General features: G+C 38.5%; 2 protein-coding genes and 1 pseudogene across 4 annotated transcripts; 1 reads left to right on the top strand and 2 right to left on the bottom strand.

The window, feature by feature from the left end:
* Positions 1-18147: 18147 nt before the first annotated feature.
* LOC121972480 (zinc finger protein 36-like) lies at positions 18148-18978 on the bottom strand. The gene has a single exon (XM_042524144.1). It carries the CDS (start codon positions 18976-18978, stop codon positions 18148-18150), a length of 831 nt encoding a protein of 276 aa, XP_042380078.1.
* A 501-nt stretch (positions 18979-19479) lies between these two features.
* LOC121970094 lies at positions 19480-28255 on the bottom strand (annotated as a pseudogene).
* A 15302-nt stretch (positions 28256-43557) lies between these two features.
* Positions 43558-50097, top strand: LOC121970093 (transcription factor NIGT1-like). Of its 3 annotated transcripts, none has more exons than XM_042520533.1 (9): positions 43558-43818; positions 43923-44143; positions 44235-44532; positions 44619-44695; positions 46534-46808; positions 46905-47050; positions 47131-47212; positions 48978-49097; positions 49839-50097. In XM_042520533.1, the coding sequence occupies exons 1-6, from the start codon at positions 43695-43697 to the stop codon at positions 46921-46923; spliced, it is 1014 nt and encodes a 337-aa protein (XP_042376467.1). In that variant the 5' UTR covers positions 43558-43694; the 3' UTR covers positions 46924-47050; positions 47131-47212; positions 48978-49097; positions 49839-50097. The 3 variants fall into 3 exon arrangements, with proteins under 3 accessions (XP_042376467.1, XP_042376465.1, XP_042376468.1); XM_042520531.1 differs by lacking the exon at positions 49839-50097 and adding an exon at positions 49395-49609; XM_042520534.1 differs by lacking the exons at positions 48978-49097; positions 49839-50097 and adding an exon at positions 49395-49609.
* Positions 50098-72089: the final 21992 nt, after the last annotated feature.

Here is a 72089-nt window from a genome sequence, read left to right as displayed (position 1 = left end):
ACATTAGTATATATAAGAAATGCTTTGATTATCTCTCAAGGAATCTGATGATGAATGCTAATCTCTAGATGATGTTTTCATAGGGGTTTGGTTTTGAACTTAACATTAAGATTGAATCACGCAAAATGAATGCAATTAATGAAAGCATGAGCACCTAACTACGACGATAACAAGGAAAATGAAGCTAACCTACAATCGCAACTAAATCAACAGAAATTTTCATCACAATTAACTAACAAGTACAATTAACATGAAACACATAAGGAAAACATTGCAGTAATTAAAGAAGATATAATTGCATGAACTAAAGTAGCATCAATCTAATTAGAGGCATTTCAACAAACACATTGTAAGCAAGAATTCAACGGAGCTAAGTACCAAAACTTGAATGTAAACAAATTTACTGTAGAGAAATATAATAGTAAACTCCAACAATTGACAAGAACAACTGCGAGGTCAAAGTTGAATGATGGGTCGGATCGTGGCTTGCAGAAGAAGCTAAGGTGTAGTATTTTTGAGAGCATGAAACAGAAACAAATCAAAGCGGTAACCACTCACAGTGACCTCTCAAAGAAATCATCGAAGAACCGTCGGAGACGTCGTTACTGCTGTCGCCGAGAAGATCACCACTGGAAACCTCCTCGAACTTTTTCACGAACCAAATCCCAACCTCTGGATGTTCTCTAACGCTCGCTGATCACCTCACAACTTCACCGCGCTCTCTGATCACCTCCGCTTCATCTGTTACTTCCTTTCTCATTGATTGGACGCTACTTTTATAGGAAGATTGAGGAAGACGAAGGGGAAAGAACGCCCCTTCGTCTCCTTAGCGTTTGCAGCAAGGAGACATTTGCAGCAACGAGAGAGACGACCCCCTTCGTCTCCTATAACGTCCAACATCTCCCACTCGTCCAAGTCAATCCATAAGGTTATATGGTCACATAGACCATGTCAGTCACATAGCACTACAAAAAAATTGGGATTCTACAACACTTAAACAACAACGCTTTTTATAAAAAGTGTTGTCTATTTTTTTTAACAACGCTTTTAGTGAAAAGTGTTGTCTATTTCATTATTTTCTTATTAATAGATAACACTTTTCTAAAAATCATTGTCTATTAGTGATTTTTACGGGTCAAAGACAACGTTTCGTAAAAAGCGTTGTCTATTAGACTTTTTTTTAGTGTCTACGATAACGTTTTTTAAAAAGTGTTGTCTATTGTTAAGTTCTCATCTAAATCTTGATTAATACAAACCGTTGGATCTTGGATCTAAGGTAGAAAACCCAAACTCTTCTCCCAACTCCTCATCTCACGCGGCCTTCTCCATCCAACTCCTCTCCGGCCTTCTCCATCCAACCCCTTCTCCATCCCGAACCACTCCTCCGAACTCCTCTTCGTCAAGACCACACGTTCGTCAAGCGGCAGATCTCAGTGCTGAGGCGATCGACCACAACAGATCGACCCATCTCTTCGCCTCCTTCGCCCTGACGTTGAGGCAGTGTAACCACAGTAGATCCCGTTGTCTTCTGGTATGCTACTGTAACCCTAATGATTCCTTGTCCTAGTACCTTTTAAGTTGTTCCTCCAAGCCTTGAAACTCCTTGTGAGAGTGATTTCATCTAGTATGCTACTGTAACCCCAATAACGCTGAGGTAGTAATTTCATCTAGTACCTTTTAAGTTGCCAATGGGGCACTTCTTATCCTTTACAACTCTAACAATCCCCAAATGAAACGGCGATGTCGACCTCGCTCAAGTCCGCGACTCTTTATAGACTACAAGGTGATCATGTCACGAAGACCAGAGCGAAATTAGTTACAAAGACCAAATAAGTCACATAGACTTTATGAGGATCAAGTCACGAAAACTAGAGAAAAATTAATTAGTCACAAAGACCAAATAAGAACATCCATTACATACATTAGGAAAAATGCTTCATGCAACAGCAAACACATTGAGCATTCAACTGCTAAGAAGATTGTCACACCTTACTTAGCTGCTCCATAGAAAAAACAGAGACATAAATGTCCATAGAACGAATCAGAGTCATAAATGACTTGTCTTTACCCCAGATTAAGTTATTTACATCATTATGAACATCTCTAATCCCTCGTATTGACTATATGTCAAGAGCATGTTCAACATCTCTAATCAAACAAATTATTCACAATTACATTTTATGTACTAAACTAAAAATGTAACTGGTACCAGTGAATAAATGTCATAGATGTAAATCAATCTTAATCTTCCTTTTAAGCTAGAATCTATTCATTCTAATCAGTCGCTTTCCTAGTTATGATCCATAGACCGAATCATCCATAGCCAATAAGAAACATGCTAAAGTAGCAGACACTAATCAAAACTTCAAGTAGACAGCTAAATAGTCACTTAGGGTAAGATTGAGATTAACTTATAATCTCAAGGGTATCACATAGTAGAGAAGCAGAGATCCATTCTCCTACTACCCTTCTTGTCGCCATAGCACATGTGGTATGAATCACATGCTACGATATTATTCTCTTTACTAAAAAGAGCGCATATTTTTTCCAAAATTTAACATCGTACAAATTTCGATCTAGACATTCCTAATGTCTAATCCTGAATTCAACATATGAATTCTAATCTGGCCTTTAAGCAGATTCAGTAAATGGTGGGTGCATTTACTCCAATAATTACACAAATGATCTCATCTTGACACAAATATCAAGACGACCTTAACTTATGGGTATGTCTCTATTCACAACTACATAAGTTGTCCCATAAGCAATAGTCTTACCTCTATTTGTACTTAACAAATAGAGATGATTGTCCATGTGAGTGGACCAATCTCAATCTGCCAACATATTTATCGAGACTTTTATTTAAATGTAACAAAGACATATACACTGAATAGATCATGACATTTTTCATTTATCAAAATGTCTTTACAATTAGTTACATTCTTCGAAGTCCCAAAGACTTCACATATCCATGAAATGACTCTTTAGTCAATGTCTTAGTAAAAGGATCAATAAGCATATTTCGTATAGGGATGCACTCAAGAATCACCTTTTCCTTATCAACAATATCCCTTACAAAATTATACTTAATTTCTATATGCTTGTCTTTGCTGTGATATTTGGGATCCTTGGAAAAAGCTATTGCAGCTTGACTGTCACAGTACACTGTAACAGGACTCCCGCTGTCCTCAACAATCTTCAGATGATTCAGGAACCATCTTAGCCAGACAACCTCTTGTACAGCCGCTGCACAAGCCACATACTCAGCTTCCATTGTCGACAAGGCTACATAAGTCTTCTTCTTGCTGTTCCATGAGATGGTGCCACCATTCAGCAAGAAGACATAGCCAGATGTGGATTTTCTATCATCAAGATCCTCTGCCCAATCTGCATCTAAGTAGCCACTTAGGCTCATATTTGATCCTTAGAAACAGAGACAATAATCAGTTGTTCCTTTGAGATATCTGAATATCCTCTTCACTGCTTTCTAGTGTCTTGATCCTGGGTTTGACTGGAAATGACTAACTAAGCCAACAGCATAGCTTCTATCAGGACGAGTACACAACATAGTATACATCAAACTACCAATAGCACTAGCATATGGTTTTTCTTCATTTCGGCTATTTCCTCAGGAGTCTTGGGATACATACTTTTGCTCAAGACAGTACCTTTTGTTACAGGCGTCTGTTCAATGTTGCAATCTGACATATTGAAATGTTGTAGTATCTTAGTGATATAAGCTTTTTGAGACAAACCCAAGAGCCTTTTTGATCAGTCTCTAACGATCTTCACTCCTAAATTGTACTCTGCTTCTCCCATATCTATTATGTTAAATTGTGATGAAAGCCAGGATTTGACTTCTATCACACACTTTATGTCACTTTCAGCTATTAGCATATCATCAACATATAGTGACAAACTTTCCTTTTTCCTTTCTTAGGTAAACATAATGATCCTCATTGACCATTTTAAAACCATAAGACAATATTATTTCATTAAATCTTATGTTTCATTGTCTTGACACTTGCTTTAGCCCATATATAGACTTCCTAAGTCTACATACTCTTTTCTCTGGCCTTCAGCAACATAATCTTCTGGTTGTACCATATAGATTTCTTCGTCAAGAATACCATTAAGGAAAGCTATTTTTACATCCATCTGATGTAGTTCCATGTCATATTGTGCCACTATAGTTAGGATGACACGTATTGGCACAAACTTCACAACTGGGGAGAATGCCTCTTCAAAGTCAATACCCTCCATTTGGGTATATCCTTTTGCAACTAATTGAGCTTTGTATCGATAAATCGATCCATCTGCTTTCCTCTTTACTTTGAGAATCCACTTATTCCCAATAGCCCATTGGCCTGGAGGAAGATCCACTAAATCCCAAACTTGATTCTTTCTCATTGACTCCATTTCTTCATCCATTGCAACTTTCCCTTCTTTTTTAACTGAGCTTCTCAAAGCTTTCTCAACTGTTCGTAGTTCCTCATCATCAACTGGGAGAACCATCAATGCCTCATTCTCAATATCAAACCTTCTCCGAGGAATAATCTGATGACTACTTCTTCGAAGGTTAAACTGTTGAGAAACTGACTCATTCAGTAGTAAATTACTCCCACTCGGTTGACTAGATTCAGGCATCTCCTGATTTGTTGATAAAGGAACATTATTCTCCTCCTCTATCTCATATAGAGGAATCGTCTTATCAACTTCACCTCGTGTTGAGAACTCAGTTTCAAGAAAAGTAGCATCTCTTGACTCTATTTCAGAGATGCTTACATCTTGTCGCTCACCAATTAAAGCATAACCCTTAGAAGTCTCATAATACCTTATAAAGATACACTTCTTACCTCTATGTCCCAATTTTCTATGTTCGTGAATCTTATCATGAACGTAGGCAGCTGACCCCCAAAGACTCAGATTACTCAAATCCGGCTTCTGCCTGTCCAACGTTCATGTGAGGTAGATGGAACTGACTTTAAAGGTACTCTGTTAAGTATATAGGCCGCAACTAATAATGCATCTCCCCAATAGGAAATTGCCAAATTAGCATGCGCCATCATTGACCTAACCATTTCAAGAAGAGTTCTATTTCTTCTTTCAGCAACCCCATTTTGATATGGAGTTCCAGGGATAGTTAGCTGTCTAATAATCCCTTTCTCATTACACATTGTCTTGAACTGATCAGACAAATATTTACCTCCACGGTCAGTGCGCAAGGTTTTAACCTTACTTTTCAATTGATTCTCAACTTCGTTCAAGTAACGAGTAAAGCAATCCAATGCTTCAGATTTGTGAGAAATCAAATACACATGACCAAAGCGTGTGAAGTCATCGATAAATGTAATGAAATAAGAACTCTCATTTCTAGCCTTCATATTCATTGGACCACAAATATCCGAATGAATTAATTACAATGGTGATTAAGCCCTAATAGCCTTACCAAATGGTTTTCTAGTCGTCTTTCGAGCAAGACAATGCTCACATATAGACAAGTTAATCTTAGCATGAGTGCCTAAAAGGCCCTCTTTAGCTAATCTATTCATTCATTCTTGTACTATATGTCCTAGCCTAGCATGCCAAATTTTATCATTAACATCAGCATTACTAGTAAGAGCAATGTTTGAAAAACAACCATCATTATTATTTGGTTCTACATCAAGAACCATAAAACCATTTGTTACAAAACCATACCTAATTAACAAGAGTTAATTCGAAGTTCCACACAACGGCTATAAAAATTTACATTGTAACCTAAATCAAAAAGACAAATGACGGAAACCAGATTCCATCGAATCTCAGAAGCATACAGAACATCATGTAGAAACAAGGTGCCTCCACCATGTAGGTTTAGCTTGCAAGTGTCAATTCCTTTGACTTCAATTCTTGCATTATTTCCTACATATATCCATTTGTTGTCAGCTGGTACCCGACGATACTCCACATATGTAGCTCGATCATGAGCTACGTGGTACGTTGCTCCTGAATCTACAAGAGGTGAACCGAGTTAGGTGATGGGTAGACCGAACAAGAGGAGTCAAGCGAGTCGAGTCCCTAGTGTTGGTGCAACCTTAGGTCAAGGTTGACCTAGTTGACCAAACTCGAGTTGACTTGACTCGAGTTGTGTTTTGATGTTTGACGAGTTATGTTTGACAATGTTTGACGTGAACAAAAAAGTTGTATCTTGATGTTTTACAAGGATACAAGCTTGGGAGATTGTGGGTGCAACCCGTGGTCAAGGTTGAACTGGTTGACCCGAGGTGAGTTGACCTGACTCGGAAAAGTCCAAGCAGGGAGCTTGGCATGGGAAAAGTCCAAGCAGGGAGTTTGGCATGGTGAAAAGTCCAAGCAGGGAGTTTGGCATGGTGAAAAGTCCAAGCAAGGAGCTTGGCACGGGAAAAGTCCAAGTATGGAGACTTGGCACGGAGAAGTCCAAGTATGGAAGCTTGGCACATGGGAAGTCGGAGAGAGCTCGATAGCTCGTTCTCCGGACTGTGATCAGAGAGGGCTCGGTAGCTCGTTCTCTGGATCGGATAGAGTCAGAGAGGGCTCGGTAGCTCGTTCTCTGGACCGGACGAAGTCGGAGAGGGCTCGGTAGCTCGTTCTCCGGACTAGGTCAGAGAGGGCTCGGTAGCTCGTTCTCTGGACCAGACGTGGAAGTCGGAGAGGGCTCGGTAGCTCGTTCTCCGGACTAGGTCAGAGAGGGCTCGGTAGCTCATTCTCTAGACCAGGCGTTAGGGTTTAGAGCTGGGAAGCTCTAACTTAGCCATTGGATCGGTCGGCAGACCGATCCAGGAACAGGCTCTGGTCCTGGATCGGTGTCGTCCGGTGGAGCAATGCCTGGCGCTCTTCGCTGACCGATCGGTGCGCGGGGTCGCCGGGTTCGACGACGGTCAGGGGGACTCGATCGAGAATGCATGCAGAGTTGGGCAACTCTCGTAAGCATTCGATCGGTCTAGGGACCGATCAGCATAGAGCCTGATCGGTCCCCATGACCGATCAACAGCACCCGATCGGGTGGAGCCTGATCGGTCGAGCTCTAGCCGTGACTCAACGGCCAGGCTATTTCGGCTTCGTATTCGGCCTTTTGCCTTGCGGTTCGCAGGTTGGCTCAGGATATCGAGGTTATAAAAGGATCGAGAGGCACTGAGAACGGTACTTCTTCCTTCTTCTTCCTCCTCGAGCCGAACCGCTCTTCTCCTCTGCTCTTGAGCTTTGCTGAGCTCCGAAGCTTCGTGTGAGCTTCTTCGACTGAGTTGCTTGTTGGCATTCGTCCGTGATGCTGGTGCTTCATCCGGGACTTCAGTCGACGAGAAGGCAAGCGAGTATTTGTACATTCATTGTGTATTTTGTTCTTGCTCTTCTTTGTATTTCCATATTGCTGTTGCAAGCTATTGTGGCAAGGTTTCTCCACCCACAAGGAGTATTTATTAGCCGGTTCTCCGGGGACTCATCCACCGACAGATTGATAGGGCTCGTCCACCTTACGAACACACCGAGGAGTAGGAGTATCACCTCCGAACCTCGTTACATCCATCGAGTTTGAGAATTTGGGGCGGCTATTCACACCCCCCCTCTCTAGCCGCGACCGTCGATCCTAACAAGTGGTATCAGAGCGAGGTTGCTCTTCGACGGATTAACACCCAGGGGAGCACAAGCTAGAGAATGGATGGACTTCGAGAAGACATCACGATTCCACCCTTCTACGATCGCGACGACTTCGCCTTTTGGAAGGTAAGGATGAAGTACTTTCTTATGACTAACCTAGTTCATTGGAGTTGTGTGCAAGTAGGGTTTACCCATCCGATGGATAAAGACGGAAAAACCCTAGAGAAGAAAAAGTGGACGAAGGAGCAAATCCACCAATCCACAATCAACGATGAGGTAACGAAAATTCTTGAATTTTCATTACCTAATGACATTTTGTGTAAGGTAGGTGGATATAACAATGCCAAGGAGTTGTGGAACAACTTGGCCAAGCTCCATGAGGGAAGCTCCATTTCAAGTCATGAAGAGGAGTCAAGTGAGCCAAGTAGCTCACATCATGGAGGAGAGGAATTAGAAGTTGAGGGCTACTCAACATCTAAGGAAGAAGAGGAGGAGAGTTCTTCTTCAAGAATGGAGCAAGAGGAAGAAGCTTCTACCTCCGGAAGGGATGAAGAAGAAAGTCTTCATCCATCCTCAACCCTAGGTAACTCAAGCATTTCAATTTCAAATAAATTACACATAATGCATGTGCTTTGAGTGTAGGGAGTATGGACATTACAAGAGTAAGTGTCCAAGGAGGTTTAGGAAGACTCCACCGGCGCCAAAGGTCAAGAAAGCCGGAGTCCTGATACGCAAGGGTAAGGAGCACGTGGTGTGCTTCCAATGCAAGCAAAGGGGACATTATAGGAGCCAATGTCCGAGGGGGAGGCAACCTCACAAGGACAAGAGACCGAGCATGTCTATAGGGGGAGCTAAGGCAAACCCTAAGGTAATCTCTAAGGCACATTCTTGCAATTCTAGTAGGATGCATGCTAGTAGCCTTATTGCTATTGTCAATAATAATAAGCATGATAACTATAGTAACCGATACACGTGCTTAGGTGCCAAACATGTTAGCCTAGATAAGGACAATACTAGAAAAACCAACCCTAGAATTAACTCATCTAAGGTTAAGGAAAACCTAGGTAGAAACCCCAAAACAACTAGACACATGCCTAGGAATACCTCAAAGAAAAATGAAAAATTAAAAATTGAGTATTAGAGAAGGAGAATCAAGTCTTGAGGTCAAGACTTGATACTTTGGAAAAGGCTCTTAAGAACTTGGAGAAGTCATCTCTAGGGTTTAAGGGTCAAAAACCAATGTCCAAGGACAAGAAAGGTTTGGGTCACAAACCTAAGTCCCAAGTGGTCAAGCCCACTTACCATGACGTTCCATTCGATTATGGAACAAAACCTAGGACTAGGAAGACCATCACCAAGGTCACAAGGGGAGTCACCCCTAGAGTTGATCTTGATGAGTCCCAAATGACCAAGGCTTTAAAGCCTAGGAGGGTCATTAGGAGGGTTGCTAGGGAAGACATCCCTAGTGAATATTTAGTGAACCCAATGAGCTCCAATAGGTATTGGGTTCCTAGGAGCGTGATTTCATCACGCTAGATGAGTTAGGGTGTGCCAACCTTACTTGAATAGGTAGTTAACCTAATCATGGCAAAAGGTGGCACTTTAGGAATTTTCAAGGTGTAATCAAGCCTTGGAAATGAAATGGAAAATTATTCCTAAGGTGTTTAGGATGTGCCAATCACAATTGAAGAGTTTTTTAGGGTCAATCTAATTGGCACATAGTGATCTAAAAATCCTTAGTATATGATTTTAGGTTTAATACACTTAGGAATATGGATTTTATGGCAAAATGATCAAAATTATCAAAAATGGCAACTAAAGCTAGAGTTAGGTATTTTCTATACCTTTACATGTTATTTGCCATATATTGTTTGCCATATGTCATGTCATGACATCATACTTAATTTATCATCATTTGAAATGTCATGATAATGCTTAAGTTATTTATATGTCATGCTCTAGTTAAGTTTCACACTTTATGCCATGACATCATGACATTGGCACATGTTTTCATTTATGATACTATTTTATGTCATGTCATCATCTCTTGCATGTATAATCAATTAAATTAATTTAAGGACAAAAACACAACTTGATATTGAGATCAAATTGTAGTTTAGAAAACGCATGAGAATCTAGTTTAAGATAACCTAGACCCATATCTCACATCAAAATTGACTTGAATGTGTTTGATACACCTTAGATGTGTGTGAGATATTAGGATGATGAGTTAGGATCAAGGTGCATAGTTCTTGTACCTAGATGAGCCTAATTCTAAATTGGGGATCATAGGGAAAACTTGTGTACAAGTCATGTACATATAGTCCTGAGATTATGGTCCTAAATTAAAGGGTTTAAAATCATTTTAAAATTGATTTGAAAAACCTTGATGAAGCTTTTCTAGTGATAGCATTCATCATTGAACAAGTGATACAAAGAGTGATTAACTTTGAGTTATTTCAAGATCTTTTGAACTTTGTATCAAGTTTTGAAAATGGAAGTTATTTTCATAGAAAACTATTTTTTTCTTAATAGTATATGTTATGAGGAATGTATCCTCAAAGTTTTACAATTTTTGGAATTTTCTGGAATTTTCTAGGAGTTTCTGAATTTCGGGAGGAAAATCAGAAATTCTGATATCAGTCTTATGGACCGATCAGAGAGGATTCTGATCGGTCCAGGATAGTGTGGATCGGTCACTAGGACCGATCCAGGAGAGTGTGGATCGGTCTGGTGACCGATCCAGTGAAGGCTGATCGGTCTGGTGACCGATCAGGGCGTGCCAGGTTGCTGAAATTCGACTGGTTGTCTGAAATTTCAGCTCGGGAATTGGTGTTTTAAGGTTCTAAAGGTTTGAAACTCTCCAAGACATTGTTGATGCAATGGTCAAGGGGGAGTTGACTTTTAGGGGGAGTTTTACCTATTGGTCAAGGGGAGTTGACCTTTAGGGGGAGTTGTCATGAGTGATATGGGATTATCACTAAATTGACTATTGACATTAGTATCAAGGGAGAAATTAAGGGTTTCAATGAAAGGTATGGGACTTTCATTAGAAAAAAACTCTTGACCTTGATTCACTCTTTTTGATGTGTGTCAAAAAGGGGGAGAGTGTAGGTTTGGGGAGAATGTTCAAGGAAGAACATTAGAAAACCTAAGTTTGATTATGAGTTTTGTCAAACATCAAAAAGGGGGAGATTGTTGGTGCAACCTTAGGTCAAGGTTGACCTGGTTGACCAGACTCGAGTTGACTTGACTCGAGTTGTGTTTTGATGTTTGACGAGTTATGTTTGACAATGTTTGACGTGAACAGAAAAGTTGTATCTTGATGTTTTACAAGGATACAAGCTTGGGAGATTGTGGGTGCAACCCGTGGTCAAGGTTGACCTGGTTGACCCGAGGTGAGTTGACCTGACTCGGAAAAGTCCAAGCAGGGAGCTTGGCATGGGAAAAGTCCAAGTAGGGAGTTTGGCATGGTGAAAAGTCCAAGCAGGGAGTTTGGCATGGTGAAAAGTCCAAGCAGGGAGTTTGGCATGGTGAAAAGTCCAAGCAGGGAGTTTGGCATGGTGAAAAGTCCAAGCAAGGAGCTTGGCACGGGAAAAGTCCAAGTATGGAGACTTGGCACGGAGAAGTCCAAGTATGGAAGCTTGGCACATGGGAAGTCGGAGAGAGCTCGATAGCTCGTTCTCCGGACTGTGATCAGAGAGGGCTCGGTAGCTCGTTCTCTGGATCAGATGGAGTCGGAGAGGGCTCGGTAGCTCGTTCTCTGGACCGGACGAAGTTGGAGAGGGCTCGGTAGCTCGTTCTCCGGACTAGGTCAGAGAGGGCTCGGTAGCTCGTTCTCTGGACCGGACGTGGAAGTCGGAGAGGGCTCGGTAGCTCGTTCTCCGGACTAGGTCAGAGAGGGCTCGGTAGCTCGTTCTCTAGACCAGGCGTTAGGGTTTAGAGCTGGGAAGCTCTAACCTAGCCATTGGATCGGTCGGCAGACCGATCCAGTGATACTGTGGTTTCCTGATCGGTCTGGAGACCGATCAGAAAGTGATCAGTGTGCCTCTGTGAGCTTACTGATCGGTCTGGGGACCGCTCTGTGAGCTTACTGATCGGTCTGGGGACCGATCAGCATGAAGCCTGATCGGTCGCCGGGACCGATCAGGGTACGCACAGAGAGTTGGGCAACTCTCTGTAAAGCATTCTGATCGGTCTAGGGACCGATCAGCATAGAGTCTGATCGGTCCCCATGACCGATCAGCAGCACCCTGGACCGATCAGGGTGGAGCCTGATCGGTCCAGGCCTAGCCGTTGTGACTCAACGGCTTGGCTATTTCGGGCTTCTGTGTTCTGGCCTTTTTGCCTTGCAGGTTCGCAGGTTGGCTCAGGATATCAGAGGTTATAAAAGGATCGAGAGGCACTACAGAACGGTACTTCTTCCTTCTTCTTCCTCCTCTGAACTGAGCTGCTGTTCTTCTGAAAGCTGTGCTCTTGAGCTTTGCTGAGCTCCGAATCTTCGTGTGAGCTTCTTCGACTGAGTTGCTTGTTGGCATTCGTCCGTGAAGCTGGTGCTTCATCCGGGACTTCAGTCGACGAGAAGGCAAGCGAGTATTTGTACATTCATTGTGTATTTTGTTCTTGCTCTTCTTTGTATTTTCATATTGCTGTTGCAAGATATTGTGGCGAGGTTTCTCCACCCACAAGGAGTATTTATTAGCCGGTTCTCCGGGGACTCATCTACCGACGGATTGATAGGGCTCGTCCACCTTACGGACACGCCGAGGAGTAGGAGTATCACCTCCGAACCTCGTTACATCCATCGAGTTTGAGAATTTGGGGCGGCTATTCACACCCCCCCTCTCTAGCCGCGACCGTCGATCCTAACACCTAGTGTCATGGTAGACTAAGCCGGAAGAGTTGGGTGAGCCGAGTCCTTGGTGTCATGGTAGACCAAGTTAGAAGAGTCTCCCTGGTGTAGGGGTAGATTGAGTCGGAGGCATCTGGAGAGCCAAATCCATGGTGTCAAGATAGACCAAACTGGAAGAGTCGAGTGCTCGGGGTTCACTTGGACTTCCACCTCTATTTGATCTTTGACCATGCAATGAGGTCAAACCTCACCCCATGTAGACTTCTGTTATCCCCACATCAGTCATCGTGTTCCATTGAAATTAAAGTATATAATATTTTATTTATTAGGTGGAAAGAAATTAAGAATTAGAAATAATTAACATAAATAAAAGTTAAAATATTTCAAATAATGTTTTATCACTTTTTGAGTAGAGCCTATTCCACTCAATTTTCCTAAAAAAAAATTAATTGTTTATAATATATTTTTACTAAATTATAAAAACAAATGAATAATATCTATGCAACTAAAAACAGGTTAATCATCATAAACAATGAGTATTTATTTATTTTTATTAATAAGTACCAAATTTGACATACGAATGTTTTATTTAGAAGAAAGAAAAAAAAAACAAGAGATTATACCTTATAAATCATCTCCTATTATAAGAAATCAAAACCACATGAAGTCAGTCCAAAAATTCAATCATCTTCTTCTCTATCCCTATTTGGTTTGACAGCCCACTCTGCTCTACTAATTGGGGATGCTCCCAATAAAAAGGTTTCTCAACCTTTGCTTATTTGATAGTCCTTATTTTTTTTTAATCAAACTTTATTTGACTTTAAAGTCTGATTTGGAGAAGAAACATGTTGTATCCTAGGAAATTCGTCCAGATAAAACATCTCCTATACAACTATGTACGGATAGGACATAATCGGAATTCAAAACTATTTGAATTGGTCATAGTATTACTAATATAATAAATTAATTAATTTAAAAATATAAATAAAATAAAAGAACAATCATTTTATTTAAATAGTAAAAATACTCTTTTTTATTTATTATTAAAATAACATTCTATCTTACTTAATAATAACATTCTATATTACTTAATGCATCTTTTATTTTAAGATACTCTTAATACTTTAAGTTAAATCAACACAATTACTATTATATTGTTGCATCTATCATTCTTAGTTAAAATGATTTTATAGAAATTAATTCAGGGTTTGATGAATATTTTTTAACACTTTCATTGCTATAAGCTTCTGTTAGATTAATAGCATCATAAAAATTCTCAAATCAAACTCGATGATACGGTGATAAAGAGGGCTCACCAAGTGTAGGTCAAACGATGAAGGTAACAGCTAACATGGAGGTCAAAGTCAAGGAAGTCAACAGCAAAGGGTCGGATGCTGAGGGGCTAAGCGGATCTCTTCAACAGTGGTCGATCGAGCATGTATTGCCTGATTGGTAGAGGGTCGGTCCATGAGAAGAGCCCGTTCAGCCAAGATCATCAGACGGTCGTCACAAAGCAGATGAGCATGCGTATGAACGGAGTGTTAGTCTGGTCAGGTGGAAACAAACTATCAGACATGTCGCCACGCGGAAGAGCAGTCGAGTCCGGCCGAACAAAGAAGTACTCAGTCAAGCGGTCGAGCGGCTATCCCGCTCAGCCGAGCAGATGGATCACTGACGTATCTTTCGAGGAGATAGCGCCGCTGACACAAGACATGGTCAATGCGCAGATCGTACGATGGAAGCTTCTACTGTCTTGTCAAGGATATACATGCCCTGTTAAGATATGATGTAAGAGGCACTTTCTTGACATGCCCTTTCATAGGACAAATTAGATAACATACACATGATCAATTGGAGAACGTGCCCACGTCTCGAGAGAAGTGTGTACATCACACACCAGGGCACTACATAAACACATCAGCTAGAAATCCTCTCGAATAGGATTAATCCTTGCAACTTATGAATTCAAACATCAAATGCAGCTAAATCTTGAATTCTATTTTTTTATTTAACTTCAGTTTCAGAATCTAGATTCAAGGGAATTTCAGGGTTTGTCAATGAAGAATTTAGCTCAGACAAAGGTCTCATATAGCACTAAAATGATAGGAGATCAAATTCAAACTGTTGGTGGCCAGAAAATGCAATAGAAATTGGCACACTGCAATTTAAATCTAATTCACAATTCAACTTCTCACCAAATTCAGTTATCATCATGAAATCTCATATTCAAGATAATTTTCAGCTTTTCTTTGTTGCAGTTGGCACTTGTTATCTGAACATCTTATTTCCTACGTAAAGAACCAAAACAAAGTTCAATAACTCCAACAGCAGCCCCTTGCATTCCTTTTCAAAATCCTGAATTTCAGCACTTAAGTTTCAAATTCTAGATTTCCTAAAGTTTCAGAATTCTGATCACTAAAAATTGAGAAGAACATAACGCCAAATGACAATTAGAGATCTTAGGCTCAACTTGAAATTTCCAATGATCAGAGCTTGTAAAGAAAAGTTGGCACACAACATATCGAAACTGATATACTAATTGCAAAAATCTTCCTTGCTGGTTTCCTTTCTTTCTTTTTACAGCCTTTACCTAGTTACAACACTCCAGGAGCTACAGGTTTTAAGTTTCCTGAATTCAGTTTTAGAAATAAGCTTTTTGAATGTGAGTTTTAGAATTCTGATTCCGGAACCCGTGGAAGGAAGAGGGAACCAACTAAGCATTGGATTGGTAAGAGTTTCAATTGAAGTTATTTCTAATTATGAAGCCTATATGGTATGATGGCTAGCACATGTGCAAATGAGGCTATAATGCAGTTTCAAAGTACTTGTAGACGACACTTATCTTCTGCATTTCTTGATGCTGCATTCATACTACATCAACAAGAGCCAAAACAAGGCTTAAACAATACCAATCAGCAACCCTTGAATTACAACCTGCTGTGGGCAATTATTTCGAGCACATCTGAAATCAGCAACTTTGATAAATTCCTACACAACAACTAAAATTCTCTTTCAGGTTCATGGCTACTCCACACCAGTTGAGAATGATGTGGCTCCCAACAAATGCAAAATTACAGCAGCAAATTTTAGTTTCTGGACTGAGATTCAAAAACCACTTCTGGAAATACAGCAATAACATCAATTTAGAAAGTTAAGGATTTGAATTTAGCAACTTCTTCAGCTTTCAACAATCCCTGAAACTTTCCTGTTTCTTGGAAACCTTTTCCAGCAACAAGATCTTGCATCATTCCATCAGCTTTTGACAGACTTTCCAACTCTTGTACAGATTTTTTTTTTTTTTTTGTTTTTGAGATAAGAATGGCTGTGGACATTTTTCAGCAGCATCATCCAAGGCTAACAGCCACACCAGGACTTGAAAATGCTCTTAAATTGTCCTACTAAACTAATGTGGCATTCAGTTAACTAACTAGCTGGATTCCACAAACTTAGTACAAATCCAAAATAAGAAATCTCAATGAGAATTCTGCCTTAAAAACCCTCCAACAAACTGACTCTTGAATTGATCTCCCATTTCAAAATTTCCAATCAATTTGCAGTGTGGAACCTCCATGAACTCAAACATATGCCTCTCTTTCTCCCACTCTTAAAATTTTAACATTCTAACTCATAAGGACATCAACCAAAACTCTCAATGAAAGAATAGCAAAACAAAGGTAGAAGATAAAATTTGTTGAGTGAGTTATTCAATTAAAATGTAAAAGGAAAAGAAATCAAAGAATAAGCAAAGAGATATCCTTCATCATATTCGTGCACATATATGATATTATAATTTTGAAAAGATTAGGAATGTAGTAGTCCTCTCTAGGTAATTTGACAATCAAACTCAATTAATCCAAATATAATTTATCATAACATTAACCAATAGTATGCAAGTAGAGCATTCAATCATGTCCAATGACCTAAAACTTTGGTCAAACTTAAAAATCTTTTCCCATTCTCAAAATATTACTAGAAAACACACAAGGAGATATTTATTCAAAATCAAATGGAATATAGACCTAACAAGACACAAAGTATGAAACAAAAATATAAAAGCAAAGTGTGAAAGTAAAGAAAAGTAGGCAGTAAAAAAGAAGAAAAAAAACTCCCTTTTATTCCTAGCGGTTGCAAACAATTCAAAAGTAAGATTCACGCCGATAGTACAGTGGTTTGAGTGGATGAGAGAGTTATCCTTGTGTGATCAGTATCATGATGCACTACTCCCTCTTTCATTGTCTCCGCATTGGTTCCTCTAGATGGTTGGAGACGGTTAAGGTGCAGAATCCAAGATAGAGGTGGAATACTAAGAATTGGCGCAACAATCTCTCCTTCCACCATTTACTTCTTAAAAGTTCAACTTAGAGGTTGAAGGCAGTTCAATTATAAGAAATCAAGAACAACATGAAGTAGTCGAAGAAACCCGATCACCCTCTTCTCCATCCCTACGTGGTTTGACGTACGCCCTACTTGCTCATCTAATTAGGGACACTCCTAGTAAGGAGGTTTCTCAACCTTCGCATGTTTGGAAATCATTCATTTTAAAAAAAAAAATAGACTCTATTCAATTTTGATGTCTGAATTAGAGGGGAGACATGTAATGTATCCTAGGAAACTCGTTCGGATAAAACATCTCCTATGCAACTTCGTACAAATTGGGACATAATCAGGATTCATAACTATTTAGGTTAACAGTGGATTATAACTAATACAATAAATTAATTAATTTAAAAATATAAATAAAATAAAAGATTCATCTTTTTTTTATTCAAATTGCACTCCTTTTTTATTTGTTATTAAAATAACATTCTAGCTCACTTAATACATTTTTATTTTCAAGATACTCTTATTTTATAAGTTATTTACACATAATATAAATACTTGAATTATAATCCACACTGGTAATAGTATATTGTAGCAGCCGACATTCTTAGTAAAAATAATTTTATAAAAATTAATTCAAATTTTGATGAATATTTATGTAACACTTTCACTGTTTTAAACTTCTATTGTATTAATTAATAACGTCATAAAAAAAATCTCAAATAAAGTGATGTTCAAAATTGATATATTTAATTTTTGCATGACATAAATGTTTATTTGTAAGTTTGATTATTTTTTATTTTTATCTTTTGAAAAAAAAAAGAGAAATATTATTTGGTTGATAATTTTCATATTTATTTTTTAAAAAAAGAAAATATCATTTTATGGTAAAATAGAAAATATTTAAAAGTTATTTTATAAGAAAAAAATAAGTATTTTTTAGAAAATAAAAATAAAACCAAATGCACTGTTATATTTTTTATTTTTTTAGAAAATAAAAATAAAACCAAATGTTTTTCCCCTCAAAATTATATAAGTGACATCGTCAAAAATAAATAAATAAATAAATGAATGAGTAAATAAGTTGAGTAATGCACAAAAGCTAAGCTAAGCTAAGCTAAGTAGAAGTTTAATCACTTTCATAACATTTCAAATGAATTATGTACAACAAGAGATTAATTAACAAGAAATTTCATTGTCCTAAAATGAAATTAAAACAGAGCAGAGGAGAGGAGAAATTGATCGGCAGCCAACTCCCACCACCGCCTCCTCCTCCTCCGTGACCTAATTAATCCTTTTCTATCGTCGGCTGGTTGAGGTCGATGCCTAGTCCCCAATTCATCGGCGAGCACTCCGATCCGTCAGTGAAATCGATGGCATAGCATTGCTCTTCTCGCCTTGACGCGTCTCTGCTTTTCTGTCTGGGAGGCGCTGGGCGACCGCCGCTTCCGGTGGATGCTTTTGTGACCGCCGAGTGCCTGGTACGAAGAGAATGCTTTTCCGCATTCTGGGCACTCGTAGCGGCGCAGATCGGCCGTTGAAGGCGTCGCAGGAGAAAGCGTCTCGTTCTGCCGCTGCTGTTCTTGTTTCAGCGCCGGGGACGAAAGCGAAGACTGCTTTTCCTCCGGCGGAGGCAGAAGCGGCGGCATTAGCCCAGGGAATGAGATCAGATACGGCGATTCTTGCTCCTGCGCCCAGCGGCGCTTCCGGTGGCTGCTTTTGTGGCCGGCGAGGGCCTGGTACGAAAAGAATGCCTTTCCACATTCTGGGCACTCGTAACGGCGCAGATCGGCCGTTGAAGGCGTCGCAGGGGAAAGCGTCTCGTTCTGCCGTTGCTGCTGTTGTTGTTGTTTCAGAGCCGGAGACTGCTTTTCCTTCGGCGGAGGCAGGAGCGGCATTAGCCCAGGGAATGAGATCAGATAAGGCGATTCTTGCTCCCGCGTCTCCGCCGGTGGAGGCAACGATCGGGAAGGAAGCATCAGCAGCTGCTTTGGTGCTTGCGGCGGCGGCGGAACCCCGCGGCGAAGGTCGAGCAGGGCACCCGACAGCATGAGGAGACCGAGGATGCAGTCCTCCTCATCTCGACTGACGAAAACCGAGGGCGGATGCGAAGGGCGACGGCCCTCCGTTCTCTGGCGCTTTATCCCCCACGAGGCAGCTGGCAGTGTGCATCGGAGGAGTCTGCCGGCCATGCTCCAATGTCGCTCTTCTTGAACCCTAGAGCGAGAGATCGGAGACAGAAGACGACGCAGGATTTCAAATGAAGAGACAGTGAGTAGCGGCTCTATTTATAGACGGACGGAATTTAGAGAAGCGAGAAACGGAATTTAGCGAAGCAAGTGATTTTTTTTTCTAAATAAAAAAAAATAAAATATAGATATAAAAAAACAAAAATTATTATTATAATAATAATAAATATAGATATTTCTTACCAATGTTATATTATAATAATTATATCATAACTGTTATAACGGTCTAAATCCCATTGTCAAAAATAAAAAAATAAAAAAAATAAATTAGGATACAATAAAATATTATTTAAATAATAAATAAAAAATTACTTTGGACAATTCTGATAAAAAAGAAAACCCTTTTAACTTTCGATTTCTATTATTTTTTCTGTCTTTCCTCCCAAGTTCTAAGCATGGAAAGGATCATTGTTTTAAGAAGCATAAACTTCAATGCGGTGCCTGTTTAAAAAGTATAAATAATAAAGGATCATAATTAATCGCCACTTTGCTAGGCAAAATGATGTAATTTCCAGATGAACACAACTCGCATAGATCCTGATCATATTAGCCGATGCAGTCGTGATCAGGATCGTAGGAATCAAAGATTCTAGTTGCAGTCGTGATCGTAGGAATCAAAGATTCTAGTTGTACAACATGGACTCAACTACTTTTCGACAACTATTTTGTTTCGAGCTGTGTTGCCACTTCTGAATGCTGTTGGGGGCGGGTAGGAACGACGCCAGACTCTTCCAAAAGCTCTGCTGTGCTAGTCGAAGGTTTGGCACCCATGGACATCAAGTTTTTAAACCATGCGCCTTGAAATTTAGGGATGCCTCTGTTATAATTGCTTGGGATTCTGGTGTGCCTTCTGAATTTGGATTTGAAGCTAGGCCAGACATAAATCTGTATGCAACTTTGCTTGCAGTTACGATTTCTTGTTTGGCTTGCCGCAGCTGCAAAAGTGGATATATTGGAAAACAGAAAAACCATTAGGTGAAACTAACTCATCTTGAAATAAAATGAAACGGATGTAGTTTCAGAAGCCAGGAACCAATAAGCTCAGTGACAGTGACTCACATATACTACTGAGAAACATGTGATTTCATGCGAGGCAGAATGAGAAATATAAATAAATAAATAGCAAATGGTTTAGTACCAGGAATGCTGCATTTCCTGCAACTACTTAACAGCAGTATCACCAGCATTGGCAAAGCGATTAACCCAGCCTGTGATACACAATTAGGAGAAATACTCAATAGATAAACTTCAATGCGGACAAAATAGGATCAGTATATGTTAATCCAACCCATCCTAGCAACAAGAACAACCATGATAGCATTGCCATTGATAACTATCCCAATTTACAAGAGAAACAGAACTAGAAATGTCATACTCCCCGTACCAAAAGGCCATAGAGAAGAATTTTCTTTTAGATATTTAGACACATGGCACATGCCGGAGAACATATGTTTATATTGATATGTTTATTTGAAAACTAAGAATTAAATGCTTATTAGAGTGAGTTCTTTTTTCTTTTAATGCTCTGGCTTGTTCAAATAATGGATGGAGCAGATGTAGTTTACTGAACTGGTGATGATTGGAGTCTAAAAATAGTGGCCACTTAACATAATTAAGCAAGCAATTTCTTCTTTAATTTAATGTTCTCAACTCTTTGCTTATATTCCTCTTTCCATGTTTTCAGTCTTCCCTCTTCTCTACTAGTTCTATATCAACATGTATTCTCCAATTCAAAAACTTAATTGGAGCATAAATTCAGTTTTGGCTAAAAACATTTCTTTACCATCTCAAGATTGTTGTCTATACATTGATTCAATAAATAGAGAACAAGAGTTTTGAATGGACTCCTTTACATCTCAAACACAAATAAGTTTAATCAATTTCTCGTATATATAGGGCGTATATTTTTAACTTATTTTCTCATTTTTCCCATCAACTAGAGCTATACCTAGCCATGATTTATATTTTCATGCTATTTAGGTCAGCCAGCAGAACAAAACCAAACGAAACTTTTAATTCCTCAGGCCAATCCAAACAGTTAAGACCAGGACAGGCTTTCTTAAATTTAATATCAGCATTTTAATTCTTTATAAGTTATCATTGGCTTAAGTTAATTATGGTTGAATTTAAATTAACTAGAATTATATACGATATACTTTTTTAATCTATGGTTAAATAATATTAGTTAATTTGTTAAGCCATATATTATGTGGTGTGTAGATAATGAAAAAGCTATTAGAGTTAAATTTAAGTATATATTAAGTAACTTCTGAATTAATATTAAATATTTAAAACAATTAAACATACAAATTTCAATTCATTTATCAAATTATTAGATTAGTTTTTAAAGCAAACAAGCCAGGTGAAAGCAAATTAGAGGATGGAACCTAGTCCTACATAACCAACTTAGCACACTCTTGAGCATGCCAAAGCATGCGAGTGTTGGCATCCTATAATACCAACACCATACTGATCCAAACAAGTAAGAAATTTTGACACAGATAAATGCTTTAAACCTTGTACCTACCTTCTTATTGATAGCAGCATTTATTGTTTTATCTAGTAATCCCATGTAACCATCTCAAACATCTCACCTGTAAACTCTATAGTTTCTTAATTTTGTGGATTACAGTAGCACAATCTTATAAAGTTGCTCCTTTGTCCTATGAAGAAACAACCAATATATAACATATCCAGAATACCAAAACATTTGACTTAAATATGCTTGCCAGAGTTCTCAATCTTTCCAACTTTATTTTCTAATGCTCAAATTTGAAATCACATTTCCAGTATTCAATCATAGTTTTGTTCAGCTTAAAGCTTTGATTCCTACACTTATCTCTACAATTCAAATTATGCTTTTCTGAAGCTATTCTTGAAGAAACTCTCATCAATCAGCATAAAAGAATAACAATTCCAAAAATTAAAAATTTTGCTGTCACCAAAAGGATAATCATATTACCAGGAAGCTTTGGGACACTTAGCCTTTCACAAAATGTGTCACAGAAGTGATTACAATTCTTTGCTAAAAGGTCATATGACTGCCCAGGCCATGCTTGACTAAGCTCTCTCAGCATCATATTTACATCGAAAATGGAGCAATCTGTTTCCCCCAGAACAATTCTCTCACGGTAGGTATACATAGGATTTCTAGATGGTGGACAACTGAAAACTCCAGAGCCTTGTTCACAAAATCCAAATGGCCATTCCTCATCTCCATAAACCTGTCAGAATAACAACAACATGATTAACTAAGCAAGATTGATATTGAAGTTTCTCCTGAGTTAAGATACAATGATGAGTTTACTGATAGGGGTAACAATAAAATTAATACAATATAAAATAGAGATAGAGAAGTTTCAATTCCTGATTAAGCATTCTTCCAACTGTAAAAAAAAGGTCTAGGAACAAGCAATATTTGAAGTAGACTAAATTACTAAATTAGGATCAAATGACAGCAATAATTATATTCTTGTTGCTTCAAGAAAAAAATCACTCATATTCCAACATCATGCTTGCATAGCATGGTTATCAGAATCAGATGCTCAAAAAAAAACTACAGTATGATTGTATATTTGTATCGGATCAGCAAAACAGGTGAAATCGGACTAGTCGAGGAAAAAAAATGAAAATTGTATAATTTGATAACACAGATGACAAATGGTGTGTGTCATGAAATAGCATGGTAACCCAATATAAATTATTTAAATTAGTAAGGGTTTGATTTGATATAATATTATAAAATATTATTCTAGAAATATCATATAATCCTATAGTAATATATCATATTTATTAAAATCAATAATCCAAAATAGATTAACAAATACTATTGCATTTATTATTAAAGAAGTTACTAAATAAGAATTTAGTTTGACAAAACTCTAACAGCTTCCATCGTTTCCTTCATTTTAAATTTATTTTTTAGTTGGCACCAGGTGTCCAGCCTACGCCAACCAATCCTAAGGTGACCGGTCTGACTCCATGAAAATTTACCATTGACCACCCGGGTAAAATCGGGAAGTGCTCGTAGAGGGCGGCTCATCAGTCTAGTGTTCTTAGGTCAATCGCTCATTAAGATAAATTCATCTGTTAATTCGTCAAAGGTTGGGACTCAATCCTTAGGTACCAAGGAAAAAGGCATCCTGCCATTGCACCATTGCCCTAGGGGCAAATGATTCCATCGTCTACTTCATGATTTGATGAGCAATCAATCAAGTTCAGCTATTTTCTAATAAAATTAATTCATTTTTAGGAAACTTCTTTGAATTTCTATGTTCCTTAAACTTCTTCATCAATCTACAAAAGATGATCAATTTTTTAGGAAGCATTGCATCGGCCTTAGCTGATACCTATCCAACTTAGGTGATCGGCAGCAGTATCAGCCACTTTTAAAAATCATGATCCATGGTATGGTTCAGAAATTTAGTATTTATCTCAGGAATGGCAAGTCTCTAGCTCAGTATCAGCAACCAGTTAGCCTGGATATGCAGGGTCGAAAGCAAGTGGAAGGGAAATTCAAGAAAGAGACATGCACTAAATCTCAGAAAAAGTGGTATCCCCTGAGGGATACCATTGCTACTCCCTGCAATGCAGTACAAGGCTTGCCTCATTAGCCTTATCCAGTCCCTATGTCTTATTGGACCAAACCAGTCATTTGACAAATACTGCAGCAGGCATTAATGTCAAACCAGAATGACAACTAGAAGTCAAATGAGGAGGTAAGTGTACATCCTTGAGCAAGGAGCTAATCCCTCCATTCTAGTTGGCATCTCACTGTAGTCCATACCTGATGTAATTGATAAATATGTGTTCCAGTCCAGGAACACAAAGATTGGATACAGATGGTGAACAACCTGGTTAAGCACACAAATTAGATCCAGTATTTAGTGATTAAGATACAGTCATACAATAAAATGTAAGGTCACTTGTTTCCAAATATAATAATGAGAGACCAAAAGTAAATCACAGAACAGGGCTTTATGGGCTGTCCTGCTAATAGGAATAATATTTTTCAAAATTAAAATACAAAATCAAGCAAATACTCTTAATAAAGAAAGGAATTAGAACAGCCATACACTTTTAAATCAAAGATACAACAGTTAAAAAATGAAGCAATCCACAAGAGTATTAGCATAAAGCAGTTGTATTGCTAGATACTATATTATTTTTTTTTGCACGCTACATTAACATTTACACTACTAAATGTCTAAATCTAATAATATATGATTCATGATCTATACTTAGCTAAACATTCTTAGTAAGTATATATGTTTATTATAATATCTTTCATATACATATATTGCAAAATTCCAAATATAAAGTATATTTCTTGAATTCACTTGTATGCTTGTGTTCAATTTCTTTATTTGTAAAAAATCTCAACATTTATATTCGTCATCTAGGTTTATTTAATGAAAATATTATGTATGCTCAGAGTTTTAACAAAAATTATCCTTATTCTCTTTTTTTTCACACATATATCTTTATTTAACTTTTCCATCCAACTGTTAATGGATCCCAAACACAAATCCATGTTATGTATCATGCCAAAAAACAAAATAACAACAAAGATTTAAAAATAAAACAAAAACATAAATGAGAATTTAGGAGTTTTAGCTCGAGTTGTGATTTTGGATTCAGGCCATCCATTTCACAACAATTGGATGGCAACAAAATTGATGTTATAAAATCAAATAGGATATGATATATATCTAAAATGAAAGGTTATGATAATTTGTTAATACTGAAATTTTTTATAGTAATTAAGCCTAATGTTATATGAAGTTAAACTATTATAACCTATTCATAGTAAATTGATGTTCGATATTGAATTCTTTACTATCTTTTGTTCTCAATTTCTTGTGCAATCTCTCTTAAGTACATTAATATTTTTTTATAACTAAGCAGTATTAACTTAAATCAAGGTTAAATGTCTTACTAAAAATTGTTGTTAAGCAACCCACAAAAAAGGTCTAATCATGTGTTTGTTCCCAAGTAGTTAAATTAGTATAAAATTTTCATTATGTGCCACATTTTTGTCCATAAAATAACAGCACAATATGATATATTATTTCATAAGAAGCCATATGAAAGTAGTATTTAACAATTATCTATATTTTATAGTACTTTAATAATAGCCTTTTGGAATGCATAGTTTATACATATGGGTTTGGATGTTCTTATTTGGATTTTGGACATCTGGTCCTTTGGACTACTGGATTTATGTTCATAATTTCTTGGCATGAATATTGATGGGAACTGATTAGAACTTTGGCAAGGGTCATGAATGCACGCCTTTGGCTAATTTGATAGACGGATAGAGAAGCCTTTGGCTGGTGACTCTTTCCATTGTGTAAGTAAGATTGGTTGGATTTGCCCATTTTTCTGTAGATGACTAAGAATGAGGTACCTTGCATTCTTAGCAATTATTTCATACATCTTATTATTTATTTGGATTACCTATTATTGCTATCCCTAACCTCATGACAATCTGTTATTCTAGACTATCTTGCTGATGCTCTGATATGAATTTTTACCTATTGAATACAAATATCAACATCAGAGAACTTAATGCTTCAGAGAGTCTTCTTACTCAAATCCTAAGAAGATCATGCAAGAATTTGATAGCATTAAACAAAGAGACAATGGTGACAGTGAGACACTAACAATGTCAAGGGTAGTCATGGACAATTGTCTCAGTGCTATACATCTATTCTCTCACTTACCTTCCACTCTTCTTCCTATTTTTTCATTCTCCACTTTTCTGCTTTCCACTATTCTACCTATTTCACCGTCTTTGCATCTCTTTTTGTTTAGTTTGAAAACATCAAACTATAATTCACTAGAAAATTACTAGAGCAACTAAAATTTCAGAAAAGCAGCCAATAAGATAAACTGTCAGTTTTAACTGCCTATGATTGACATAGCATGTTGATTCAAACAGACCTGTGCTGGTTCTACACACTTTAGTCTCTCAAGTGAATGCTATCATAGGATGTCCAATTTCTCCGACAGAATCAGAAAGGCATTGCTGGCCAGGGAAGAGCATAAGTAGCTTTCTTTTTCCAGTTCACATATTTGTATGTAGCAGATGAGAAGAAACAATAGTTTTTCACTTATTTGGTTAAGAGTAGAAAGGAAAGGAAAAACATTGTTCTGGCATTTAATGCCATTAGACTTCCAGCTCAACTTATTTAAGAATTTACCTTGGTCACGTTAAATATATTGAGCTGAACAACCAATGCAACATGAGGTGAATTTAAAATTATCATCCTAACCGCTAGAAGATCACCCAGCCACCAGTTGAATGTGGAGGTAGGATCATATTGGAATAGTAATTTGTTATCACTTATCATCTCTATTTAGTCTTTTGTCCCCCCTTCCATCTAATTTTCAGAAGAAAAACTTCTGAATATGGAGGCAAGTGAATTATCTCCTCCTCCGGCCCCCATGTTATTTACCCAAACAAGAAAACTTTGCAAACCTTTTTCATATTTTCTGACAAAAAGCAAACAAGGAAAGGATTGTATTCTTCTCTTTTCCTGTCTCTAATTTTTTCCTATCCAAAGTATGCATGACATGAATTTGCATTTTAAGAAACATTGATCAGTTAAAAAGACAAAAGTGACGATAAATGAGCATTTACTGAACGCAGATATAAGAGCATCTATTTGGTTGACTGTGAAATAGCAAGATTCCAAGAGTAACTCTGATTTTTCAATAAACTTTCACATCAGTAACAAGAAGAAATACTGTCAGTGAATAACCCAAACATCTAGATTACATTAAGTTGACACACTAAATAAAGATTAGCAAGCTTCATGATAAATGAGAGGAGTTCATAATTTTTTTTACTTGTGTTTAAAATAAGAAATGCTAATTTCAGCATTTATACTGAGAAAATGAACCCCGAAGAGCATCAAGTTTCTTCCCCATATAAAAGTTGGGTAAATTTGCTAAGTCCATAATGATTAGGTATATTACATACTTTTAAATGAAGAAATCTGATCGCTCAAACACCAGAGACGATTCAATGAACCATCAATAGTAGCGTTACTTTTTCATCAACAGCCGTACTATAGATTAAAAGTCCAATCAGTTGAGAAAACCAATTAGTTTATGTGACTTAGAACATGACATAGATCTCTAGCAATTTAGCTGTCATTTTCTTATGACCCATTAAATATTTAAATTCCTGCTGATCGATGGCATATGTGATAGAGATCTCTTGCAATCGTACCCATGATTTGCACTAAGCTTCCAAGTTTCTTGTGAATAGTCATCATTTTAGGAGTTCTATTTTAATTTTTGGAGGCAGAACTTCAACCAACACAAAGATGTATGATACTTAACCTGGATTGAACACTATCAATTTGTGCTGAAACTCCTAACTTGACAAATAAAAATTCTGCTAAATCACATTCTAAACATCACCAAAAATATCACAGGAATAGTCTTTGAACCGAGCAATCAGTTTCATTCTCGTATGATTCGACTTCAAACACATAGAAAGAAGCTAAAGTTAGTCACTTTCACATCTCAAGTTGTCGATCAAATTTGCACGCATTTTTTAGGGTTCCTCCGAAGCGGCCAGGAAATAGAAATTCAGTTCAAAAAAAATAATACCCAATAACTTAGAATCAATCAAAATACTGAAGGACCTAAGAAGCTAAAACCCTTCCAGATCTTGAGAGTTCGAATCCAGAAAACACAACTTTCTTGGTTTTCCCAACCAAAGGTGCCAGAAGGTAAAGAAGAGCGAGAACAACAAACGAGGGGGAAAAGAAGAAAGGGACCTGAATGGCGCTGTGGAAGATGCCTCCCAGTCCGATACGATCCTTAAAGATGCGGTTGATCTGGGGGATGGTGTTGTTCGTCTTCTCCGATCCGCTGTTGGTCACGTCGTAAACGTGCAGCACTACCTCCTTCATCCTACAAAATCCACACTTTTCTTCCCTCTTTGTTGTCCTTTTTCCGCAAGCTCCGATCCCTTTCCTTTCTCTTTTGCTCTCTCCTTTCTCTACCAAGACACATAAGTCGACCATCCCTTACCCCTCCCCCTCCCTTCCCTTCCCTTCCGAGAAGCTACAAGGGGAGAAGGAGGAAGAGATCGAAGCGCGACGAGAAGAAGAAGTATTGAAGCAATCCTTAGCAGCGACAACAGCGATCGGGTGAGAAGTTGTTCCGATTTCTCACTCCCTGCCTGCCAGGCGGGGACGCCTTTCCTTTTAATTTTATTATTTTATTATATTTTAAAAATTAAATATAAGCTGCAAATGATTCGTTCATTAACACTTTTGAAAAGAAAAAATAAAATAAAATAAACAGTTTGTTACCCGTGCCCACGTTCTTTATTTCTCAAAAAAACATCCTAATTGTAAAATTATCGAAAAAAACGTAATTCCCTCTCTTTCCATTTTTCATACATCCCCTCTCTCTAAATTAAAAGGATATGATATACTTCCATATCAAGTTCATCATTTGGCATGTTATAAACTCATATTAGACTCACAATAAGATTGATGTTTTTTCATATCAAATCTGTTCTGGACTGATATGGTCCAATATCAAGTTTACTCTCGATTGATATGAAATTTTTCATATCAGACATAGCTTAGGTTTGATATTTTTCATATCAGATCTAGTTTGGACTTGATATTTTTCCATAAAAATACATGTTGGATCTAATATGAAAAATATCAAATCTATATTGGTCTGATATTGAACCATATCAAGTCCAGGAAAAGCATAAGTATGATATTTTTCTATATCAGGCTCATGTATTAAAAAATAACATGGGATTTAGAATATTAGTAGAAGGGGTGGAAATAGAATAATATTATTTTTCGTATTCTTTTTTATAATTTTAAAATTAGGATTTTTTTTATAAGTAAGGAAATGCCTCTCCTTCTAGTAAAAAACCTTAAAATAAAGGATGAATTTTTTTAAAAAAAAAATCATACTATTTTTATTTATCACTTCGGGTTTGATTCTGTGCCCTCAAAAAAATCACATTTCCAGTATTCAATCATAGTTTTGTTCAGCTTAAAGCTTTGATTCCTACACTTATCTCTACAATTCAAATTATGTTTTCTAAAGCTATTCTTGAAGAAACTCTCATCAATCAGCATAAAAGAATAACAATTCCAAAAATTAAAAATTTTGCTGTCACCAAAAGGATAATCATATTACCTGGAAGCTTTGGGACACCTAGCCTTTCACAAAATGTGTCACAAAAGTGACTACAAAATTTGCACAACAGAGGAGGGAAGAACATAGGTGAAGAGCCTATGCTGTTTTTCTATGTGCGTAACATTTTGCCTATGCTTACACTCTCCTCAAATTTTACCCCGACCGGTCCGACATTCAGCGACGCAGGTCATGTCCGCACACGAGTCAACATGGTTCAGTGCAATCCGGACCCTGGATTTGCACCCCCCCTGCGCACCCACGCATGAGAGAGACCTCTCCCCACACATTTTTTCACATCCTCAATGTTAGGATCGATTTGTAGATAGAGGGGGGAGGGGGTGAATAGCTCGTCGCGCTCGTCGTTGCTTGCTTCTTGGTGATGATATGCAGTGGAATGTACAAGAAACACAAATACAATGCTAACACAAGGATTTACTTGGTATCGACCTCAAGAAGAGGTGACTAGTCCAAAGATCCACACACGACACGCTCTCCACTTATGAAAACACTCCTTCTCGATCGCAGCCGGAGGTGGAGAAACCTCGTGCAAACTCACACAACAACAAGAAGAAAAAGAAGAAGCAAAATACAAGTAAATCTTACAAGATTTTACACTATGAACCCTAGCTAGCTTCTCCTTCTTGTTTGGAACGCCTCTTGACCTTGGAAGTGCAAAAACACTTTGCTCCAAGAAGCTTCAAGAACTGGCGGTGAGAGTGAAGAAATCGCTGGAGAGATAGTTGTGATCGTGCGGAGAAGAAAACCGAAGCCGTGTAGAGAAAATCACTCGCCAACGGTTATAACCTGCGCAACGATCGGATCTCAATCGATTGAATTGCTCTCAATCGATTTGGGAGGCTTTGGATTGATCGGTTGATCGATCCAGAGCACCTTGTGCTCTCTGGAAATTACCTGAATCTATTGCCCAATCGATTCAACACGTCTCGCGCGATTTCCAGGGCTATCGCGTGATTTTCCAACCTCCCAATAGATTGCCCGATCGATTGGAGGTTTCAATTGATCAACTGATCAATTCAGAAGCTCACTGTTCGCTCAAAAACTCTCCCAATTGATTGACCAATCGATTGGGGAAGTTTTGATCGATTACCCAATCGATCCAGACTATTTCTGCACAAAATCGCATCAACCAATCGATTGGTTGATCGATTGAACCCCCCAATCGATTGGCCAATCAATGAAAAGTAGAAAATTATGTAGAGCTTGAAATGAGCTTCGTTTCGCATTCGAGATCATCTCATTCCAATATCCAAGTCAAAAGTTATGGCCTTCGGAAGTTTACTACGCCCGAACTTCCTAGTTCCATGCCAACTCCCTATTGGACTTACGACCACTAAGTGTTCGGTCAACTTTTGACCCATCTGGACTTTCTCTTTGTGCCAAGTATCCGGTTAATCCTTCAACATACTTGGACTTCTCAATACCAGGTGTCCGGTCAACCATGACCCACCTGGATTTCCGCGTGCCTGACTTCACTCACCAGGTCTTTCCATCTGCCTAGCTTTTTCATCTGCCTAGCTTCACTCACTAGGACTTCCCATCTGCCACTCACCGGGACTTTCATCTGTCTGGCTTCACTTACCAGGACTTTCCAACTGGACTTCTCATCTGCTACTCACTGGGACCTGCCTGGCTTCACTCACCAGGACTTTCCAACTGGACTTCCCATCTGCCACTCACCGGGACTTTCTAACTGCCTAGATTCACTCACTATGTCTTTCACCTGGCTTCACTCACCAAGATTTCCCAACAGCCTGGCTTCACTCACCCAGACTTTCAATTGTCTAACCTCCAGTTAGAACTTTCCCAGTCAAATATCTGGTCAACCCTTTGACCTACTTGACTCTTCTTCAAGTCTAACTGGTCAACCTTGACCAGAGAGGAATTGTATCAATAATTTTCCCAAACGGACGATTGCATCTACAATCTCCATGTATTATCAAACATCGAAACCTAAACATCAAGACTCAAGTTTGAACCAACTCAAGCTTAGTCAACCTAGTCAACCTGACCTAGGGGATATTGCACCAACATTCAATACATGTGAATCAATATAATCCAACCTATTTGTCTTGAAACTCCTAATGTGGGACTAAAGTCTCATTCACAATAGAGCTTCTTTCCTCTTCCACCTCTTCTTCATTCACATCTCTTATATCCAACGGGGCTTCCCCCCTCTCTCACCGGCAGTGGGATAGCATCCCGCCGGCATCGATGGGTGGCTAAGGAGTGATCTCAGGCAACACAAGATGGAGAGAGTATGGGGAGCTCGGAGGCATCACCAATTCACTTCACCGATGGCACAAGGAAGAGGAATTTTTGGTGGTTGGGTTTCTACGGTCGTGCAAGGCCACTGCCACCCCGCTTCACCACCAACTGGGTAATCGCCATCAACCAAGATCGGTGGTTGTAGGAAGAGAATGTTGAAGGGGTTCGATTACAACATCTCGGCAGTTTCAAGCTACGATAGGCAAGTCCAACGAGGTTCACAACGCCTCTGTTCATTTTTCATCTTCTCCGGCAGCACACAACTTCTGTGCCGAAACCAGCAAACGCAAGTTACGGCCATAGACCAACTGCAACTGCTCTATGGTCACCGTCATTGGTTGTCCTGTTAGGTGAAGGGTGGAACAGGAGGATAAAGGCCACAGTTAGTACTGCTGTGACTGGTGGTCGGGAGTGTGCAAGCAATCACTACAGAATGGAGGAGTTTGGTTTTTTTTTCCGGTGACCAACAAGTTGCTAAGTGCTTTCCGGTGACTTTGGAAGGAAGGAGGCATTATGGTTCACAAGGAGGTCTCAGGTTCAGCTCATCTTCAATGGCAGCTCACAGTTTCTGTGTCAACATCCGTCACTACCGGCCAAAGAAGAGCAATAGGGGCGTCAACCACACGGTGATTGATTCTGTGATCGATTCAACGTAGGTGACACTATGCGTGTCACTGCGCATCCCTGAAAGCGATTCGGAGATCGATCAAAGCACGCAGACACTGTGCGCGTCAAATGCACTGTCCACGTCACTGGAATCGCTTACCGTGAGTGTTGATCGATTATGTTCCAAGTTTCAACGGAAGCTCCAGTCACCACGGCGGATATCCCATCCTAGAAGTCTTCGGACTCCATCTTCCTCTAGCACTTTGCTCCCTCGACGATTAGTCCGTTGAAGAGCCACCTGCTATTATATCAATTGTTGGGACCTCTTTGAGAGCTAGAGGGGAGGGGGTGAATAGCTTGTTGTGCTTCGATAATGTTGGTTTTGCAGCGGATTAAACTCGAAGCACACTCACAATGCTAACACTATGAATTTACTTGATATCCACCTCAAGAAGAAGTGACTAATATAATGATCCGACCCTCACTCACTCATCCACTTCAAATACCTCCTTCTCGGAAACACTCTGAAGGCGAAGAAGTCTCGTACAAGCTCACACACAAGAATATACAATAAGAAAGAAATACGAGCTAATACAATGTCAACTCTTACAAGATTTACAATGAAGAAACCCTAGCTTGTTCTTCTTCTTGCCTTGGAAGTGCAACAACATTTGTCTCCAAGAAGCTTCAAGAACTGATGGAAGGTTGTGAGCTCGGTGGGAGAGAAAAAGTCGAGAGTGATACCTGAAATAGTGTGCCAAAAACCCTTTTATCGGACGCACAACGGCTAGATTTTCAAGCTTAATCGACTAGCCTAGTCAATTAAGACATGCTGAATCGATTAGCTAGATCGATTCAGCAACTTTCTGTTCGATCGCGAGAAATGGTTTAAGCGATCAATCTAATCGCTTACGATGTCTAATCGATTATACTAATCGATTAGGAAATCTTCCTCGCGATTTTAAGCTTAAGCGACTGATCTAATCGCTTAAGCTATGGTAATCGATTACCCCACCCTAACTTCTAAAACCTAAGTCTAAGGTTTCTTAGTCAGCATCCGGTCAACCATGACCTGTTGGAACTTCACATTGCCTAGCATCTGGTCAAGATTGACCTGTTGGAACTTCTTCACCAAGTTTTCAGTCAATCCTTTGACTCATTTGGATTTTTTTCTTATCGGGTCAATCCTTTGACCTTCTTGGACTTTCAAACACCAGATGTCCGGTCAACCTTGATTCACCTGAATTTCTACATGCATGGCTTCACTCACCAGGACTTCCTCACTGCCTAGCTTCACTCACTAGGATTTTCACCTGGTTTTACTCACCAGGATTTTCTCACCTGTCTGCCTTCACTCACCAGAACTTTCACCTGACTTCACTCACCATGATTTTTCAACTGCCTAGCTTCACTCACTAAGACTTCCAACTGTCTGTCTTTACTTACCAGGACTTTCCAACACCAAGTGTCCGGTCAACACTGACTCACTTGGATTTTCATCATCTGCCAACATCTCCATTGGACTTGCCCTTGCTTAACCTCTAGTTAGGACTTCCCAGTCAGGTATCCGGTTAACCTTGACCTACTTGACTCTTCTTTACATAAAACTGGTCAAATATTGACTAGAGGAAAATTATTCTAACAATCTCCCCAAACGGACAATTGCACCTACAATCTCCATACATTGTCAAACATCAAAACTCAAACATACGACTCAAGCTTAGTAAACTTGGTCAACCTTGACCTAGAAAAATTGCACCAACATATATCCATTCCCTTAAACATCAATTTGACATAATATATTGAGAGCAATGATTTTTTGAACATGAATTAGATTTTTCGGATATATTAGTGATCAAAAAATTACGGCTCTCAATATAGTAGTTCAAATTTATTTTTGAGGGTATTTATATAATTATGAGAATTAGGCGAACTCATAGGATTTAGTTTCACATCATTTTGAGCTCTCTAGATTTATCAGTCGATTTTGGCCAAAACTCTTTAGGCTCATTCGACTAAAATTTGTTGATGAACCTAGAGGCTTAGAATGATGTAAAGCTAGATCTTATAAATTCATCTAGTTTTTATGATTATATCTATGCTCTTAAATATCAATTTGATCTAATATATTAAAAGTCATGATTTTTTAACACGAATTAGATTTTTCAAACATATTTGTGTTTAAAAAATCATTGCTCTAAATATATTAGGTTACATTGATGTTTGAGAACATTTATATAATCAAGAGAACTAGAATAACATATAAAATCTAGTTTCATATCATTCCAAGCTCTCAAGGTCCATCAGTCTAGTTTCGATAGAAACCGACAAATGAGTCTAGAGAGCTCGGAATGACATGAAACTATTTTTTATGTGTTTACCTAATTCTCCTGATTATATAAATGCCTTAAACATTAATTTGATCAACTATATCGAGAGCAGTGATTTTTTAAACACGAATCAATTATTTTTTAAAAGGTTGTAAAATTAATTGATTTAATTGTTATAATTGTAGTAATTGATTAGGAATAGTGAAAGAGATAAAAATAAAATTGGATATGTGATTTGATAATTTTAAAATTAATTATAGGATTTTGTTATTTTAAACATTTTGCTATTTGGTTAGGTAAAAAACTGATTATATATAAAGTTGAGGTGAAAATTGAAAAAGCATTGAAATTTTGAGAGCCACTTCAAAAATTCACTGTTAGTGGAGAATTCTCCAGAATCTCCTCCGACCTCATCCGTACCCCTAAATCGACATGGCCGAAAGAAGATTGCTCCCTGATTCCCTCCGTTGTCGGCAGACACTGCTTGGTCCTCACGATGGACCTGGCGGGGAGATCTCAACCGTCCATTTCTTATCCTATCGTGCTAACGTCGATGTTAGCTCGACGTATGCGAATCTCATTCCCACCCGCAACTTCCAAACCCATTGTCATACACATCTTTGCTATCCCATTTAATGCTTATTTATTCTCTACGTTTCATGAACATACCTTAATAACGAAAAATAATCTTTAATTGATTTCAATGATAATTTATAGTCATACAGATTAGGCAGATTCTTCCGAAGATAGATATTCTATTAGTGGATATGCTATATTTCTTAGGCGAAATCTTATTTCTTGTTTTTTAAAGAAGTAACTTACAATCTCTCGCTTTAGTACTGAAGCTGAATATAAAGCTATTACTAATGAAACGTCAGAAATTATTTAGCTACAATCTCTTCTTTCAAAATTACACTTTTTTCCAACGGTTACGCCTAAAATCTGGAGTAATAATATTGGAGCAACTTACCTTGCAGCAAATCCTATTTTTCATGCTCGTACCAAGCATGTAGAAATTGATTTTCATTTTGTTCGTGAGCGTGTGACGACTTGATAACTTTCGGTTTCTTACATCTCTACAGAAGATCAAATTACTAATATATTTACCAAGCCATTATTTAGACAACGTTTCACCAAGTTTTGTTGGTGCAGCGGAGACCGGCAAGAGGGGGGTCAATTGCCTGCGAATAAAAACTATACCCTCCTCAATCAATTTAAACTCAAATAAATGCAATAGTTATAAATTTAAACAAAACTAAAATATGAACAGAAAAAGGGAACTCAGCTATTTACTTGGTTACAACCAAGAAGGTTGTTAATCCAAGGCAGTAATAAAGCGCTATGAACGATCTCCTTCTCTGAAGGCGGAGAAGCCTTTTACACATTTGGAAGCACAGAACTATTGCTAGAATGAAAGTACAGGAGTTGTAGTTTATCGTGTTTCGTTGTTCTTAATAGCTACCCGAGACCCCCTTTATATAGGGGTTCTAAAGCTTATCAGCTAACCTGATCTTCGGGATCAAGTTTTGACTCGAGAGGGATCGGTCGACCGATCCCCAGGTTCGGTCGACAGAACCTGCTGTACCTGCCCAGCCTTCCGTCCAGGTGCAGTCTCTCTGGATCGAGCTTGGGTTCGGTCGACCGATCCTTGTGTTCAGTAGTCCGATCAGCCAACGGTCTCCTGCTGAGTTGGCCCGATCAAAATGCTCGACTGAGTCTGTGGATTATCTTCGATTCGGTCGATCGATCAGAGTGTTCGGTCCACCGATCAGTCCGACTGGCTGCTGACGTATCTTCTGATGTGTCACCAACGGTTCTGATGAAAAGGGGTTCGATCGACCGATCATGAGGTTCGGTCGACCGAACCGTTGACAGGTTAACTTCCTGTTGACTTGCTCTGGTTCAGCTTCTTTGGGTGATTTCGGCCAACCGGAATAGGGCTCACCCGAACCCAGTTCTCGGCCTTCTCAAAAAGTCTTCCGTCCCGGCTTTACGTCCCTCGAACTTCGCGCATGTTCTTCACGCCCACCGGTGTACTCTTCCTTAATTCTCTCGTCCTTCGGACGCACCGAGCCCGTCAGCTCCCTTCCTGTGCCGTCCTTCTCGCTACTTGCGTCTTCCGCTCGACTTCCTGCGCTCCTAAGTTCCTGCACACTTAGACACAGGGATCAGACAAACATGACCTAACTTAAACTTGGTTGATCACATCAAAACTACCACGGGGTCCAACAATCTCCCCCTTTTTGATGTGCATCAACCCAAGTTCATGTTAGGGTAAAAACAAACACATAGTAATTTAAATAAATTACTAAACTAACATTTTAGAAATAAGTTTGCAATTTAAAGTAATTGCAACATCAATATTTAGTTAGTTAATTATTTGAACAAAAAAATTTTTAAACTCCCCCTTAACTGAACTTACACTTATCCTCCCCCTTTGATCACAACAAAAACGAGGTACAAAAATATTGTCAAAGTGTTTTGAAAATTTACTTAGTCTTTTAGTCTTTTGAAAATTTCTAAGTTTAAAAAGAGATTTTAACTTAGCAAAGACTGAGAATTTTAAAAAAAATAATTTTTGGAGAATTTCTATGGAAATGTTAAAAAACTTTTCAAAGTATTATTTAATTCTAATTTTAATACTTTTATCAGAAAATTAATTAAACGTTTTATTTAGATATTTCGGCTTCCAGGTCATGGCGAGGCACTAGACCTTCTTGGTTATTGGAGCAACAACCACTTCCTTAGACAAAGCTTCATAAAGAAATTCATTGTTTAATTTACTCACTATTAAGCTCTAACTTACATAGTTTTAATTTAGTAAAGATTTTAGAATCCAGTATAGATTCCTTTCTACTGGGTTACTTAAAAATTTAGGGGGAACATAATTTCTGGGAACTTTCCTAAGTTGTCCCTGATGTTTTATAATATACCAGTTTAATTTTCCATAAATTCTTAATTTTGATTTTGGAAATTTATTTAAGCATGCATCATGATTTATTAATTTCTCAATTTCAACTTTTAATTTTTAATTTTCTAATTTTAAACTATCATACATTTCTAGTGGACATGCTTTTGCTAAGTTCAATTTCAATTCAGTATTTTCTTTTTCTAATTTAGCTAAGTCTTTAGAGAGAGCTATAATAAATTGAAATGACTGTTTAGGTTTTAGTGCACGTACCTCACTTACCTTACTTTGTGAGACTCCTCCTTCATCGTAGCTTTCCTCTTCTGATGATTCTCCCCCTTCATCTATGCTCATCTCTGAGTCCGAGTCATCTTCAAGGAGATGGTTGGCCACCAATGCTAGTCCCGAGAAAGCTTTGGCTTCTGACTCGGAGGATGAAGAATCGTCCCATGTAGCCTTCAGACTCTTGCGTGTAGAGGACGTCGGTTTTTGAGACTTCTCCTTGTTCTTTTTCTTCAGTTTGGGACAGTCATCCTTGATGTGCCCTTCCTCATTGCAATTATAGCATCGGACTGTCCTTCTGTTGTATTGATGCTTCCTCGACTGCAATTTAAATTTATTAGTTTTAAGAAATTTACTGAAACATCTTACTAATAGTGTCACGCCCCAAAGGACACCCTGCCAGACAAAAATCCGACAGAGTCTCCCCTGTACCAGTGACAATATGAAGCATCACTACAAGCAAAATACATCAACCACATGCGGCTGGAATATTTATATACACAACCACGCAGTTATAATAACAGCCCACACGGCTGGAATGAAACAATCACAACCACGCAGTTATATATAAAACAACCCACACGGCTGTACTAAAAACCAACACAGAGGAAAAACGAAAACGGAAAGCCCACACAAGACAAATAGATACAATGCATGCCGGCACGGCTTAAACACAAATACAACACCAAAACTATAAGATAGCCACATGGCTATACACAAATACAATGCCAAAAATAAGAAAAGAATATACAAAGAAAGCAAGCGCGATCTTCGGATGTGACGTAGGACCCGGCAAACAGGATACTCCAAGCGACACACCAACCATCTACCTGCTACCTGAAAACATAAATGTACAAATGCGGTGGTGAGTATAGGTAACTCAGCGGGTAATAGAAAAGATAGTGCATGGACAATACATAAACATGGAGATCACAAGTATACAGTCTCAGTAGGGGATAAAGAACATGATCATACTATCATAATCAATGCACCTAAACATAACTGACATAATAACCTGACATATAAACTGTACAAACCACAACTAACATAATGACAGATACACACCCAATCTGGAATCGAATCAGATACGAAAAAATGATGCAACCTAAAAGAAATAACACAGTTTACATTCTTGCATATAGCTAGTGTAAATACTGAATCGTATGTAATGTAAGTAACAGAACAAAAAACAAAACCATGACGCTGACATGTTTCACAATCTGCAATAATAATTCCAGTAGCTATGATTGCTGCCTAATATAACTGATTCCTTGGAGAACTGTAAGTACATCACTCCATGGTCACCCCTGGCCCACTTCCTGGCGAGCACCAGTTTCTTAAGGTGGATCACTTGGATCACATGTTCTTCCTATTTGGTTTAGCCGACATGTGGTAAAAATCAGGAACCTAAACCTGCAAATCTACTTTAAGCTAATTCATGAAAAATAGGCCTCGTTAAGCTTTTGCATATGCATATGCTACGATAGATATGCATGGCAAAAATTAAAAACCTCCAATGGAAGCAATCTATGCTGAATAAGAGTTGGAAGAATGAACATACATATATATATATATAAAATCATCATCCATGCAATAACTCCAAACCTCATAAATACCCCCAACATGAGTATAATCGTCATGATACCTCCAGTATCCCACCAAACATATGTACACACTCACACATGTATAATCAACCAAAATCTCCAATAATCCCCACACATACGTACAAAAAGATAAGTACAATCAACATGTATCCTCCAATAACAACAATGACATGTGTATATACTCTAAACATACAATCAACACAACTCCTCCAAAAATGACAACACGTATGTACACCACTATGTAAACGGTCCAAGATGACTCCCAAACACATACCAAGTTACATACAATCCATATTATGTATATATCCAAGATTAATACTAATTACCATAACAATCCCTACAAGACATACTCTACACGCGTAATCACAACAAGTAGATATCAAGAGTGGAGATAGATATGAATTAAATAGATTATCACAAGGGTCAACATAAGTATCATGCGAAAAACCAAACCGATCGGATATAAGATAAGCGCACCTAAACCATCACATAATAGCCATGCACTAAGATCAAGAAAAACTACGTAGAGGCCAAGGAAGAAATACCCGCCTTTATCTGTAGATCAAGTCAAACCATCCCATGTCGAGACGCTCGTCCCGAATCCAAGTCCTGCGATCACATAATGATATCAACCACAAAACCTATCATAAGCTCAAATCTCCATCATAAATCCACATCAACCCAACAACCAAATCATCAACCTACCTCATCTGATAATCCAATCCAATTAGTTAATTCTTCTTGTTAACATGCCTCAATTATCTAACTCATAACCCATCCAATCTGAAAATCCCCAATCTAATATCAATATGGGTTAAATCAATACATCTACTCACCACTAATAAATCTAAGCAAGCATAAAACCCTAGGTTCCTTAGAAAACCCAATTTAACAACCTACTGACGGAAATAACAGAGATACATCCATAGAAATTCACTTACCTTGAGATATGGCTACAAATCAAGAGCTCACTGCCCTACCAGCCTCTGCCCGGAAGCTACAAAAGAATGCACACACCAATTCTTCCAAGAATCAGTCCAGAACTAACCTATAACGCTATAAGTTGCCAAAACCCTAACCAACAAGACAATTCTTACCTCAATCGGAACCCCAATTCTTCAACCAAAACCGCAACAGCCGCAAGAAAGGAAGAGAGCAGTGATCAGAATAGAGGAAACTCCACAATATACTGCTCCAATGCGTCCTCTAATCCAAAACAGAAAGATCATCACAAGAGAAACCCAATTACACAAGAAACCTTGAATTCGCAGAATTTCCAGACCAAACCTTACCTCAATTGATCACCTACAACTGATGTCGTGTGATCCACCTCAGCTGACGACGATCGGCAATGCCCTCCAGTGAACAGATCAAGGAGGAGAAACAAAAGGGGCTCGACCAATCCGGGACGACGCAAACCAAATTCCTCACCGTGCCCTAGATTCGATCTCCCATCGATCACGCACAAGGAATGGCCGAAGAGCCGACCACGCAAGCAGAGATGATCTGGACAAGGCCGGTACCGTCGAGGTCCGGCGGCTCTTCCTCAGGCGACTCAACGAGACAAAATTGTGGCCAGAGGGAGCTCTCCGTCGGTGTCAGGCGCCCGCGCGTGAGAGAGGAGAAAGGATCGCAAGAGGAGCCAATGGAGTCTTTACCCTAGCCTCACCCGAAGGAAGGTGGCCGGCGATCGTAAGCTCAGCGTCGGTGAGGCGAGAAGATGGGTCGGGGAAGATGAGAGTCGTGCGAGAAAAGGGAAATCGGGAGAGGAAAAATGGGGGAAAAGAGAAGCCGATTAGGTATATTAACATAGGTTAATTAAACTTAGGTTAGTTTAATTAAGGTCTAAGTTAATTCTCAAATCAACTCCCACTTAAATGGGTATTTCAAAACAGACTTTCACTGTACCCCGAATCTATCCCCTCAAAACGGGTCATACAGACTCCGTTTAAATCCCGAAAAATTTCTAAAAATTTTAGAAAAATCCAATAAGATTTTTCGTCCAATAACATTTATTATTTAATTTTACGATATCTTACAAATAGTGCCGCTTCGGTTTCGTCGATCGATGCTTCGGAGTCGAGATAGTCCTTTTCGGCTTATAGGGCAATGTTGAGGTTCGACTTCTCTACTGGTTTCTCTGAAAGTCGAGACTCGTGAAGTTCGAAAGTAGAAAATAAGTTTTCTAAACTACTTACCTCAAAGTCCTTAGAGATGTAATATGCATCTACTAAGGACGCCCAGTCTAGAGTTCTGGGGAAGGCGTTGAGCGCGTATCGAATGGAATCCCGGTTCGTTACTTCTTCTCCAAGATTGATTAGTTGAGTTATTAGTTCCTTAATCCTTGCTTGGAGTTGCGCTACCTTCTCGCCATTGTTCATCCGGAGGTTCGTTAGTTGTGTCCGAAGGATGTCTCGCCTCTCTAGCTTTGCTTCCGAAGTACCCTCGTGGAGCTCCAGAAATTTATCCCAGAGGTCTTTTGCGGAGTTGTAGCTTCCGATCCGATTTACCTCCTGGGGCGGAAGAACGTTGAGCAAGTGGAACTCAGCCTTTCCGTTAGCGACGAAATCAGCCTGCTCCTTCTTCGTCCATTGGTTTTATTCTTTGTCTTTTGGAGCTGCAAAACTATATTTCATTGTAATAAGAATGTCAAAATCTGTTTTAAAGAATACCTCCATTTTTCGCTTCCATGTAGCGAAATCTCCGTCAAACTTCGGGGGATGAATGTTCGCGCCGTTCATTGTTCTGATCTTTGTGCTTCAGACGGCGATTAGTCCCTCTGAGGCTGTTGGGGTCTGATACCACTTGTTGGTGTAGCGGAGACCGACAAGAGGGGGGTGAATTGCCTGCGAATAAAAACTATACCCTCCTCAACCAATTTAAACTCAAATAAATGCAATAGTTATAAATTTAAACAAAACTAAAATATGAACAGAAAAAGGGAACTCAGCTATTTACTTGGTTACAACCAAGAAGGTTGTTAATCCAAGGCAGTAAGAAAGCGCTATGAACGATCTCCTTCTCTGAAGACGGAGAAGCCTTTTACACACTTGGAAGCACAGAACTATTGCTAGAATGAAAGTACAGGAGTTGTAGTTTATCGTGTTTTGTTGTTCTTAATAACTACCCGAGACCCTCTTTATATAGGGGTTCTAAAGCTTATCAGCTAACCTGATCTTCGGGATCAGGTTTTGACTTGAGAGGGATCGGTCGACCGATCCCCAGGTTCGGTCGACCGAACCCCAGGTTCGGTCGACCGATCAGCTCGGTCGACCGATCAGTCCGGCTTGCTGCTAACGTGTCTTCAGATGTGTCACTAACGGTTCTGATGAAAAGGGGTTCGATCGACCGATCATCATGATCGGTCGACCGAACCGTTGACAGATCAACTTCCTGTTGACTTGCTCTGGTTCGGCTTCTTTAGGTGATTTCGGCCAACCGGAATAGGGCTCACCCGAACCCAGTTCCCAGCCTTCTCCTCGAGCAGTCTTCCGTCCAGGCTTTACGTCCCTCGAACGCCGCGCACGTTCTTCACACCCACCGGTGTACTCTTCCGCAACTCTCTCGTCCTTCGGACGTACTGAGGCCGTCGACTCCCTTCCCGTGTCGTCCTTCTCGTTAGCTGCGTCTTCCGCTCGACTTCCTGCGTTCCTAAGTTCCTGCACCCTTAGACACAGGGATCAGACAAACAGGACTTAACTTAAACTTGGTTGATCACATCAAAACTACCACGGGGTCCAACAGTTGGCACTCAAACTCAACGTTCGGCACTTCCGTTGAGTTTGTCAGGGGTAATGACAATAATGGAAAATAATCTCTAATTGATTTAAATCAATTGAGATTTTTTATATTTGACATCACAATTCGACATTAATCAAATAGTAAAATAAATAAATATTTCCAAATCTATTATATTACTATATTTATAATTATTATGATTGTATACCATATTTAATCTTTCCATTATTGAGTTTGTCGGATAATGATAATAATAGAAAATAATCTTTAATTATTTTCAATCAATTGAGATTTATTATATTTAACATCACAATCTCATTAATTAAATAGTAAAAAATTAAATATTTTCAAATCTATTATATTATTATATTTATAATTATTATGTCATATTTAATATTTCTATTATTATTTTAGACACCTTATATAAATAAATCTATTAATTTTAATATTTCAAAATATATTATATTACTATATTTATATTTATTATATACCATATTTAATTTTTTCATTATTATTTTAGTTAACTGGTATAAATAAACCCCTTCGGTGATCACATCGTCAAAAAGTCTTCCTCGCCGTTTCATCAGAAAAGATTCGGATTTCTATTTCTACGCGACGAATCGTCCTCGATTCCTCCTCTTCTGTTATCTTCTCTTTTTGTCCCTTTCTTGGATCCCAAGCCAACGATCGAAAACCAGGTCGGAGCGCAAGAAGATGGGGATTGCCGATCGCGGGCAGCGCTTCCGCCATGAGTACGTCCGCGCTCTCGAGGAGGAGCGCAAGAAGATCGAGGTCTTCCAGAGAGAGCTGCCGCTTTCCCTTCAACTCATCACGCAAGGCTCGGTTTCTCTTCCTCTTTTTTTTACCTTTCTTTCTTCTTCTTTTTGTTTTTGTTTATTCTACTTTTGTTGCTCGTTTCTTGAAATTCCGGTGGCGGTGCAGCGATCGAAAGCTCGGAGTGGCAGATGTGTGAGGAGGAGAGGTCGGTGAGTGGTAACGAGCCGGTATTGGCAGAGTTCATTCCGCTGAAGCCGAGTTTAGCGTCGACGGTGGAGGAGGACGTGGAGATATGTGAGCCGGCGGCGATCGGGTTTGATGCGAAGCCGGACTGGCTTAGATCTGTCCAGCTATGGAATCAGTGCGCGGATACTGGCACCAAAGTGGTGAGCTAATTTATTGGTTTTTAGTAGATTAATTCTAGGATTCTTTTCCCCCTCTGTTTGTGTGGGTTTTTTATTTGCTGTTCGATTGTAGGAACCGCCAGAGAGGCCCATAGGCATAGCAGTAGGCGTGAAGAGGATGGGCAGCGCTTTCCAGCCTTTTGAGCGAGAGAAGCACGCTGCCCCACCGCCGCTGGTGTCGGCATCGGCGGCCTCTAGTTCCAACACTAGCGGTAGTGGTAGCGGCGGCGGAGGTGATGGTAACGGTAGATGCGGAGGAGACAAGAAGAAGGAAGGGCAATCTCAGACCAATCAAAAAGTCAGACGCCGCTGGTCGCCGGAGCTGCACCGCTGCTTCCTCGACGCTGTTCAACTGCTCGGCGGCATCCATGGTGACCCTTAACACACCCTTCTCATCGTCACGCGTAATTTCAACTCCTGTGGATAAAGTTCTTAAATTGGATTTAATTCATCTCAGTTGCAACCCCGAAGCAGATCAGAGAGCTGATGAATGTGGATGGGCTCACCAACGACGAGGTCAAGAGCCATTTGCAGGTGATTTGAATAATTCTGCTTCAATCGCGTAAACGTACTGCACCTTCCTTTCTTTTCGTTAGCATATCACGCAAGCAAAGAATCGAATTCTCGCCGTAAATGACTCCCATGGAACATAGATCTCTTAACCTCGTTCACTCCCAAGAATTACTTGTGAATTATGATACAAAACCAAATTTCTCGACTTGTTATCTACATGCTATAAATATCAACAATGAATCCCCATGTGGCCCTTACTCTTCTTGTTTTCTTGCACCATACTTCAAACTCTACTTTGAATTTTTTTTCCACAAAAGATTAGTTGTCTTCATTAACGTGTCCCAGCTTCCAAGCATAACCTATATTTCCTATCTTATTCATGGCAGAATTGCTTGGTGTCGTATTTACCCATATGACAAAAAGGTCATTATATTTCGGTGCCAAGTGTAGTTCTCTAGAATGTGACCAAACATGATAAGGATGAGAACTTCCAATTGGCTCATTAGGTGCATGGATTAGCATCCAGATCAATAGATTCCAAATATGCTGCGGACCACATTGTCAATTAACTGCTTCGTGTTAAGGGGGCGTTTGGTTTAGGGGAATAGAAGTGAGGAATGAGAATGAGAATCATTGATTGTCATTGTTAATGTTTGGATTATAGGAATAGGAATACAAATAAGGGAATGAATCCTTGAAATTGGGTAATGACTCATTCCCATGTACCTCCCCTTCAATGAGCCATTACCTTATTTTCATAAATCAAAATATTTCCTTATTCCAAAAATACCCTTGACCTAAAACTAAAATTTTCTCCCTTAATATCAAATATCAAAATATATTTATTTATTTTTCTTTCATATCACTTCTCTCTCCTTGTTCTCTCTCATCATATTTTCTCTCACATCATTTTATCACACACTTTCTTTCTCCTTAATCTCTCCTATCACACTCTCTTTCCTTTTTTTTTCTCATTGCACTTTCTCTCTCATCATACTTTTTCTCTCCTCAATCTCTTCCATTGCACTCTCTTCCTTCTTTTTTTTCTTATCATACTTTCTCTCTCCTCAATCTCTCCCATTACACTCATTGTTCTCGTTTTTTTCTCATCACACTTTCTCTCTCACCATACTTTCTCTCTCCTCAATCTCTCTCATCACACTCTCTCTCCTCTTTTTTTCTCATTACATTTTCTCTCTCTTCATCATCTCCTATCATACTTTCTCTCATATCATATTTTCTCTCTCATCTTCTCTCATCACTTTCTCTCCTATCACACTCTCTTTTCTCATCACACTTTCTCTCTCATCATACTTTCTCTTTCATCATATTTTTCTCTCACATTCATCTTTCTCTCACATCTAATTTTTTCTCTTATTTTCTTTTAAGGGTAAAAAAAGAAATTTTGATTTATTCCGATAGAAAATATGCAAGTAACTAAACATTGCTTTTAAGAGTGATATCCATGCTCATACCCATTCTCATTCCACAATATAATGATTCCCATTCCGATTTCTATTCCTAGGAAAGAACCAAACACCCCTAAATCTAATGTCGGCGGTCCCAGTAATTGTCTTGTCAATTATCGAAGTTTAGGATGTAGACTGCAAGCTGTATGAGATGTAGTACTACTCCCTTCACAGTTAATTGATCCTTTTGTATATGGAGTCGATAACAAATTGATCCTTCACATCAAGTTTAATCTTCGGCTTTTTATCACAAGGATCACTTAAAGTTTATGGATTTTTCAAAAGACTTACGTAACTTTCAGATTTCCTGAATTTTAAGTGCGCTATTTGGTCCATTGCTGTTTATGGAGTTTGACAAAAGATCAAGAACATGAAGTTTTTTTTGTGCAGAAATACCGACTAAACAATAGACGACCAGGCACGGCAGCTCAGAGCACCAGCAGCGCCCTGGCGCCACAGATTGTGTTGGTCGGTGGAATTTTGGTCCCACCGCCACCGGAGTTAGCGGCGGCGAGATTCTCATCGGATTTGATTTCTCCAAAGCAGCGGCAGCAACAAGCCGAGCAATTACTGCCCGGATCATGCAGTAGAGATGGTGAGAGTGGTGATGATGATGAAGTCACCTACTCTGAGTCCCTTACCAGCTGTGGAATACCAATTCATTTGTTAAGTTCTTTTGCAATCTATCTTGTACACGTTCAAATGAATAGTTGTTGGAGTTATGTTTTTTATTTTTATTATATTCTTTCTTTATTTAATAGAACATTGGACAAACTATGATAAAATCAGTTTTGGGTTCTAAGCTCATATGTGCATCATTAAGAAGTAATGACCATCCTAGATTATCTTATGGAGGTGATTTTGACAATGAACCATTTTGGAAGACTATGGTGAAGGATATTGCATGGTAAGTGTTTTTTTTTAAATGAGCTACTCTCTGATAACGAAGTTTGCAGAAGTCACTGTGCTCTCTGCATGTTCCTATAGGAGTTTGACATCTGTAGCAGTATTCTTAGCTGAACAGCCTAGTCAGATAAAGTACATAGAGTGGCCAACATTTCAAAGCACGGTATGTATACCTGAGAATACTAGCAGACAAAATTATTCTTGGCATATGAACTTATTATTTTTAAAATTAGTTTCTTGGTTTTACACTCAAGGCATCATTATGCATGAATTACTATTTTTGCCACTGGTTAATTCCACTATGAGATGACAATTGATCCCATTGAAATAACAAACTAAACATTTCTAATTTAATATAAATTTTAAATAGCACAATATACCAAATTGGATTCTGCATTTTCTTTGGCTTGTGTCATATAATGGTTTTTAATACTCTGCTAGATAATTTATGCATCTTTTAAGAGCGGTGTCCGTGTCGCCTAAGTTTATTTGCCATCCATGGGTTAGGCGTCTGGATACCACATACAATCCTTTCATGAATTATGCATATGTTGTGAACACAACTATCCTAGATATTAGGTCAATATACATCCGAGTTAACTCTGGTAATCCACTGGAACCATGGTGATTGTATTTATGGGCTGTAAAATTGTTTCACAAGCTATATAGTCCAAATCATTGGATTGCCTAATGGGCATATGGTGTATTTCAGATAAAACCCTTGTATAAAATTCATAATTTTAGATAGTTGTCTTACTGAAAACATAACCTGAGTATTAGGTTGCTTTGAGCTTCATTATCGAGAGAACATAAGATGCAGACATTTTGAGAACATTGAAATAAAATAGATTGCTAGTTGCAGTGACATGAAGAAGTTTTTTCATGCCAATTCTAGTATAAACTGCTGGCAATTGTTTACTCAAGTTTAATTTTTGTGAGAAAAAAAAACCTGTTAATTTTATTTGTTTTTCTGAAATTGAACTTGTGAATTAAAAGTTGAAATATGATGCATCTCTAACCATACTATTTTCCATTTAGAGAAGCTTATGAACTTCCCTCCTTATTGTAGCTGCATTTTCCTAGAGTGACTCAATTTTAAGAATTCAGTGAAGGTTCAGTGTTATGTAGTGTATTGGGTATGTATCTATGTGCTTGATTTTAAGGAAAAGAAAGCAGCTAACTACAAAAAAATATTGGTGGCTAAGATATTGGATGAGGCAATCAGATTAAAATTTAAACTTAGTTGAGACTTAAAACTTTTGTTAAAGGTTTAGTTGATGAGGATGCCTAACATGAAATGCCATGTTTGGTGACGATGAAAACACACCCATCACTCATCCTCTTTGAAGTCCTAAGCAGAAATGGTGCCACTTTGTTGAAGGTTTTTGTGAAGGTTGCTAACATGGAGCATAAAGTGTTTTGGGACTTTAGGAAATGTGGTTCAAAAGTTCTTTGGTTTCACAAAGAAGATAGCATGACCCAAAAATATATATCATGAATAGTATAGCAAATGCTTCTTATATAAGGACTGACTACATCAGAGATAATGGCAGATCGTAGCATAGAATGGTATAAGTCATGTGGTTGTTCAAGCACAGTTATGGCTTTTGAATGGGGCATGTAGCATCAGAAATAGGTCTTGGTTGCAACACTTGATACAATTCAAAGCTTTGTGAAAATGTGGATAAGTGGTGCTGGAATTTTGGTTTGATGAGAAGCATTGAGTCATCATGTTAGTTTAGGTTTATGTTTCAGGAGTGTTTTTGCATCCTCTGGTTCATAGTCCATATGTTTCTTCAGTATTAACTCTAATGGGACAAAGCTGCTTGCCTAACAAATCTGCTGTTTTTTTAAAAAATTCTTTATGTTAGAAAAATTATGAATGTGAGTTATTCTAGAACTTTATTGTTTTTGTTTTTCATCTTCAGCTGAGGACAGCTATGCTTACCCTTGTTCTTGTGGCTGTGCTCATTGTTGCTCTATCTTCTGTTGACTCGTGTCTCTCTTATATTTTGGCCTTGCTGCTCAGAAGAGCTGCCTAGTGACAGGTTATTTGCTATCATTATACTTTTTTTACTTCACCTTGTCTACCTTTGTTTGTATTTCGACACACTTCCCAAAAAATTAGTCGTAAGGTTCTTGGATCAATATAGCTTTTGCCTCTTTAAGATACTCATGATGCTTTAATGCATGGATAACCACAAATTGTATTCAAACAATCGCATTTTTGTTGGCTTTGCCATGGTTCTAAATCATACCTGTATAAATTTTGTGGAATAACATGCTTAAATCTACCAGGACATGATTTCATTGATTATTGTCGTCAAAATGTCTGTGTATTGCAGAACTTTCCTATGCCATCGACATCAGAGACTTCGTAACGATTGTTCAGTTTCTAGTAGTAGAGTGTGAAACAAGCAAAAAGTGATGCTCAAATCTTAAAGAGGTCAAATGGTGAAGTTTATGTGGCAACTGATCCTGTTCAGTACTTAGTGATTAGTTCTTCTGCCATTACATTTTTGGATACTATTGAGTTACTTATTGAATTAGTATACTTCAATGATCGTGCAGTGCATAGTTATAACGACCGGACTGATCTAGCAGTCAAACTAGAAAATTGGAACTGAATTGCTGGATTGGTTTTGCCATCTTTAGATGACATTTTCTTCCATAACTCAAGCAATTTTCTTTCAAGTCAACTGAAATTCTTGTAGTTTAAGTTTGTCGAGCAAAGTATTTGTGGAGATTTCCAATCCATTTTGCACCACCACTAATTTGCGGTCTTTCAGGTATAGCATCTTATGTTATGTCAAGCATTAAACGATACTAAGAAGAATTCCATCCAAACTGAAGTGGATAGAGAAGATGTATATGAAAAGGAATCTTCAAAACCTCGAACTTACCTAAGAACGTTCTCTAATTCCAAGTGGTGAGTTAGCTATGAAAGTATATCTTAAATGCTACCTATTGAACAAGGTAGCCTAGTGCACCTGATGGTTCTAACAATTGACTGTGGAATTTTATTCATTATTATTTTTATTTAGTTAAGTATATGATCATGTATTAATTTTATTTGTTAGGATCAAATGCGAGTAGTAATTTTATTTAATTAGCATCAGATATCCCATTTAATGAGTCATAAAAGTACAATTAATAATTGAAGAAAATAATGTTTTTTACTCTCCTTATGACTGGATGATGAGTCACTTCCGTAAGTAAGCGTATCATCTTTCTCCTAATATTCCCAAAAGGTGAAGAAATATTTTAAAATAAGTTTTATAAAAGTTCAATTATTAAAAGTGCCATCATATAACAGTGCTAAATTCTAACCATATTCACTGTACATGATATATAACAGTTCAATAATGAAAAGGAACATTGTTCTGTCTTGTATTTTGGTAATTTCTATTGGTTTTCCTTTTTTGATCTATGTTTTTATATGTACAGACAAACAAAATGGGTAGAGCATATGAGAATTGTTCCTAGTTGCTTTTAGTATTAATTGCTCATGATTTTTTTTTTCAGTTACTCAAATTTGGTGAGATTTTGATTGTATATCTTGCTTGTGTGCTCAAACTACACCGATTATCCTATCGGTAGAAGGTAGTGTTCCCTGTAAATTCTTTTCTTGGTGCTAATCCTAATCAGACAAAATCAGCATGAATTTTCAGCTGCTTATCAGGAAGATGTTGTTCAGTTACTACCAATTGCATCATTATCAGAACTCGCTTGTCACGAAGCTCTACAGAGTGCATTGTGACAAAAGGTGAATATGCTCATCTCTAACGCCTCGTCAATCTATCCTAGGACCAACACGGAGAAAGTAAATCATGATAACTGAGAAGGTAAGTGGTAGGTAGGGTAAGTTTAGGTTGCAGGGATTTACGGCCTACCAGTTCTGAGATTCGACCCTAAGACTTCATGTGATAATCAACTTGCTACCTACTAATTCAGCTAAGTCTGTAGGACCCTATAGAGTGCATTGTGTGAAGACAATTGGTGGGCAAAAGGTAAGCAGTTCACATAAAACTCTTTCCTATGATTTGAGTATTCAAATCTTCTTCTGCCAATTAAGAAGTGAATAGCTAATGATATATACTTCTCTATATATTTGCTTATTTGGGTCCAAGAACAGGCGTGTTTCATTGTGATGGCCAACTTATTCTTCTTATCACACGGCCGATCGAATGACAAAGAAGGCTAATAATGAGATTGTAGCAATCTATCGCATGAAATACAAATACGAAATCTGTAAATACTTATAGTGGATTAGCAGCAGATCCTGTGTTCTTCGTGAACGATTGATGATGACAACTCGTGACTTTCATGCTTGTCCCCGGAGGAGCAATCACGGAAGATAGAATTATCCTTCACAATTCCACAAATCAAGTCCTCTTTGGCAATGAATGATCTTCCTCAGAGATTTTTGGAAGAGACACCGTCTACAAAACGAAACCTTTTCATAGCACCTCTCCTCCTCTCTTGATGTTCTACTTGGACACCTATTTAAAGGCTAACTACACGTGTAGACATGGGTGGTTACCATGTCTACCTTGTCTACACAAGGTGGAGATGTGAGAGTTATCTCCAATATCTCCTACTCGTCCTAGTTAAGTTACAAGGATAAAAATATTCATAAAGATCAGATGGCCATAAAAATCATATAGGCTACGTTTGGTTGGGTGTAATGTAATCTAGCTTGTAATGTAATCAAATTTGTAATGTAATGTAATGTAATCTTAATTACATTACTACGTTTGGTAATGTAATGTATGTAATCTTTGATTACAAAGGTGATTACATTCTTTTGTTTGATGTCCATTATTTTTTATAAGGAATGTAATTCATATTATTATAAAATGATAAAAATATCCTGTGACCTCTATCGGTGGTCGCCACACCTCTACCAGAGTTTGCGGTAGCCATTGGCAACCAATGGCCGGCGATCGGCGGTGACCGGCGGCCGGCGGCGATCGGCGGTCGGCCGACGGCGATCGGCGGTCGGTCGGCGGCGATCGGCGGCCGGCCGGTCGGCGGCGACCGGCGGCGGCCGGTGACAAAGGTCGGCTACCGGTGGCGGGCGGCGGTCGACAACAGACTAGGGGTATATTCGGCATTTAAACTTTGGTGAAACAATGACCTCGTAATGTAATCGGATTACATAGCATTTGCTTTGTAATCCAGATTACAAATCTTCACTACCTTTTGTAATCCAGATTACATTATATTACAAGTTTTAAATCAAACCAAACAAAATAATCGACTTTGTAATGTAATCTGGATTACATTACAAGGTAGATTACAGGCTACCAAACGCAGCCATAAGATCTAGTTACAAAGATCATATGAGGATTTAGTCACAAGAATCATATTAGAATATCCAATGCATATTTAAGGAAAAGTGTTCGTGCGACAGCAAAGACATTGAACAATCAATACTAAAAAAGTTGCTACACTTAACTTAACGGCTCTATTATACACGAATTGGAGACATCAATATCTTACATTCACCCTAGATTAAATCATTTACATCAATACAAACATATCTAATCTTTCGTAATGACTATTAGGTCGAGCGAATGTTTAATATCTTCAATCAATATCATTAGTATTCACAATCACATTTTAAGTACTCAATACAAAAAATATAATTGGTCGACCAGTGAATAAATGCTAAAGATGTAAATCTATTTTAATCTTCCATTTTAGTTAGAATCTATTCATTCTAATCAATTGTTTTCCTAGTTATGTTCCATAAACTGAATCATCCATAGCCAACAGAATACATGCTAAAGTAGCAGTCAATGATTGGAACTTGAAGTCGAAAGTTAAATAATCACTTAGGGTAAAACTGAGATTAACTTATAATGTTAAGGGTCTCACATAGTAGAGAAGCAGAGATCCATTCTTCTACTACCTTATTGTCGCTATGGCACATGTGTTATGAATTATACGCTATAATATTTTTCTCTTTACTAATAAAGAGTGTCAATTTTTCTCAATTTCAACATCGTACAAATTTGTAATCTAAACATTTCTAATGTCTAATCTTGAATTCAAATCTGATGTCCAGCAGGTTCAGTAAATGGTAGGTACATTTACTCTGATCATTATCAATTTCATAAATGATCTTATCTTGATATAACAATCAAGACGACCCTAACTTTCAGGTATGTCTCCATGCACAACTTCATTAGCTGTCCCATAAATAACTTAGCTCTATTTGTACTTAACAAAATAGAGATGATTGTCCATGTGAGTGAACCAATCTCAACCTGCCAACATTCTTACCGAGATTTTATTCAAATGTAACAAAGACATTTACACTTAATAGATCATGACATTTCATATATCTAATTATCTTTATAATGTGTTATATTTTACGAAGTCCCAAAGATTTCATATGTCCTTAAAATTGTAAGTACCTCAGGTTGGTTTTAATGTAGTCAACTACGTTAAGTCATGTTATTTTTAATGTCTTGTATCTTAGTGTACAAGAGCTTAGGAATACAAAAGTTGAGTGGAAGATATAGCTAGCGAGAAGGATGACATGGGAAGTGAGTTGACGGGCTCTGTACATCCGAGGAACGAGCTGTTGCGGAAGTGTACACCGGTGGGTGAGAATGACGTACGAGACATACGAGGGACGAGAAGTCAGGGAGGAGGTTTGCTCGATGAGAAGGTCAAAGTTGAGTTCGTGTGAGCTTAACTTCAGACGGCCGGGGCATCACCCGACAGCTAGAGCATCACTCAAGAGGAAGAGTGAGGAAAAGTTAACCTTTCTTGAAGGTTAACTATTCAAGATGACTGGTGGAAGGCACCCTCAAGGAAGATGGAAGACGCCCTTCCACCTTTGTGAAAGGAGCCTTCAAGGAAGATGGAAGGCGCCCTCGCGCCTTCATGGGAGGCACCCTCAAGTTAGTTGGAGGCACCTCCAATATCCTTTAAGAGAGGATAAAGTCTTATCGCTAGAGGCTAAGATTTATCCTCTTAGAGGCGCCTTGGACCACCTTGGAGGCACCTCCGAGCGATGAACATCAACGGATACTCCATCCTAGGAGGCTATAAAAAGCCCTCTGGAGGTAGGAAATAATCAATAACAATTGTAATCAATTCCTAATAATTTTCTGAGTTTTTCAAAGGATGTAAAAGACTTCTCCACCTTCAACAAAGAAGATTCTTTTAGTGCTGTCATTGTTTTGGATTAACAACTATCTAGATTATAACCAAGTAAAAATCTCTACTTCTTACTTTATTCTTTTTATGTTGTTATTAATTGTTTTGTTTATCTAATCTTTGTGTCCTTGCTAAGTTTAAAAAGTAAGAGATTTTTCTAACTATTTTTTAGAACTATTCACCCCTTCTAGTCGGCCTAACGCGGACCAACAATTGGTATCAGAGTCTAACCACTTCAAAAGGACTAACTATCAACTGAAGCAACAAGATGATGGTCGGTTCAAGAATTCATCCACTAAAGTTCGAGGGAGAATTTGCGATGTGGAAAAAATAAATGGGAGTATTTTTCAAAATAGACTTTAAAATTCTGTTAATAATTAAATATAATTTTGTAATACCTAAAGACCAACATGGAGTAGAGAAGGAGGATTATTTATGGACCAAAAAGGAACAAGCTGACTTTGTGGCAAATGACAAAGTAGAGTTCCATCTTCTGAGCATTCTTCTGTCCCAAGACGTCAACCGGATCGGAACCTACGACTTAGCAAAAGAACTTTGGAAGAAGTTTCTAAAGTTGCACGAAGGCACATCGGAAGCCAAACTTGCAAGACGGGACCTGCTCTGGAAACAACTCAACAACCTTCGGATGGAAAAGGAAGAGACGGTAGGCCACCTATATGCAAAATCAAGGAGCTAATCATCATATCAACAAATCTCAGAGAAAGGGTAACTAATCGGGACTTACAAAAGTATACCTTAAATGTATTCCCAAGAACATCGGAATGAGCGTCTATAGTAAACTCCTACTACATATTAAAGGACATCGAGATAAGTACTTTAGAAAGTCTATTTTCTACTTTTGAATTACAGGAATCTCGATGTGTACGACAAAGAAAGGAGCTAAATTAGAACCTAGCTTTGCAAGCTAAGAAGGACGAACTAGATTTTGACACATCCCTTGACGAAGATGAAAGAGTATACATGATAAGAAAATTTTCAAAATTCTTTAAAGTCTAATACTTTTAACAAGTCACAGGCCAAGAAATCTCTTCGAGGAAAAAGGAGAATAAGATGGTACAACTGCAATGAAGGACACGTAAAAGACAACCGTCCAAAACTGAAGGAGAAAGATAATGGCATAAGGCCAACTCGAACAAAGCACAATAACCTTAAGGTGATGTGGGATGAATCGTTGTCATTTGAATCAAAGGTTGAAGTTTATGCCAGACTTGCATTAATGGGGAGTTACTAAACGGAGAGCATCGATGAAGAAGGAGCTACTTCATAGGAAAGCAGGAATGAAGGGGGAGAGTCAAACTTCTAAATCGACATGGTAAGTAAAGTATGTCTTCTTCCTCCTAACTAACTTTACGAAGGTATAAACTTAATGTCTAAATCTTTATACAAACTTAAAACTAAAAATAATAAATTAAAAAGGAAAAATTTAGACTTAAAAACTATTTTATCTAAAGCATGTCCATTAGAAGACTTTGATAGAATTAAAAATAAAAATGCAAAATTAACTAAACAAATTGAAAAGTTAAAATAATAAAAAGATCTTTCAAGCTCATATGCCTTACAAAATAATTTTAAAAATTTTACAGGGTTAAATTGGTATTTTAGATTTCACAAGAAGAAAATTACAAAAGTAGCTAGAAGTAATATTCTTAGAAAATTTTTTATTAATCTAGTAGGGCATAATTTATTTTGGGTTCCTAAATCATGCTTTGTTTATTGAATATTTTGTTGAAACTGAAGATTACGTGCTAAAAATTATAATATTTTAAAAATTAATTTCCATAAAAAGAAATATTCCTGAAAACTCTATTTTAAATCCTAAGAAAATTTTCCTAAATTTTTATATAAATTTCTGTATTTTTTTCCTTTATTTTTTATATGATCAAAGGGGTTAAGTTAATGGGGAGATATACTTTTTTGCATTATTGTAATTTTTATTTTTGTACTTAATTATAATTTTTTTTCTTATACTTACATATGTTATTTTATTATTTGTTTTCTTAACTTAACTTGAGTTGATGCACATAAAAAAGAGAGAGATTATAAGTATCCCGGGTTGGTTTTAATATGGTCGACCAAGTCAAGTCTCATGTTATTTTTGATGCCTTGTGTCTGAGTGTACAGGAGCTTAGGAACACAAAAAGACTAGCGGAAGGTGCGGTTAGCGAGAAGAATGTCATGGGAAGTGAGTCGACAAGCTCGATACATTCAAGGGACGAGGTGCTATAAAAAAGCACACCGGTAAACGAGAAGGATGTGCACGATGTTAGAAGGATGAGAAGTCGGAGAGAAAGTTTGCTCAAGGAGAATGTCGGAGTTAGGTTCGAGTGAGTTCAACTCCAGACGGCCAGAGCATCACCCGACGACCGAAGCATCATCCAAGAGGAAGAATGAGGAAAAGTTAACCTTTCTTGAAGGTTAATTGTTTAAGTTCACTGGTGGAAGGCACCCTCAAGGAAGATGGAATGTGCTCTCGTGCCTTCAGGGGTGGTGCCCTCAAGTTGGTTGGAGGCGCCTCTAGTATCTATTAAGAGAGGATAAAGTCTTATCACTAGAGGATAAGCTCTATCCTCTTGGAGGTGCCGTGGACCTCCTTAGAGGCATCTCCGAGTGACGAATATCAACGGATAGTTCATCCCAAGAGGCTATAAAAAAGTCCCCTGGAACTAGAAAATAATCGATAACAATTGTAATCAATTCCTGATCATTTTTGAGCTTTTTTTAAAGAGTGTAAGAGCCTTATCCGCCTTGAACAAAGGAGATTCTTTTAGTGCTGTCATTGTTTTGGATTAACAACCATGTAAGTTGTAATCAAGTAAAAATCTCTGCCTCTTACTTTATTCTTTTTATGCTGTTATTAATTGTTTTGTTTTTTTTTTAATTTTTATGTCCATGCTAAGTTCAAAAAGCAAAAAAAATTTCTAACTCTTTTTTAAGGCTATTCACCTTCCTCTAGTTGGCCTAACGTGGACCAATAGAAATGACTCTTTAGTCGATGGTTAGTAAAAGGTGTTGGTGCAGCGGGGCCGGCAAGAGAGGAGAGGTGAATTACCTGAAATAGAAAAATAATACCCTCCTCGTGCTTTCAACTCTTACTTAAAATGCAACAGTAAAAAGTGACAAAAAATAAGGAAGAGACTCAGAATTGACTTGGTTACAACCTAGGTGGTTGTTACTCCAAGGCGATTGCAAAGCACACTAAGGATCTCCTTCTCTAAAGGCAGAGAAGCCTTTTACACACAATAAAAGCTCAAACAGTTGTTAGGAAGTTAATACAAAGTTGTTCATCTATTTCCTAGGTCCAGGGGTCTTTTTATAGCCCCTGGGAAATCTCATTCGCAACTTGAGAGCACCTCTAAAGGGCTTGGAAGGCGCCTCTAGCGTGGCACAGTGGATAAGTTTTATCCACTGCGAAACAACTAGTTTGACTGGCCGGAGGCGCCTTCCATAGCCTTGGAAGGCGCTTTCGCACTTTTCATTGAAGGCGCCTTCCAACTATGGAAGGGGTCTACCACAGAAGGCGCGAAGGCGCCTTCAACAGCCATTGAGGGCCCCTCCAGCAGCTTTTTCAGCTCCATTTCGCTCATTTGCTGCTGCGATCTCTTGGGTGATTTCGGCCACCGAAATAGGGCTCACCCGAACCCAATTTCCAGTCTTTTCCTCGAGCAGGATTCCACTCCGATTTCTCGTCTCTCGAACGTCACATACGTTCTTCTCGTCCACCGATGTACTCTTTCGCAGCCCTTTCGTCCCTTGGATGCACCGAGCCTGTCAACTCCCTTCCCGTGCCATCCTTCTCGCTAGCTGCGTCTTCCGCTTGACTTCCTATGCTCCTAAGCTCTTGTACACTTAGACACAGGGATCAAAAATCAAACAGGACCTAACCTAACTTAGTTGATCACATCAAAACAACCTTGGAGTTCAACAATCTTCCCTCTTTTGATGTGCATCTACCCAAGTTCAAATTAGGGTAAAACAAACAAGTAGTAATTACAAAATAAAACATTTAAGTATAAAGTTGCAGATAAAAGAAATTGCAACATCAAATGTAATTCAAATTGATAAAAAAAATGAGTTTTAAAAAAACTTTAACTCCCCCTAAACTTGTACCTATTCCTCCCCCTTTGATCACATAAAAAAACACAGGGTACAAATTTTCAAGTTAAAACAATTTCTTTGAGAAAAGGATCTAAGTTATAAAATTTAAAGTTTAAATAAAAGCATTGGGGAAAAAATTTATGAAATTTTTAAAAAATTGACAAGGATTTAAAAGCATTATCTAAATTTACATGCTTATCAGTTTGTCAAATAAATAATTAATTTGTTAATCGGCTTCCAGACTGTGGCGAGACATTAGACTTTCTTGGTTATTGGATTATCAACCACTTCTAGACAAAGTCTCTTAAAGAATTAAATATTTAATTTTTCTGAAAGCCTTAAAAATTTAAAAAAATTAGTCTATGCACGATTTTGGAACCCAATATAGGTTCCTTCCTACTGGGTTAGCCAAATATCTGGGGGTACATACCCTCTAGGTATTTTTCTAAGTTCTCCATGATGTTTTCTAATGTACCAATTTAACTTTCCATAAAATCTAAGTTTTGATTTTTGAAAGTTATTAGCTTTTAAACATACATCCTTTTTTAAGCCGTCAATTTGTAGTTTTAATTTATCATTATCTTCTTTTAATTTGTTAAATAATTATAAGGGATATGTTTTTGCTAAGTCTAATTTTAATTCAGCATTTTCCTTTTCTAATTTAACTAAATCTTTAGTAAGGATCTTAATAAACTGAAATGACTGCTTAGGAGATAGAGCACGTACCTGACTTACCTTAATTTCTGATGCTCCCCCTTCATCACAGCTTTCTTCTTCTGATAATCCTCCCCCTTCATCTATGCTCATTTCTGAGCTGGTCTCATCTTCTTCTTGGTGGATTGTTGTTAGAGCAAGTCCGACGTAGGCTTTGACTTCAGATTCGGAGGACGATATTCATCCCATGTGGCCTTCAGACTCTTGCATTTAGAGGATACTGGTCTTTGGGACTTTTCTTTCTCCTTGTCCCTTTTCTTTAATTTTAGGCAGTCATCCTTGATATGCCCTTCTTCGTTGCAGTTGTAGTATCAGACCTTCCTTTTGTTTCGGTAATCTCTCTTTGTCTGCGATTTAAACTTATTAGACCGAATAAATTTATTGAGTTTTCTTACTAGAAGGAATGCTTCGTTTTCATCAATTGATTCGTCGGAGTTTGAATCATTCGTTTTTGGCTTCAGGGCAACATTCTGACTCGGTCCTTTTCTTTGTCCTGCACACTGAGATTCGTATAATTTGAAAGTAGAGAAAAGACTTTCTAAGGTACTTACCTTGAGATCCTTCGATATGTAGTAGGAGTCTACTATAAATATCCATTCAGGTGTTCTTGGGAACGCATTTAAGCATATCTTTGTGTGTCCCGATTCGTTACCGTTTCTTCGAGGTTTGCTAGTCCGGTGATTAGCTCCTTGATTCTTCTGTGTAGTTGTGCTACTGACTCTCCTTCTTTCATCCGGAGGTTCGTCAGTTGATTCTAGAGCACGTCCCGTCTCACGAGCTTTGTTTCAGAAGTTCCTTCGTGCAACTCCAAGAACTTCTCCCAAAGCTCCTTTGCTGAGTCATAATCTTCAATCCGATTTACTTCCTCGGGTGGAAGCACGCTAAGCAGGTGGAACTCGGCTCGTCCGTTCACTACGAAATCTGATTGTTCCTTCTTGGTCCACTGATATTCTCCTTTTTCTTCTCCTGGGGGGGGGGGGGTTGGAGCTACAAAACCGTATATAATTATTAAAAGAATTTCGAAGTGAGTTTTGAAAAATACCTCCATTCGTTTCTTCCACAACGCAAATTCTCTTTCGAATTTTGGTGGATAGATTGTTGGTCTGACCATTGTTTTGATCTTGATGCTATATTCGGAGGTTATTCCTTCTAAGGCGGTTGGGCTCTGATACCACTTGTTGGTGCAGTGGGGCTAGCAAGAGGGGAGGAGTGAATTGCCTGAAATAGAAAAACAATACCCTCCTCGTGCTTTCAACTCTTACTTAAAATGCAACAGTAAAAAGTGATAAAAAATAAGGAAGATACTCATAATTCCTCCTCAAGCATTTAACTATGTAACAAATTCCTAGAAACTGATAGATCGTTTGAAGTGATAGCGCGGGGGGGGGGGGTGAATATCGCGCGTTTAAAACTTTTTCTTTTACCCTTTTGAAATCAAAGTTGTGCAGCGGAAATAAGAAAGAGACACAATTCGGTTACTTCGTTCGGAGCCTAGCTCGACTCCTATTCGAAGGCCCGCAGTCCTTGACCGCACCGATGGACAAAGCACTATAATCCTTTTTTCCGAAATCCTCGGAAAGAAGTGAATCGTACAATGGAGCAAGATAGTAACACTCTACTATCTTGCTTAAATAAAAGTACAAAGCAAGCTTTAATTAAATTATACCGACAATGTATTACAGATGAAGCTTAGGTCGGTACTCCGGACGATGTTGCTTGCTGAGCTGACGAAGATGAGTAGCGTTAGCAGCTTGCATAGTAGCACAAGAATTGATCAGAAAGTTCACTCTGGCCTTTGACTTTGAGCCTCAATTTATAGGTATGATGGATGTTCGGTCGACCGATCCCTCTGTTCGGTTGACCGAACCAGCTCCGATCCCTTCCAGCTGGAGTCTGACGCTGACTCGATATTCTGCATTAACTGGACTTCAATGGTTCGGTCGACCGATCCCTCTGTTCGGTTGACCGAACAGGCTCCTTCCCTGTTCGTCGAGATTTGTCGTGATCTGCATTTACTGTGCCTTTAATATTGATGGTTCGGTTGACCGATCCTCCATCCGATCAACCTTGCTTGGAGTTCACTCCTCCAAGACTTTTCGTTACCTAAGGTTACCACCCCCTAGGATTTTTTCCACTTGGCTTCACTCACCAAGACTCAGTATTCGGCTACCCAGGGATCAAGTCCTCCAGACCTATCCACCTGGCTTCCACGACATACCGAGATTTCCCTTACCTGGCCTACAACTAGGACTCAATATTCGGCTACCCAGGGATCAAGTCCTCCAGACCTATCCACCCGACTTCCACGATATACCGAGATTTCTCTCCTTGCCTAGCCTCCAACTAGGACTTCCCTTGCCTAGCCTACAATTAGGACTTCCCTAGATCAAACCCCATACTCAAACATACTTAAGCATACTTAAACATATTTGTCTGACATTAAAACCTTGGAGGTCGATTGCACCAACAGTAACTTCTAAGTGATCTTAGTGTGTAAAAAGGCTTCTCCGCCTACAGTGAAGGAGAAATTCTAGTGGAGCTATTCGACTGCCTTGGATTAACAACCGCTTGGGTTGTAACTAAGTTAAATTTCTGTCTCCTCTTCTTTTTCTATTATTTAGTTGTTATTTTATAACTGTTGCTAGTTTTTGAGTTGAAAGTCTTGAGGAGGGTATAATTTTATTTTGCAAGCAATTTACCCCCCTCTTGCCGGCCCCACTGCACCAACAAATGGTATCAGAGCCCGACAACCTCAGAAGAACTAACCGCCAACTGAAGCACAAAGATTAAGACGATAGCTGGAGCGAACATTCATCCCCCGAAGTTCGACGGAGACTTCGCTATATGGAAGCGAAAAATAGAGGTATTTTTTAAGACTGAATTTGATATCCTTTTAATAATGAAATATGGATATACAACGCCAAAAGACAAAGAAGAATATAACTGGACGAAGAAGGAGCAGGCCGATTTTATGGCCAACGGAAAGGCGGAATTTCACCTACTCAACGTGCTGCCGCCCCAGGTGGTAAGTCGGATCGGAAGCTACGACTCTGCCAAAGACCTCTGGGATAAATTCCTGGAGCTCCACGAAGGCACCTCAGAAGCAAAGCTAGCGAGGCGCGACATCCTCCGGACCCAGTTAATGAACCTCCGGATGAACAACGGTGAGAAGGTAGCGCAACTCCAAGCGAGGATCAAGGTGCTGATAACACAACTAACAAATCTCGGCGAATCGGTAACGAACCGAGATTCCATCCGGTATGTGCTCAATGCCTTCCCAAGAACTCCAGAGTGGGCGTCCTTAGTAGATGCTTACTACATCTCTAAAGACTTTGAGGTAAGTAGTTTAGAAAGTCTATTTTCTACCTTTGAATTTCACGAGTCTCGACTTGCAGAGCCTAAACAAGTAGAAAAGTCGAACCTCAACATTGCCCTACAAGCCGAAAAGGACGATCACGACTCCGAAGCATCGATCGACGAAACTGAAGCAGCTCTTCTGGTAAGAAAATTAAATAAGTTCGTTAAAACTAATAAGTTTAAATCGCAGTCGAGGAAATATCAACGTAACAGAAGGACGGTCCGATGCTACAACTGCAACGAGGAAGGGCACATCAAGGATGACTGCCCCAAGTTAAAGAAAAGGCATAAGGAGAAGCCTCAAAGACCGACGTCCTCTACACGCAAGAGTCTGAAGGCCACTTGGGATGATTCTTCATCCTCCGAATCAGAAGTCGAAGCCTTCTCAGGCTTTGCATTGATGACCAACCATCTTTTCGAAGATGACTCAAGCTCAAAGATGAGCATAGATGAAGGGGGAGGAACCTTAGAAGAAGAAGAAAGCTGCGACGAAGGGGGAGCATCACTGAGTGAGGTAAGTAAGGTATGTGATCTCACTCTTTCTCAGTCCTTTCAATTTATCAAATTGCTTACGAAAGATCTAGCAAAATTAGAGAAAGAAAATGTTGAATTGAAATTGAACTTAGCAAAAACATGCCCATTGGAAATGTATGATAATTTAAATTTAGAAAATGAAAAATTAAAAATTGAAATTGATAAATTGAAAAATAATCATGCATGCTTAAATAAATTTCCAAAATCGAAACTAAGAATTTATGGAAAATTAAATTGGTACATTAGAAAACATTAGGGGCAACTTAGGAAAGTTCCTAGAAACTATGTACCCCCTAAGTTTCTGATTAATCTAGTAGAAAGGAACCTTTACTGGGTTCCAAAATCATTGTTAGATTAAATAAAAAAAATGAAAGACTTTCAAAGATAAAATTAAACAATGAGTTTCCTTATGCGGCTTTGACTAGAAAGTGGTTGTTGCTCCAATAACCAAGAAGGCCTAGTGCCTCGCTACTATCTGGAAGCCAATTATAGAAATAAAATGTTTAAATTAACTTTCTGGTAAAAACGTTAAAATTAGAATTGAATAATGCTTTGAAAAGTTTTTTAAATATTTTCCTAAAATTATCTTAACTAAGTTTTTTTTCGAAAATGATTTAAACTTTTTACTTAGAAATTTTTTCAAAAGACTTAGAAAATTTTCAAAGACTTAGAAATTTTTAGAAATTGTCTTAACTAAGTTTTTGTTTTTAAAAAATAATTTAAATATTAAATTTTTACTTATAAATGTTTTCAAGAGACTTAGAACATTTTCAAAAGACTTAGAAATTTTTTTTGAAATTGTCTTAACTAAGTTTTTCAACATACTTAGAAATTTTTCACATCTCTCCTAAATAACTTAGAATTTATTTTGAAAATATTTGGCACCCCGATTTTTGCTGTGATCAAAGGGAGAAAAATAGGTACAAGTTTAGGGGAAGTTAGGAAAATTGAGAATTTTAAAATTTAATTGTTATTGTAATTTTTATGATTAAACTGTTAGTCAGTAATTTCTTTATAATTACTATTTATTTTTATACCCTAACTTGAACTTGGATTGATACACATCAAAAAGGGGGAGATTGTTGGACCCCGTAATTATTTTGATGTGATCAACCAAGTTAGGTTAGGTCCTGCTTGTTATCTGATCCTTGTGTCTAAGTGTGCAGGGACTTAGGATCGCAGGAAGTCAAGCGTAAGACGCAGCTAGTGAGAAGGACGGCACGGGAAGGGAGCTGACGGGCTCGGTGCGTCCGAAGGAAGAGAGAGCTGCGGAAGAGTACACCGGTGGGCGAGAAGAACGTGCGTGACGCTCAAGGGACGTAAAGCCGGGACAGAAGCCTGCTCGAGGAGAAGGCTGAAAATTGGGTTCGGGTGAGCCCTATTTTGGTTGGCTAGAATCACCCAAACGCATGAAGCTTCGGAAGTAAAAGCAAAGGAGAAAACGAGCTGGAAATGCAGCTCAAGGCACCTTCATCAATATTGGAGGCGCCTCTACCTTAGAGGCGCCTCAATCAGTATTGGAGGCGCCTTCACATTGGAGGCACCTTCAAGCTTGTTTGAGGCGCCTCCGACAGGTCAAAGCCGACCGTTTTCGCGATGGATAAAGTTTTATCCATTCACTCGTTTGAGGCGCCTTGGACCTCTGTTGGAGGCGCCTCGGACCTTCGAGATAGACTTTCCAGGGCCTATAAAAGGACCCCTGGACCTAGGAATTATTCATTTATTCAAGCATTCAACTCTGTAACAAATTTCTAGCAACTTCTGAATGATCTTAGTGTGTAAAAAGGCTTCTCCGCCTACAGTGAAGGAGAAATTCTAGTGGAGCTGTTCGACTGCCTTGGATTAACAACACCTGGGTTGTAACCAAGTTAAATTTCGGTCTCCTCTTCTTTTTCTGTTATTTAGTTGTTATTTTATAACTATTGCTAGTTTTTGAGTTGAAAGTCTTGAGGAGGGTATAATCTTATTTTGCAAGCAATTCACCCCCCTCTTGTCGTCCCCACTGCACCAACACACCGAGCCCGTCGGCTCCCTTCCCGTGCCATCCTTCTCACTAGCTGCGTCTTCCGCTCGACTTCCTGTGCTCCTAAGCTCTTGTTGTCACGCCCCCAGAGGAGTCCCTGCCAGACAAAAAATCCGACAGCATATCCCCTGTATGGGTGACAATCTGAAACAATACTACATACAAAATATACATCAGTCACACTCGGCTGAAATATAAGCACAAATAGAAACGACATAACCACGAGTTAATATACGCAGCCTACCCGGCTGGACATAAATAAATAAAACAACCACGCAGTTAATATTTAGCCCACACGGCTGTATCAAACACAGCGGAAAAACGAAGAGAAAACCCATAATTAAGGCTTACTAGCCAATTAAGCTTACACAACCACAAGATTACAAAAGCAAAACACCACGAATCAAACTCCAAAACACAAACCAATTCATATAATACTAAAATCACTGTAAACTAAAAATACAAGTAAAGCAGAAATAAAACTGATATAACGCAGGACCCAGGATTGGCAGCCGGCATCTCTCCAAGCATCCATGACTCATTTACTGCTACATGGCGAAAGAAAACAATTTCATGGGGTGATGAGTATTGGAACTCAGTGGGTAAAGAAAGATAGTGCATGAACATAACATACCACTAGAAAGTGAGCCAAGAGTATACAGTCTCATAAAAGAAATAGCAGATACTAAAACAGAATCGTAACAGATGCTCATACCTGAAACCATATCCTAGGCTAGATATAGAAGGTCAGAAATGGTACTAATCTGCTACAGTACTGCCCATAACTATAGAGGTAATGTGTAAGGTATATAAACATTTCTAATAAATAAACCAATGTCTAAACACCTACAACGAGTGCATAACTCAACATAAGTAAGCATATCAGCATAAGAAACAACAGTAGCTAAGCAATAACAACATATGTAAACAGCAACAGTCAAAGTAAATATAATAATAGCGTATGCACGGATGGTCACCCCGCCCATCTCTCTGCACCACGACCCCTGTATGGTCGAGAGGCCGGATCGATGACAATTGTACCACTCAAAGGTCGCCACTACTCTCGAGTGACCGGATGGATAGGTGCTGAGTAGCTAACTAGCTACACAGCGAATGGGGGTCCCTGCTGCTCGCAACTTCAGCTATCACTACCCACGCGTGGCCGAGTGCGGCACGACAGGACAAGCGACATCAACTCTAGCTACCACTCTCTCTAGTGGCCGAGGATGCGGCCTGTGTCAACGACTCTCTCGACCGTAAGGGAGAATTGGTCGTTGATATGCATGCCATGATATGATGCGCCAAATGCAACAATCATCATACAAATATAAGCAAAAATTAAGTATGCTACATGAAGCCAACATGCTCAATATAGTGCATAAATAAACAACAATCAAAGGATACAAACATGGTATCTAGTACCTGCTACTTATCATGGACAACAACAAGAGACTGTATGGATATAAAAACGAGTAACTCGAAGGTTTTGAGTGGAAATATCAAGCGCAAGAAAATAAGAGTGGAGTCAAGGTAAAAACAGATTCTTATCCAAAATAATTCATGCACCAAGGTCAAAATACTAAAAGAAACAAAGCAAGAAGTACCTGCCTCAAAAGAAGATCGTATCAGACCAAATTCGACGTCGAGACGCTCATCTCAAATCAGAGTCCTGCAAATTATATATTATACAATTTAGCTAACGGATAAGCAATAAGTGGCTAGACTTAAAGATCCAAACCCTCAGGAAAAACCCTATTCAGACCGATCATTAATTATCCTCAATTAATGATTAGCTTCCACAACTCTTATCCATGAATCTTTAATTACAATCTATTCAATTCTGCCAACAAGGAACCGTACGAATCCAACCCATCACCACTAATCATAATATTAATCTAATATTCCCAATACAATAAGGTATTCCTCTAAATCAACCAATCACTAATGAACCAAACCTCAACTGGAGATAAAATCAAGTCTCATCCCGTATCAACTAATTAATCAATTCCAAATTCGATACCAATCCAAATCAATCCACTAAAACTAAATCTACATTAGCATCATATACAAATCCAAATTTCCAATAGCAAGAACTAGATCAAAACATAATTTGGGTAATCAACACTTACCCTAATGTTACCAATCCCCTATTGATGCAACTCACTGTGGCCAGCAACACCCATCCGGAGTAGCTGCTGGTAAAGCTATGGCGGTCGGAGCAAAGCTAGGGCATTGCTCAGCCTATTGAAAAGGAAAGGGCAGTCCGAAGATCAACGACGGCTGCATCTTAGGGCACCGACGTCTCAAAATTTTTGGATGGCTGTTAGCGTCGGGGCTCTATGATCAGCGATAACGAGCAATCGGAAGAGGGCAGCATCAGCTCGGGCAGTGGTGATCACTCTCCTAGCCGACGACTAGTTTAGGGAAGGACGACACCGGCTGTGGGCTCACGGACGGTCGGCACGGCAGAGGCACCGGAGCGAAACCGCAAGCGAGAGGACTCGGGGAAGAGAGCAGGCGGCTGTGGCGCTGGCTTGAGGGCGATGGATTGGCGGATGTGCTTGTAGGAACTCGCGAGGAGACAAGGGATCGCGAGGCTTGGGATAGAGTTGGAGGAAAGGACAGAGAGACCGGCAACTGTGGCTCAGGATAGAAGAGAGGTCGGTGATGGATTTGGGGAGAAGGGTTCAGCGAAAGAGGGGACGGCATCTGTGGCTCGTCGCGAGAGGGAGCGGCGCGCACGGGCGTGGGGGAAGAGGAGGTCGGCCGGGGGAAAGCTAGGGCACGGGGAAAATTTATAACTTAGAGTTTTTTTTCATTAAACCCTAGATAAGTTCCTCAATCAACTCTCACCTTTAGGTATTCCAAACAGGTCTTTTCCTCTAGCCCATAAGTGCATCCCCTTTAGGTACGTCATATGAGCTCCGATTAAATCCTAGAAAATTTCTAAAAATTTCTAAAAATTCCGTTAGGGTTATTCATCCAATAACCCCTATTATTTAATTGTCGAATTTTACACTTGCACACTTAGACACAGGGATCAAAAACTAAACAGGACCTAACCTAACTTGGTTGATCACATCAAAATAATCACGGGGTCCAACAAAAGGATTTGTAAAAATAGCATGTGTAGGGATATACTCAAGAATTATCTTTTTCTTGTCAATAGTATCCCTTAGAAAATTATACTTTATTTTTATATGTTGTCTTTGCTGTGATATTTGGGATCCTTAGAAATAGCTATAGCTGCTTGATCATCACAATACATTGTAACAGGACTGCCACTGTCTTCAGCAATTTTCAAATACTTCAGGAACCTTCTTAACCAGATAGCTTCTTGCACGACCACTGCATAAGCTACATACTCAATTGTTGGAACAATCGATGTAACCTTAAGTTTGATGTTTGGGCACAAGTTTAAGTTAGGTTGTTATTGTATTTAATATGCGCTTGTGAGTATGCAGGATGCAGGTACAACAAGGTAAACTCCAAGTGTGATCTTGGCAAATGAAAGTCCAAGTAGAGTCTTGGCGATGTAAGTCTAAGTGTATAGTCTTGGAAATGTATGTTAAAGTGTGATTTGGCAAAGGTGAAAATCCAAGTGGAGTCTTGGTGGTGCAAGTCCAAGTGTGTAGCCTTTGTAGGGATCTTACGCATAAAACAATAACATGCACAGCGGAAAAAGAATCCCTCTAGAGATCCATGCGAATATGGTATGTTGTTCTTGCTACTCTATCACATAGAATTGTTACCTTTGTTGCGTGCCCAAAGCAATCCCGATAGCAACTTGACTTGGTAGATCTCAGCATAATCAACACGTCTGCACCTCTATGGTATCCACACGAACACACCCTTCATTCATCTCACAAACTCAGTATTTGGAGAAAACACCAACTATATTATGCTGGCAACAAATCTCAAGTGGTGTTCGACCAAGACAAGAGGAGGAAGAAGACAAGCAAAAATCGAAGAAGAATCAAATTCATCTACATGAAAATGAATTCCAAAAGCCTTTTGTACTCATTTAAGGAATACCAAAGGTCTGTGTCTCTTGGTCTTCTTTTAATTAATGCTCCATTAATCTCTATTAATGAACCCTCTTAAGTGGTTGAGTCTAATCCAATGAATCTAATTTAGATTAGACTCGATCTAATAATCCAATGATTAGATTCATTTAACTTTAACTCAATGAATCTAATTCAGATTAGATTTGATCCTATAGCCTTAGGGTTTATCATATTTTAGTTGAACTAAAATAGACTAATATCTAAATCAACATGTTCTTTGTGTGTGACCCAATAGATTCTCGTAACATTGACAATGTATCTGAAACCATTTTAGATGCATAAACAATGAGTGACATTTAGCAATGCATCATTGCTACCCAAGTGACGAGAATGTCAAAATCTGACCTAACCTTTCTGTGTTTATCATCTTGTATGACCTGGTCCTTCTATTTTTGATATTTAGATTGATCAATAAGGCATAGATCATGACATCCTTTTATCAATTTTTGTGTTTCTTAATATCCAAGTAGACTCACTTAACCAAATGAGCTCACTATTTCATATTAACTTATTTGAATATAACCATGTATTTTAATAGTCTTACTTAATCAAGGGGGCCCACAGATATCACTTCTATCATATAGAAGGGATAGATCTCATCTACATCACTTATATCCTTCTGTATAACTTAGTGCATACCTAGTGATTAACTTTATAGTCCATCTTGTTACAGGTGACGTTTGTCAATACCAAAGTATAAAACTCCTTATGTAGGGAACCGTAGTAACTTTAGGTTAAGGACTATTCATACCAATAGTCACTATGAGAATGTTTATGACATTCATATAATGATCAATAAAACATTCTCATAGCAGGTCAATTCAGTACATATTCTTTAATATATACCCATGTATTAACTTGATATCTCATATCCATGGCTTGTGAGATTGAGTCATCAATTAACCTACATATTAATCTCAATACATTAATATTGTCCTTATATATTAATGCTTGACTAGAAGTAGTTAAGACTAGTGTCTATATATATCTACAGTTTTCCATTATCAATTCAACCAATTGATATATTGTAGACTAGAATATACTATCCTAAAGCATTATTATACTTATTCATTTAGCATAGATCTAAAGTAAATATAATAACCATAACATGTCTTTTATTAATAAAATATGATATAATATATCCTAAGTCAATCAACTTTTGATTAACTCTTAGACCTTACACTAACAGCTTTAGCAACATCAGTCCAAGAGTGACTTGGCAATGGAAGACCCAACAACAAAGGATAAGACCGAAAGAAGTTCTTGAAGGCAAGGCGCGAAGGATGGGGAAGCATCCGAAGGACGCGAGGCTGATGGAAGAGGCTAGAAGGCAAGACCAAGGTTGTATGAGCGAGGACGAGTGCATGAGAGATTGTACTCGGGGTAAAATTCTAGATTTAGGGTTTACCAGTCGACTAGTGACTTTACCAGTCGACTGGTGGGAGCGAACAGAGGGCTTTGTTCACTCAGCAAATGTAGAGCAGTAGACTGGTAAAGTCACCAGTCGACTAATATTGAGCCGTTGGATTGTAATGATTGAATTTCCAAGGGGTTAGTCAACTGGTGATGTTGGCAGTCAACTGGTAGCGGAAACACAGCTTGTGTGTTTCCTCCCGAGCTCTATATAATGGAACTCGGGGTGGCTAGCTTGGGTGACAAAATTAAAGGTGGTTAACTCCTAATTAGAGTCTTCAAGCCCTCAAGTGCAATCCAAGTTCTTGATCGAATTTGTGGTGAGGTTTCTCCACCGACAAGGAGGATTGTGCTAGCCAAAGTTCCGGTGACTAATCCATCGACAAATTAAGGGATCGCCCATCTCAAGGACAATTCATGGAGTATGAGTTTTATCTCCAAATCATGTTAGACGAACGTGTTAGGGTTTGTTGGTTTTCTTTCTTATCTTTAGCTTTTGTATTCATATTAGTTTTGTATTTCCGTTGTATACTAACGAATACGTAGTAAAATGAATGTTTGGGGTGATCATCTATTTACCCCCCTCTCTCCTAGCCAAACCATGATCCTCAACATCAACTTCCAATGTCGAGAGTGTTACACAAGATTGCTTCTTGCTATTCTATGAGATGATGTCACCATTCAGTAAGAAAGTATAGCTAGATGTGGATTTTCTATCATCAAAGTCTCTTGCCCAATCTGCATATGTGTAGTCATTCAGGCTTATATTTGATCCTTACAAACAGAGACAATCATCTATTGTCTCTTTGAAATATCTAAATATCTTCTTCACCACTTTTTAATATCTCGATTCTGAGTTTGACTGAAAATGACTAACTAAGCCAACAACATAGTTTATATTAGGACGTGTACACAACATAATATATATTAAAGAACCAATGACATTGACATATGATTTTTTTTGTCATGTCATTTATTTCCTTAAGAGTCTTGGGATACATACTTTTACTAAGAATAGTACCTCTCACTATAGGTATTTTTTCAATGTTACAGTCTAACATATTGAAGTGTTGAAACATCTTAGTGATATAAGCCTCTTGAGACAAATCCAAAATCCTTTTTGATCGATCTCTTATGATTTTTACTCCTAAGATATACTCAATTTTTCCCATATATATTATGTTAAATTATGATGAAAGTCATGATTTGATTTCTATCACAAACTTTATATCATTTTCAGCTATTAGTATATCATCAACATATAATGATAATATGACCAACTATTTTTTTCTTTTCTTAGGTAAATATAATGATCCTCATTGATCATTTCGAAACCATAAGATAAAATAACTTTATTAAATCTTATATTCTATTGTTTTGATGCTTGCTTTAGCTCATATAAAATTTTTAAGTATATATATACTTTATTCTCTTGGCCTTCAGTAATGTGACATTCTAGCTGTGCCATATATATTTCCTCATCAAGATTACCATTAAGGAAAGTTATTTTTATATCCATCTGATGCAATTCCAAGTTAAAATATGCTACTATAGCTAAGATGACATGTTTTGACACAAATTTCATAACAGGGGAAAATATCTCTTTAAAATCAATACTCTCCATTTGGGTATATCCTTTT

Source organism: Zingiber officinale, chromosome 4A (genome assembly GCF_018446385.1).
Source record: "Zingiber officinale cultivar Zhangliang chromosome 4A, Zo_v1.1, whole genome shotgun sequence".
NCBI classification, from domain to species: Eukaryota; Viridiplantae; Streptophyta; class Magnoliopsida; order Zingiberales; family Zingiberaceae; genus Zingiber; species Zingiber officinale.
This window is presented reverse-complemented; position numbering and strand designations above follow the sequence as displayed.

What these genes read in the sequence shown, in the direction of transcription:
- LOC121972480 (XM_042524144.1), bottom strand. Translation starts at nt 18,978, where the DNA reads ATGGCCGGCAGACTCCTCCGATGCACACTGCCAGCTGCCTCGTGGGGG.
- LOC121970093 (XM_042520533.1), top strand. Translation starts at nt 43,695, where the DNA reads ATGGGGATTGCCGATCGCGGGCAGCGCTTCCGCCATGAGTACGTCCGC. An exon ending in CGGATACTGGCACCAAAGTG is followed by an intron (nt 44,144 to 44,234) that starts GTGAGCTAATTT and finishes GTTCGATTGTAG; the next exon opens with GAACCGCCAGAGAGGCCCAT. An exon ending in AGGTCAAGAGCCATTTGCAG is followed by an intron (nt 44,696 to 46,533) that starts GTGATTTGAATA and finishes TTTTTTGTGCAG; the next exon opens with AAATACCGACTAAACAATAG.